Source organism: Vulpes lagopus, chromosome 10 (genome assembly GCF_018345385.1).
Source record: "Vulpes lagopus strain Blue_001 chromosome 10, ASM1834538v1, whole genome shotgun sequence".
Taxonomy (NCBI): Eukaryota; Metazoa; Chordata; class Mammalia; order Carnivora; family Canidae; genus Vulpes; species Vulpes lagopus.
The window spans coordinates 102,444,148-102,505,095 of record NC_054833.1 but is presented as its reverse complement, the minus strand read 5'-3'; the positions used below and the strand labels follow the sequence as shown (position 1 = coordinate 102,505,095).

Genomic DNA, 60,948 nt, shown 5'->3' with positions numbered 1-60,948 from the left:
AGCAGAACTCAATGAAATAGAGACCCAGAACTGTAAAAGAGATGAATAAAACTAGAAGCCGGTTCTTTGAAAGAATTAATAAGATAGTTAAACCCCTAGCCAGATTTATTAAAAAGAAAAAAGACTCAAATTAATAAAATCATGAATGAAAGAGGAGAGATCACAACCAATACCAAGGAAATACAAATGATTTTAAGAATGTATTATGAGGGATGCCTGGGATGCTCAGTGGTTTGGTGCCTGCCTTTGGCCCAAGGGTGTGATCTTGGGTTCTGGGATTGAGTCCCACATCAGGCTCCCTGTGTGGAGCCTGCTTCTCCCTCTGCCTATGTCTCTGCCTCTGTGTGTCTCTCATGAATAAATAAATAAAATCTTGAAAAAAAAAAAAGAATTAGCCTTTAGGATGGACAAGAAGCTGACAACGTTTTCTACTAGAATGTATTATGAGCAACTATATGCTACCTGGAAGAAATAGATACAGTCCTGGAAACCAAAACTGAACAGGAAGAAGTAGAAAATCTAAACAGACCCATAACTAGTAAGGAAATTGAAGCAGTCATCAAAAACCTCCCAAGGAACAAAAGTCTAAGGCCAGATGTCATCCCAGGAGAATTCTACCAAACATTTAAAGAAGAAATAATACCTATTCTACTAAAGCTCTTTCAAAAGATAGAAATAGAAAGAAAACTTCCAAACTCATTCTATAAGGCCAGTATTACCTTGATCCTAAACCCAGAAAAAGACCCTACCAGAAAGGAGAATTACAGACCAATATCCCTGATGAACACAGATGCAAAAATTCTCACCAAGATACTCACCAATAGGATCCAACACTACATTAAGAAGATTATTCACCACGACCAACTGGGATTTATCCCATGACCCTGGGATACAAAAGTGGTTCAACATTTGTAAAGCACTCAATGTGATAGATCATATTAATGAAAGAGAAGACAAGAGCCATATAATCCTCTCAATTGATGCAGAGAAAACATTTGACAATATACAGTATCCTTTCCTAATTAAAACTTTTCAAAGTGTAGGAATAGAGGGAACATATCTCAATATCATAAAAACTGTCTATGAAAAGCCCACAGTGAATATAATTTTCAATGGGGAAAAACTGAGAGCTTTTCCCCTAAGATCAGGAACACAACAGGGATGCCCACTCTCACTGCTGTTGTTCGATATAGTAATAGAAGTCCTAGCCTCAGCAATCAGACAACAAAAAGAAATAAAAGGCATTCAAATCACAAAGAAGTAAAACTCTCATTCTTCACAGATAATATGATACTGTATACAGAGCACCCAAAAGACTTCACACCAAGATTGCTAGAACTCATACAGTAATTTAGCAACATGGCAGGATATAAAATCAATGCACAGAAATCAGTTGCGTTTCTATACATTAACAATGACTCTGAAGAAAGAAATTAAGGAATTGATCCCATTTACAATTGCACCAAAAACCATACGATACCTAGGAATAAACCTAACCAAAGATGTAAAAAGGATCTGTACCCTAAAAACTTATGAAAGAAATTGAGGAAGACACAAAGAGATGGGAAACCACTCCATGCTCATGAATTGGAAGGATAAATATTGTGAAAATGTCTATGCTGTCCAAAGCAATTTATACATCCAGTGCAATCCCTATCAAAATACCATGGACTTTCTTCGCAGAGTTGGAATAACCCTAAGATTTGTATGGAACCAGAAAAGACCCTGAATAGCCAGAGGAATGCTGAACAGGAAAACCAAAGCTGGGGGCATCACAATGCCTGATTTCAAGCTGTATTACAAAGCTGTGATCATCAAGAAAGTATGGTACTGGCACAAAAACAGACACATAGATCAATGGAGCAGAATAGAGAAACCAGAAATAAACTGTCAACTCTATGGCCAACTCATCTTCAACAAAGTAGGAAAGACATCCGATGGAAAAAAGACAATCTCTTCAATTAAATGGTGTTGGGAAAATTTGACAGCCACATGCAGAAGAATGAAACTGGACCATTCTCTTATACCATACACAAAGATAAACTCAAAATGGTTGAAAGATCTAAATGTGAGACAAGAACCCATCAAAATCCTAGAGGAGAAAACAGGTAGTAACCTTTTTGAACTTGGCCACAGCAACTTCTTCCAAGATATATTTATAAAGGCAAGGGAAACAAAGGCAAGGGAAACAAAAGCAATAATGAACTATCGGGACTCCATTAAGAAAAAAACAAAAAACAAAAAACAAAAAACAAAAAACAAAAAACAAAACAAAACAAAACAAAAACAAACAAACCTTCTGCACAGCAAAGGGAACAGTCAACAAAACCAAAAGGCAACTTACAGAATGGGAGAAGATATTTGCAAATGACATATCAGATAAAGGGCTAGTATCCAAGATCTATAAAAAATTTATCAAACTCAACACGCAAGAAACAAACAATCCAGTCAAGAAATGGGCAGTAGACATGAACAGATATTTCTCCAAAGAAGACCTACACATGGCCAAAAAAGCACATGAAAAAAATGCTCCACATCACTTGCCATCAGGGAAACACAAATCAAAACTACAAGGAGATACCACTTTACACTGGTGAGAATGGCTAAAATTAACAAGACAGGAAACAATGAATGTTGGCAAGGATGTGGAGAAAGGGGAACCCTCTTGCACTGCTGGTGGGAATGCAAGCTGGTGCAGCCACTCTGGAAACAGTGTGGAGGTTCTTCAAGAAGTTAAAAATAGAGCTACCCTATGACCCATTAATTGTGCTTCTAGGTATTTACACCAAAGATACAGATGCAGTGAAATAACAGGACACCTGCACCCCTATGTTCATAGCAGCAATGTCCACAGTAGCCAAACTGTGGAAGGAACCATGATGATCCAGATGAATGGATAAAGAAGATTGTGGTGTATAAACACACACACTCACACACACTCACACACACACACACACACACACACATATATACACATACACACATATACACAATGGACTATTACTCAGCCATCAGAAAGGATGAATACTATTTACATTAACTATGTACTATTTACATTAGTATAATGTACTATTACATTATTAGTACATTAATTAATGTATTATAATGTATTATATAATTATAATACATTATGTATTACATAATGTAATGTACTATTTACATTAACATGGATGGAACTGTTATTCCATAGTAAGGGTTTTATACTAGGTGAAATAAGTCAATTGGAGAAAGACAATTATCATATGGTTTCACTCATATGTGAGATATAAGAAATAGTGAAAGGGACAATAAGCAAAGGAGGGAAACTGAGTGGGGAAAAATTAGAAAGACAACCACAAGAGACTCCTAACTCTGGGAAGCAAACAAAAGGTTGCAGAAGGGGAGGTGAGTGGAGGGGATGGGGTAACTGGGTGACGAGCATTAAGGAGGGCACATAATGAGATGAGCACTGGGTGTTATACTGGGTGTATTTTGGCAAATTGAATTTAAATTTGAAGTAAACTAAGTTTCAACAGTTAGATGAAGTAAGTAGGACAAGTATTATTGCCATTTTATAAATTGAATGACAGTTTGGTAAAGGTAATTGGTCTGAAACCCAAATCTGCCTTTAAAACCTGAGTAAGAAACTAGCAGAAGTGAAACCAAATAAGCAACCTGGTTGATACACTTTTGTTTTTGTTGCCATAGTTATACTGATATAGCAAAGGAAGTAATAGGTATTAGGGCCTATCTTAAAAGATTCAGTGGATCTGGGCTACCCAGCTATTCCCAGTTGCTAAGCAGATTCCTTCAAGGTCATTTCTTGGGACTCATTAGGGCACTGGGATTTACACCTTTTTCTGGTCCAGTGGACACACAAGCAGATGTGAAAGTGCTGCTCAAGGAATCTTGTGTATTTCAGCTTTCTAGCTCCAGCCTCATCAAAAAGCTATACCTCAGCAATAACTAACCATAAACGATAATGGGAAAAAATATTCCACTCATCAAAGGGGCAATGTAAAACAATAAATTTTACAAGCATGGTATGAGGAAAACCACACAAAACAAAGTTCAAAGAAAAGAGATTAAAAATGACCAACCTCAAATTGAATTTAAATTTAAGGGCAGCCGGGTGGCGCAGCGGTTTAGAGCCGCCTTCAGCCCAGGGCCTGATCCTGGAGACCGGGGATTGAGGCCCCTGATGGGCTCCCTGCATGGAGCCTGCTTCTCCCTCTGTCTGGGTCTCTGCCTCTCTCTTTGTGGGTCTCTCATGAATAAGTAAATACAATCTTTAAAAACAAAATAAATTTAAAAAATGTCGGGAGCACCTGGGCAGTGGTGGAGGGGGCGTGCCTGCACTGCTCTGGAGGAGGTTCTGGGTCGAGCTGGGTCCTGATTTCACAATATATTACAAAGCAACAGCAATCAAAACATTATGGTACTGAATAATGGCCAACATACAGACCAATGGAACAGAACAGAGAGCCCAGAAATAAATCCACATGTATACAGTCATCTGATCTTTGACAAGGGTGCCAAGAATACAAACTTGGGCAAGGATAGTTTCTTCAACAAACAGTGTTGGGAAAAATGGATATCCGCATGCAGAGGAATTATTATTATTTTAGTATTTTTAAGATTATTTATTTGACAGAGAAAGAGAGAGCATAAGCAGGGGGAGGAGCAGGCAGAGGGAGAGGGAGATGCTGTCTCCCAGCTGAGAGAGGAGCCCGATGCAGGGCTGTATCCCAGGATCCTGGGATCAAGACCTAAACTGAAGGCAGGCACTTAACCAACTGAGCCACCCAGACACCTCCATGCAAAAGAATTAAATTGGAACCTTATATCATATACAAAAATCAAGTCAAAATGAATTAAAGTCTTATTAAACATGACCCTTGAAACTAAAAATTCTGGAAGAAGACATAGGGGAAAATCTTTGTAACACTGACCCTGGCAGATGACTTCATCTATCCAGCTCTAAGAACACAGGTAACAAAACCAAAAAAGTGGGATTATATTAAACTAAAAACCTTCTATACAACAAAAGAAACAACCAACAGAGTGAAAAGGCAACCAATGGAATGGTAGAAAATATTTCCAAATCATATATTTGATAAGTGGTAAATCTGTAAAATATATAAGGAATTTCTACAACCACAGTAATCTGATTTTTAAAAAAGGGCTTTAATAAACAAACAATCCAATCATGAAATGGGCAAAAGACATGAACAGAAATTTCACCAAAGAAGACATAGACATGGCCAACAAGCACATGAGAAAATGCTGCGCATCACTTGCCATCAGGGAAATACAAATCAAAACCACAATGAGATACCACCTCACACCGGTAAGAATGGTGAAAATTAACAAGACAGGAAACAACAAACGTTGGAGAGGATGCGGAGAAAGGGGAACCCTCTTGCACTGTTGGTGGGAATGTGAACTGGTACAGCCACTCTGGCAAACTGTGTGGAGGTTCCTCAAAGAGTTAAAAACAGAGCTACCCTACGGCCCAGCAACTGCACTGCTGGGGATTTACCCCAAAGATACAGATGCAGTGAGTGAAAAGCTGAGACACCTGCACCCCAATGTTTATAGCAGCAATGTCCCCAATAGCCCAACTGTGAAAGGAGCCTCGGTGTCCATTGAAAGATGAATGGATAAAGAAGATGTGGTCTATATATACAATGGAGTATTACTCAGCCATTAAAAAGGACAAATACCCACCATTTGCTTTGATGTGGATGGAACTGGAGGGTATTATGCTGAGTGAAGTAAGTAAATCGGAGGACAATCAGTCTATGGTTTCACTCATAAGAGTGAATATAAAGAGGGAATATAAAAAATAGTGAAAGGGATTATAGGTGGAAGGAGAGAAAATGAGTGGGAAAAATCAGAGAGGGTGACAAAACATGAGAGACTTCTAACTCTGGGAAATGAACAAGGGGTAGTGGAAGGGGAGCTAAGTGGGGGGTTGGAGTGACTGGGTGACAGGCACTGAGGGGGCAGTTGACGGGATGAGCACTGGGTGTTACACTATAGCTTGCCAAATCGAACTCCAATAAAAAATATACATATAAAAAGGGGGGCTTTAATAGATATTTCTCTAAAAAAGGCTAACAGGTATATGAAAAAGTGCTCAACATTACTAATCACAGGGAAATGCAAGGCAAAATACCACAGTGAGATATTATTTCACACCTGTCAGGATGGCTGTTATTAAAAAAAAAAAGGCAGGAAAAAAAAGGCAGGAAGTGTTGGCAAAGATGTGGAGAACTTGGAACCTTTGCATACTATTGGGAATGCAAAATGGTGGTCACTACAGAAAACAGTATGGAGGTTTCTCAAAAAATTAACAGTAGAACTACCATATGATGGAGCAATCCCATTTCTGGGTATTTGTCCAAAAGAATTGAAATCAGGATCTCAAAGAGCTAGGGCTCCTATGTTCATTTCAGCACTATTTAGATAGCCAAGATGTGAAAAAAACTTAAATGTCTATTGACAGATGAATGGATAAAGAAAATATGGTATATACTTCTAGTGGAATGCTATTTGGCCTTAAAAAGATGGACATTCTGCAACATGCAACCTCATGGATGAACCTTGAGCTAAGTGAAATAAGCCAGTCGTAGACAAGTACTGCATTGACCCCATTTATATGAGGTATCTAAAATAGTCCAATTCATAGACTCAGAGAATGGAATGGTGGTTGCCAGGGTTTGGGGTAAGGGGGAAATGGAGTTACTAATTAAGGAACATGAAGTATCAGTAGAGTAAGATGAATAAGCCCTAGAGATGTGCCATACAACAGTGTACCTATAGTCAACAGTAACACATTGTACACTCAATAACTTGTCAAAAGGGTTAATCTAGTGTTAGAGATTCTTCCCACAAATAAAGAAAAGAAATAAGAGTACTGTATTACTATGAACAAGTGTATGCCAATCAATTAGATGATCTAAATGAGAGAGACAGATTCCTAGACACACACAAAAATTACCTAAAGGACTGAAGAATAGAAAATCTGAACAGACCTATCTATAATACGTAAAGTGACTGAATCAGAATCAAAACCCATTCAACAAAGAGAAGTCCATGTCAGATGATTTCACTGGTGAATTCTACCATTAATTTAAAAATTAATTAACAGGGGATATCTGGGTGGCTCAGTAAGTTGCACATCAGACTCTTGGTTTTGGCTCAGGTAACAATCTTGGGGTCTTTGGGTCAAGCCCTGCATCAAGCTCTATGCTCAGCGGGGAGTTTGCTTGGGATTCTCTCTCTCCTTACTCCCTCTGTCCCTCCCCCTATTTGCATTCTCTCTCTGTCAAATAAATAAAATAAATATTTAAAACAATGAATTAATAACAATCCTTCTCAAGCTCTTTCAAAAATAGAAAAGGAGAGCATACTTTCTAACCCATTTTAGGAGACCAGCCTTATCCTAATACCAAAGGTAGACAAAGACACCACAAGAAAGAAAACTACAATATCATTGATGAATACAGATGCAAAACTCTTCAACAAAATTTAGGAAACTGAATTCCAGAGCATATTAAAGGATTATAACCTGTCACCAGATGGGATTTATTCCAAGAATGCAAGGTTGGTTCAACATATTAAAGTCAATGGCATACACTACATTAATAGAACAAAGGGGGGGGAAATCATCTCACTTGAGGAAGAAAAAAAATCATTTGGCAAAGCTCAACACCCTTTCATGATGGAAACACTTAGCAGACTAGGAATAGAAGGGAGCTTCCTCAATATGATAAAGGACATTTATGAAAAACTCACAGCTGACATCATACCTCATAGTGAAATACTGGGTGCTTTTCCCCTAAGATCAGGAACAAGACAAGGATGTTCATTCTCACCATGGCTATTCAATATTACCAGAAGTTCTATCCAGAGCAATTAGTCAAGAAAAAAAAAATACAGACATCCAAACTAGAAGAGAAGATGTAGAAGCATCTCTGTTCACAGGTGATATAATCTTACACATAGAAAAATAATCTATAATTTTTTTTTACTAGAGCTAATAAATGACTTCAGCAGAGTTTCAGGATACAAGACTAACACCCGAAAATAGTTGTGTTTCTATAACTCAGTCATGAAAATACAAAAAGGAAATTAAGAAAACAATTCCATTTGGACAGCAGTCCAAAGAATAAATTATTTAGGAATAAACATGACCAAGTGGGTGAAAAAACGTGTACATGGGAAAGTACAAAATATTGCTGAAAAAAATGAAAGAGCTGTAGGAATGAATACCTGGACCCCACTCCTCTCTATCCTGCCAATCTCTTGCAGGTGCCTCTATTTGCAGCCAATAAACAAGAGAACACACACTGATGCAGTTCGCATAGGGTACAGAATAGGATGGGGAAAAATGCAGAGTGAATCTGAAGAACAGGAAATAACCAGCACATCTCATAATTCCAAAGTTTGATGTCTTTGTGAGCATGTTTCTAACATGCTGTTTCTATCAGATTTTACTCATGGGGTCTTTTTCCCTTGTGTGATTTGTTTTTATTGTGAGTTTATAGTCCTTGAAATTTTATCTGTGGGAGTTTTTTGAGGTCTATGATTGATGTTGCAGCTCGCCACAGAAATTTGTAAATCCTTCTGAGAGCCTTGAGGTTTTACCAGCCAGGAATATTTTATGCTAAATTTTTGACTTTGAGGTGTTTCAGACCATGCAGTTTGCATAAATTCAGCCTTCAGAGCTCCTTAAGGACTCTCTATGCTTGTGATTCTATATTCTCCTTTCTCCTCTCCAAGCAGGCAAGGTCCTGGGAAGGGGGTTTTGTGGCAGATACCTATGGTTATCCTTGTCATATCCCTTCTGTCTTCCTCTCGTCTTAACTTCAGTTGTGGTGGAAGGTTCTGTCTGAATACTGTCTCAGCTTTAATTTCAGCCACAGGTCTGCAGATATTTCCTAGCAAGCTCTTGCTCAATTTGTACTAACTGCAGTCCTCTTTAGTGCACTCATCCATCTTCCTGCTTTTGCTCCAGGACCTTTGTCAAAGCTAAAGAATCTGGTCGGCTTGTGTGCCAGGACAGTTCATAAGTGAGGAGGGAGTTGACACCCCTGAATACCATCCTCAACCAACAGGAGAGGAAGCTGGTGGATAAATATTCCAGCCTTTTGTCCTTTAGGTGGACAATCCTGGTAGGTATTCTGTTTGCTTCTCAGGATGCCCCTGCAGAATCGGCATGGGAACCTCACATACTCATCCTTATGTGGCACCCCACTTTCCTTTTCTAATCCTTCCCAACTTTTCCACTATTTCTGCAATCGCCTTCCAAATTTACTACCACATCCATGATCTCATTTTAGGGCTAATCTAAATGATAACAGGATCCCACCTTTATGTTTTTGCCAAAACAAGATTCCTCTTTCTCCTTCTCCTCCTTCCCTTCTTCCTCCCCCTCCTCCACCTCCTCCTCCTTCTTCTTTTTAAATCATTTCTTCCTTCTCCCTGCTACAAGCTTATAAGGTATTTGGGATGGAGTGAAGATGAGAGTTTTGGCATTTTCCAAATTTCACATTCAACTTGTAGCATTCTTAGAAGATAAAATGTACTCATTGTGCCATTATCACCTCACTGTAATGAAAGCTCCAGTCAAATTTCAGCAACTATCATATCTTCCTGGAATATTAGACCTGGAAATCCATACACATGGTTCTCGATGTCCCTCAAGAACAGTCGATGAGACAAAATGGTAAGTCAAGAGAACAGGTAAGGTGGAAAAGTGCTAGAATTTTACAACCACAGACATTTGATTCCGAAACAGCCACTGGGAGGGCAGTTACAAGGGGCAGAGCTTCATAGTGTCACCAGAGGGCAGCAGAGGCCAGGGAACAGGTGGAGAGGCACTTGTTTATCCAACAGTGTAACCCGCCAGAGATCTGACAGAGACAAGACTAACATTCATTGGGGCCTGTTACAAGTTAGGCATTGTGCTGGGCACAATAAGAAATGGTGCAAAGTTCAAAGCCAGAGCCAATGGAGGAATGGAACAGAGTGGAGTTAAGAGGGCAGTTCTTCAGGTCAGACCAGAAATGCTCAAAGATGGCATATCTGGAAGTACAAGCACAGCGCGAAAAACAAAAAACAAAACCCAAAACTAATGTCTGTGGGCCTGTCCTCTGCCAGGGCACCTACAGAATCAATAAGTAAATTTCGAGGATCACTGAGAGTCAGCTTGGGTATCTACACGAATCAGAATTTAAATGGCCCTTTGCCCTAGCAAGCGTTAGACTTTCTTGATGATCTGTGAGTCTTCTCTCACTATAGAAATAAACATATTCAGGGGCGCCTGGGTGGCTCAGTCCGTTGAGCATCCAACTCTTGATTTTGGCTCAGGTCATGATCTCATGAGCCCCACTTCAGGCTCCCCGCCCAGTGGGGAGTCTACTCCTTCCTCTCCCTCGCCCTCTGCCCTTCTCCCCCAAGCGCATATGCACTCACTGTCTCTAAAATAAATAAATAAATAAATAAATAAATAAATAAATAAATAAATAAATAAATATTTAAAACCAAAAAAGCACACAACCTTACCCCCTTCCCCCCAAAACATAATCATGTACCTTGAGCTCCAGGCTTTCCCATCATGCTGTGTTGGCATTTTGATAATGTCCCATGCTTTCTCAAGCATCTAATCTTTGACTCTCACTTACATCTTTTGCACTTGATAATAAAATTCCCCGACTCTACTAGATGGTCACCGAGAATGCATCGTGAGTGCCAACTTGCTTGAGGTTAATGGCCTCGTGGCACTTATATTCTTTTCTGTACAGTGAGGCTTACTGTCTTCCAAAGGCTCTGTGGAAATTCCCACTCCCCTGTAAAGTTCTAGTGGGCACAACTAGAAGCTCTGGGGGAATCTGTCCAGTGTTCACTGAGTAGAACTTTTCATTAATGGCTTGGTTTTACTATTTTTTCCCCCTAAATCTTAGTACCACCCTATAAACTCACTTAGATGTTGGCGTTTCTTACTAGTTCTGTGTCAACCTTTTTATATACAGGGTTTTTTTTTCCAATTAATTTTTTGCTCAAACTTGACCATCTTAGACTTTTCTCTGGTGACTTGCACATTTACAACTACTTAATCTCTTCCTATGCTCCTCCTGTCTCTTCCTAGCTTGGGTGTGATGCTCTGTGGTCAGATTTCCAGCGCCACCTAGGAAGTGGAGGTTGTGACTTCTGCTGCTTGCATGGGCCTGATTCCAGCAGTATGTGGGATGGGCGGCTCAGGCCACACTTAGCTTCAGGCTGGGAGCCACATGGATAAAGCCACCATATGGGTGCTGGAGCCCAGACAGGCAGCAAGGGGCCAGGGCTCCCTCCATGTTGTCAGAGCCTCACCAACATTAGCTTCCTTACTCTTCTGCTTCTGTATCTTTGGGCAGGCAAATCCAGAGCCCATCTCCATTGGACCTGTTGAATTAGACCTTGAGTGTTGAGGATTGGATCTGTATATCGACAGGTTCCCCAGGTGGGAAATGACATGGCTGAGAAGACATCTTTAAGAAACTATTTTATCTGGACTGAGCTAGCCTGAAGTTCTAGTCCTCACAGCGGGCATTTGTTATTAGAGCCTTCCCCTTTGTTTTAGGAAAGCCCATTGGAATCCTAGCTGGGATCTGATAAATTTCAGAAGAAATGACTCCCCAGGGGTGCATCAAGGCGATTGGCGCAAGTGACAACCCTCCAACCTTCGCCCTGGGTGCCAGCAGCAAGGGGAGATGTGGTCTGCAAATAATTTTATTTTTATTTAAGATTTTATTTATTTATTTGACAGAGACAGAAAGAGCACACAAGCAGAAGGAGTGGCAGGGAGAGGGAGAGGGAGAAGCAGGCTTCCTGCTGAGCAGGGACCCTGACCCTGACTCAGGGCTCAAGGGTCATGAGTTCAATGTGGGGCTTGATCCTAGGCCCTAGGACTCCGGGATCATGACCTGAGCCAAAGGCAGACACTTAATCGACTGAGACACTCAGGTACCCCTACAGGGAATTTTAAAACAGTAATAAAACCGAGAAGAGGATAGGGGTTGGTAAGCTTTTTATCATCATGATGCTCTGCAGGTCTACACAGCTTGATCAGTGATAAAATAAATACTCCTCCCTCCTGGGCCAGCTACTCCCATCCCCCACCTGGCTGCCCCTCCCCAGCCATGAAGTTTGGTGAGGCACCATCAACAAACAGCAGCAAACTTTTGTTGACTTTTTCAGTGTTTTTATTTTTCAAAATATACAATTTATTTACATCTTTATTTCACAATTGTAGTTTGTATATTTATTCTGAAATCTTTAAATAGCTCCACAGTAAACAATACAAATTACAGGATCCAACACACTGCTTCTTTTTAGCCTTTACACTCATCGAGTTTTCAAAAAAATTCAAGTAGTAACGGTTTGTGGGTAAGAAGGGAACAAAAAGAGGGCACATTTTTTTTACATAAGCCTGACATGCAGGATTAGATAGGGCAGTCTGAGCAGCTACTTGGTCTGGGGCCAGACTAGGGACATTTATGTAGTTTATAAATAAGACCCTCTTATGAGCAGTGAGGGTTTTGGTTATGAGGAAGAAGGGGCAGGCACTCTTCTGCTGGTGGAGGTGCAGGAAAGCAAAAGGGGAGATAAGGCACCGCGTGAGGCTCCTTCTTGGCGTAAGGAGGCAGTAGCTGGAAGGGTCCTGAGTGAGGGGGGCAGAGGCCTACCTATGCCAGGTGGAGGTCAAGAATGGCCAGATATGGGGTGGGGCTCCTACCCATGGAGAGGCCTCTTTAGCCTCCCTTGGGGGAAAAGCTTTGTGATTCTAATGGCAGGCGAGGGGAGGGGAGGGCCAGAGAAGCTGGTGTTTCCTAAAGAGAGGAACCTGGGCTCCCATCAGCACCCCCCACCCATCTGCACAGGCATGTGAGGGCCACGTGTGTGGGTGCTGGATGTGTTGCAGCCTGAGGCATCTGGCGGTACAGCTGGCATTTGTGATTGGCGGGTCCAAAAGCACTGTCCCGGGAACTGGAGGTGGCCTATGGGAGGCATCATGTTGTCTCTTCTCCTGAGAGCACTTCATCCACCTCTGTGTTCTCCATTCATCAGGAGAACAGCAAAAGCCTCCAGATCTCCCCAGGAGAGGAAGGTGAGGAAGACGAGGGACATGGGCCCTGCAGACCCGCTCATTGCTGTTAATGCTGGCAGCTCCACTGTGGGGGTGTGTCCTAGGAAGTCCAAGGTGCTAAGGCATAGGTGGGACACAGGCCCGGCCCCAGGGGTCAGTTTCCTTCATTCCCCATGGGAAATTCCCCATTGGCCAGGTCCTGCGCAGTCCTGTGGGCTAAGGCTCAGGTCAGGGATGCTAGTGGAGAGGCCAGGATGATCCAGGAAAGTGCTAGTCCCTGAGACCTACTTGGCTGCTTAGTGGATGTAACCCACCTGTGGTGGGCCAGGATGGCAGTCTCAGGGTCAGCCCCAGTCTTCCTGGTTTCCCCAGCATTCCCCACCAAGCACAAAGGCCTGGGCAAGCCTGTCCTGCCTGGCCAAGCAAACTTCTTTGCAGGGTCTGGATGGGGGCGGGGGTGGGACAAGGGGCCATGGCTGGGCTGAGGGCCGGACCAGGGGGCTGGGAGTTGTCACTGCATCTTCAGGTGGGGTTCTTCCGGTATAAGGGTGTGGAAGAAGTGATCCCACAATTTACTGCTGATGCCAAATCCTAGAGAGGGGAACAAATGGGAAGAAGATGAGGCACCAGTAAAGATGGGGGAGCGGTTTCCTCAGGAAGGGAGCCTGGGGAGGGCCAGCGCACAGGCAAGTTTTGGACATCTATCCCCACTGGCCTTCCCAGCATTCAGGGCCGTCCTGGCAAAAGTCAAGAGCCCGGTATTTGTGTCTCTAGTCCCCCAAGGATGCCACTGGAATATACCCAAGTTCCCTATCCAGCCTGAGTTCCTGGGAGAGCCTGGTCCTGCCTAACTCTTCCCTTCTCTCTCACGCTTTGGCCTCTTCCTTCTCTTTGGAGATGCCAAGTTCATTCCTGCTTCAGAGGCTGGGACAGGAGCTCTGTACCTGTTGCTCCTGGGATGCTCTTTCCCTAGACGTTGGATGCTGGCTGTTCTTAGCTGGTGCCCCAGGCTGCAAAGGCACCTTCCCGGACCACTGTCCCTAGTGCTGTGCTGTCTGATGCGGGAGCCCCTGGCCCGTGTGGCTGCTGAGCACTGACCATGTGGCTAGAGCTATGGGGGCACTAGATTCTTAATTTCATTTTATTTTCATTAACTTAAATTTCAGTTTGAAAAAAGTACAGTTGATTGATTTGCCGGCAAACTTTTAAGCACATTTAAGACAACTATGTGAATCTACTTTTTTGGGCTTCTTTTATAGTCAATTTTTATAAACTCTAAATATAGATCAAGTATTTCTAATGAAAACTTAGCACTTGAATTGAGATGTGCTGTAAGCGCAAAGTACACATCAGATGTCAAACACTTAATAGACGAAAAAGGATGTACAATATCTCCTTAGTGATTTTTTTATATTGGGTACAGGTTGAAATAATATTTTGGTTGTACTTGGCTTAATAAAATATATTATTAAAACTAAATTATATCTGTTTAATTTTACTTGTCAATGTGGCTACGAGAAAATTTAAAATCACATCTGTGGCTTGCATTATATTTGGTTAGACAGGGCTGGATCCTGCCCCACATCCTGTTGGGTTTTTTTTCTCTGTGGAACTTATCACTGTCCAATATTATCTTTGCTCAGGGCATCTGGGGGCTCAGTGGTTGAGAGTCTGCCTTTGACTTAGGTTGTGATCTCGGAGTCCTGGGATTGAGTTCCTCATTGGGCTCCCTGCATGGAGCCTGTGTCTCCCTCTGCCTGTGTCTCTGCCTCTCTCTCTCTCTGTATCTCTCATGAATAAATAAATAAAATCTTTTAAAAAATTATCTTTGCTCATTACTGGTTTCTTTGTCTCCCAGTGATCAGGGTAGGAGCCCCAGAATTTACTTGCCCTGTATTCCCAGTTTCCAGAACAGTGCCTGGCCCTGGTGAGGGGCTCCACAGTGGCTGCCAAATAAATAAACAAATTGAGGCAGGGATGTGTTGACCTCACCTGACTTCTGAAATGCAAAGTGATGCTTGGCGTGGTGGGCCTTCATGTGGTACAGGTAGGAGCCCTTGTGTGGCGAGCCGAAGTGCAAGTAGTAATGGATCATGTCATAGATGACATAGCCCAGAAGGCCCCCGACAAACAGAACACCCCCCACTGCCTCGGGCAGGAGGAGCCGTAGAATAAGGTAGAATAAGGCAATCCCCAAAGAAGCTGGCACAGGGGGGAAGACAAGGCGGGAATCATCAAAGGGTGCCTGTGGATAGAGAGGTTCAATGTCAGAAGATAGTCCGGTCCACCTGTCTGGAGTCACAGCACGGCAGAGGATGGGATGGAGCAGTCCCCACACATCCCAGCATGGTGGCAGCAACCTGTCATGGGCGGGCTTGGCACCTTCAGGGATTTAGGGAGGGCAGGCCACCACCCCTGAAAGCCCTTGAAAGACTGTCCTGCTCTGGATTTCCAAACCAGGATGGGACCTGGAAGCCTGTCCAAGAACATGGTGGTGGATGTGACATGGGTGGGGTGTTCACGGCTCAGAGTCATGCTTTATGCTCACAAGGCTGCTTTGGCTCTGGAATTTGTAAAGTGCTAGAGAGGAGCCCCAGCACCAAATACAACCCAGGGTCCCTGGACTGAGGCCTGATGTTGACTGGGAGGGCAGCACAGCAGCAAGCTGAGGGGAATGCAGGCTCACAGGGTCGAAAGCTACTGGGAGTGTTTCCGGATACGCTCTCCTCATCGGAACATCCTAATAGGATCCCTTCTTGGTTCCGAGGGGGTGTGGTCACAGTGAGCCAGACCAAAGAGCCAAGTCCAGGGCTCTGGAGCTTCAAAAGCTAAGGGCCTGGTATTAGAGGCAAGATTTTAGAGATGCCTTGGTGAGTATTCTAAGAGATAGGCCCTCTCTGGGCTTAGGGGGGAGAGAAAGCAGGTGATAGCCACAGAGCAACGTGCTGATGCATCCCACCCCCCAGCAGCTCCTAGAAGAAGGCAGGAATGGAGGGGGGGCGGAGAACAAAGGGATGCCCTGGGAGAGGTTGAGAACAGCACAGTGCAGGAACCGAGAGGCAGCTGGCGGTGGGGTGGGGTGGGGGGGGTGCAGCCTCCTGGGGCAGCCCTGGCTTCTGCTCCCAGCCTCTGGGTGACATACTGTCTGTCCCCGAAGAGCCCCAGGGTGGTGGTGGATGGCTGAGAGCACAGACTCTGGAGTTCATAGAATGGGGCATGACCTCCTGGCTGTGCCAGGTGTGACTTTGGGCAAGTCCCTCAGTTTCTTAATCTCTCCAAGCCTCAGTGTGCCACTCTGTGGAATGCAGAGAACTGTAGCACCATCTTCAGAAGGAAGCTGCACAGGGGCAGTGACTTTTTTACTGTTTTGTTCAATGCTGTTTAGAACAGTGCCTGCACATGGTGAGCACTCGGTGGTGAACACTGGTTGAAGAGATGAATAAATGAACTCGTTGCTGGGAAGATGAAAGATGACTCTGAAATGTACCTGCAGCAGGCCTGGTGTTGCTGATGATGGTGTGCGGGCACGCACCCTTACTCTGTCCACGCCCAGTTCAGATTAGGACCCGGTCACCCCTCTGAGCAACATCGAATGCCCCAATTGCCTCCTGTTCCCACCCCGAATCCCACAAAGATCAGCAGCCCCCCTGCATTGGTTACGGAGCCGGCCCTGCTCACCTTGTGGTGTTGGCCATGTAAGACGAAGTGCAGCATGATGAGGTAATAGCTGTTGCTGGGGGGCTTCATGTGGAACAGGAAGCGATGGATGAGGTACTCTAAGAGGCTCCAGAGGAACAGCCCCATTATGAAGAGGCCCGGGAACACAGACTCAGGCATGGCCACTGAGTACTCTGCAGAATGGCAGGAGAGAGGTCAAGTCAGGGAGGCCCCCCATGGGCAGCGATGCCTGGTGGCTCCAGACGTCCCATCTCGCTGTCTGGTCACCTTGGGAGCTGCTGCTCTGCATCTAGCAGCTCTGGGGCTGGCCACACTGATGCGGCTCTTGGGTCAAAATGGGCAGGAGGCTGTGAGGATCTGTGCTAGGCTTGGAGGGGTCCTCTCGGAGAACAATGGGGCTGCTGGCAAGAGGTCTGAGATCTCCCTTAGGAGGGCTAAGGGGAGCAGCTGTTGCCAGTGCTGGAACTCTCCCCGGTGCTGGTCTCAAAGTGTCCCCCTCCAAATTCTTACATGAACTGAAACCTCACTGCCAATGTGAGGGTATTGGAACATGGGGCCTTTAGAGGGTGATTGGGTCATGAGGGTGGAGCTGTCCTGAACAGGACTTGTGCTCCCATAAAAGAGACTCCGCTGAGCTTCATGTAAGGATACAATGAGAAGTTTGGGACCTACAGGGGGCCCCCTCACCGGACCAGGATGGCATCCTGATCTTGGACTTCCAGTCTTTGGAACTGTGGGCAATAAATTTCTGTTTTTTATAAGCCACTTGGTCTGTGATGTCTTGTTAAAGCAATCCAAATGGCTGACACGTCTGGTGGGGGGGGACCTTGCATCAGTGGCACAGGAAAGAGGGAAGGATGATCCCAATGAAGCCAGTAGAGCCAGAGGATTATTGATGAAAATGTTAGCAACCAAGGATGGCAGAGGGGGCGGGCAGGAAGGACAGAAAAATCCAAGTAGAGAAATATTAACAGACAAGACTTGAAGTCATAGCGTAAGAGGGAGATGTGAAAACCCTGAAGATGATTCTTCAGAGACCAGAAGACGGGAGACATGGGATTGTCATCATGTGTGAGGTTACCCACCCCACCCCTCTGAAGACAGCCTGCAGTCTTGGAAGCTCTCATTTCTTTTCCCCATTCATTCTTGGCTTCATGGGACGCCAGCTCTGGTCACTGTTTTCTCCACACCTAAGCTGTATTTTTCTCCACAAGCCATTGCTCTGGCCAGACTTCCTCTCCCTTTTGAAAAATAACAGCTTTATTGAAATATAATTCACATATCCTACAATTCACCCACTTAAAGTATACAATTCAGTGGGTCTTTTTTTTTTTAGTATATTCACTATTGTGCAACCAATCACCAGTCAACTCTAGAACATTTCTATCACCCCAAAAAGAAACACCTGTCTCCGCTAGCAGTCACTCCTCTTTCCCACCCCTGCTGTTTCCCAGCCCCTGGAAACCACAAATCTACTTTCTGTCTATGGATTTGCCCATTCTGGATATTCCATATAAGAGGAATCCTACAACATGTGGTCTTTATGACTGGCTTCTTTTACACGGACTATTTTCAAGGCACATCTGTGTTGTAGCATGTGTCAGGAGGCTGAATATTTTTCCCTTGTACGGCTGTACCACCTCTGTTTATCCATTCATCAGTTGATGGACATCTGGGCCATTTCTATTTTGGGGCCATTACGAATAATGCTGCCATGAGCATTCGTGTACAAGTTTTTGTGGGGGTATGTTTTCAGATGTCCTGGGGACAAGCCTAGGAGTGAAGTTGCTGGTTCATATTGTAAACTATATTTCATCTTTTGATTTTTGTGGGATGTTCCAAGGGAGCAAGTCCATAGCTTCATTCTCCAAAGCTCTACAACCCATATGGTTAGAATACACAGCTCGTCTCCCTGCCCAATGGGTCACTTAGCTTTTCTCCTCTTCTCTAGATGCCCCTTGTCAGGTACCATCATGGAAATGCTGCTTCTGTCCCCAGCGTCTAAGCCTGGACTCTCTACTCCCACACACCCTCTGCTGGTGGAAGTCAGCCACACCAAGAGGCTACCCCCCCAACCCCTGCCCAGACTTCCACCTCCACCCCGGTCCTGGACAGCCACTTGCTACAGGGCACCTCTATACGGCTGTCCACAGGCCCCCAAAGTCAACAGCTGCCAAGTGAAGCCAATCCTCCTCCTCTTCTTCCTGCCCATCCTGTCATTCCTAGGTTGCTCCTCATGGGTTCTTTCCTCAGCCAGGGTTCCGACATCCACACATGACCTAATGCTTAGCTGATCCTTTTCTGCATCCATCCAGGTGGCACTTTAACATGTCTTGGCAAAGTAAAAGAAGCCAGATACAAAAGTCGATGTGTTGTATGATTTCACTTGTATGGAATGTCCAGAATTGGCCAATGTATAGAGGCAGAAGTTGTATTTGGTGGTTACCAGGGGCTGGAGGAGGGAAAAATGGGGAGTGACTTGCTCAATGGGTTCGGGGTTTCCTTTTGGGGTGATGAACATGTTCTGGAACTAGATGGAAGTGGTGATTGCACAACGTTGTAAATGCACTAAATGCCACTGAATTGCTCACTTAAAAATGGTTAATTTTATATTAGGTGAATCTCATCTCAATTAAAAAAAATCTGGTCCATTTGCTGCTCTTAATCCCCTTACCACTTTATCACCTCTTGCCCAATGAGGCATCTGCCTCCCATCCCAATTCCCTGTCCCCATATACTGTTCAAAGCCTTTTTTGGGACCTCGTTACTGTTAGGTAAAGGCCAAATCCCCAGCAGCGCACTCAGTCCCTTGAGACCCATGCTGCCAGCCATGTCCCTGCCTCGTTTCCCTGTCTGTACTGAAGGGCCAAACCAAAGCCCTGTGGCTCCTTAGATGTACTCATCCTCCCTCTTCCCCACTCCTACTGTATCCCTAATTTTGCTCATATTTTCTTTACTGGGATCCTCTCCCTAACCCTTTATCCTTGGAGATTCAGCCCAGGTGTCTGGTGCGAGAAGCCAGATGCCCTCATCCCCACCTGGGCTGGTTTGGAAGCACCGGCCCCACCTCTCATGTCCCACTTGTCACACTGCCCTGTGGCTGCTGTTCTACCCTCCGTCCCCGTCCCCAGTGCACTGGCCATGGGCCAGTGGGCCGAGTGTGGGTGACCACCCGTGGCTGCTGAGGAAGGAAGAAAGCCCAGGACAGCAAAGGGGCAGGGAGGGACCTTCCGGCTCTTTGAAACAGAATCTGGGCCCAGCCCCGTTCTGACAAAACAATCAAGGACCAAAGTGAAGTTGACTTTTTGTACCAGGTCAAGCTGGGCGTGGGGGAGGGTGAGCAATAAGAGAGGCTTGAAGGCTTCTCAGATGGGACCATATTGCTGACTGCAACCCTGCCCAACCCTGGGCCTTCCGGGGCCGCGGAACAGTGATGTACAGCTAGATCCCTAGGAGAAGGTGGCTTCCTCCTAAGGAGTAGCTCTGCCAGGTACTGTCCTGGGGACTGTACTGAGCTCGGTGGATGGATGTTCACCAGGATGTCAACCTAAGCTGAGTCCATCTTTGGTACAAGACGCTTGCCTGACCGCAATGTGAGGGGCCATCTGGCCCTGGCGGGGCTGCTCTGGGAGGCAAGAGGGCCTTGTTTCCAGGGAAGCTCTGACACCTCTTCCCTGGGTTCCTCAGAATCCTCTGGTGGAGTACAGAGAGCATGTATTTTGGATTTGTAGCCCTGAGTTCAAATCCTGGCTCTGCACCATCTCAATATTTTCTCAACAGTAAAACTAATCCTACCCATCATGAAAGACTGTTGTTAGGAGGGAGGAGTCACAGAATACGTGACTATATGATAAGGATATATATTATACAGTAAGACTAATATAATATTATCTATTAATACTGATGATATAGGGATCTTCATATATAATAAGTTGCTACCACGATTTTTAAATGGAGCCATTTAAATTTAAGTATGAGGCAAAATACATCCAAGTTCTAACTTGCACTCCTATTGTGCTCACCTTGTCTTGATTCTCCTTGTAGAGTTCTGGAGGGTCACTGGTCGAGGGAGAGGGTTCCCAGCCCAGCCCCTTGTCTCCCCTGCACAGGGCGCAGGAGCCCTACCTTGCTGCTTAGCTCTCCTGACAGCGGGGAAAGGACTGGACACACAGGAACATTCCCTGGCCATGAATTTTGGTCTTGGCCCTCACTGGGGGTCCTGCAACAGAGTCCCCATGGAGGCCAGTACCCCTAGGGTGCTGCGTGGCAATGGTTCTGGTGTGGTGCGTGCTCTAATCTGCTCCCAGGAACTGCTCCAGGGTCCATCCTAGGTTTGCAGAACTGGTGTCCCTGTTCAACCTCCATCAGGTGCTTCTTGGCACCCTGACTTTCCGCCTTTGTTGTGGTGTATCCTTTGTCCAGCAGCTGCATTGGGACCCTGCGAGCATTCCCTAGCCTCACTCTGCGGCTCTTATGTCCTCTGCCTGGGGCCTGGGGCTCATCTGATGAGCTAGGGGATGAGGGAGGGATGTGGATGGATCTCTCTTGTGCCATCATCACTGGCACTGTGGTCACAGACTCTACACTGGCCCTCTCTCAGATGGCACATTTTAGCTCTCTGCGGAGGCTGCATTTGGACCCAGCCCTCAGATCACCCTCCCTGCCACACAGAAGAGTCCCCTCCTATAGGTCAGGTCTCTGCCCGCCCTGTCACCCCAGCATCACCCCTGTCGGCCCATCCGGCCGGAGCTGGTACTGAGTGGCATCTCTGGAGGAATCCTGCAGAGGGACCTCTGCCAAAGCGCCGGCATCCCCTTCCCCCTCCGGCTGCCAGCCTTGGCGGCCCTGCCACTGTTGCTGATTGTTAGGGGAGTGCCGGGTGGACAGTGGGCGATTCAGTGAGCAGGCCTTCTGAGCAACAAGCCCTGTGCTGTGCCTGAGCTATTCAGCGTGGGCAGAAAAGGGTAACCGTGGCTTGCAGGGTGTGTGGGTTAACCCTCAGTGAGCAGGAGCGGGTCTGGGCTCTGGGGGACTTCCTACAGCCTGTTCAGCTCCCACCACATCCGCCTCTGCCCCGGGCCAGCTGGGGAAACTGAGACCCTGGTCGCTGTGGCCCTGGCCCCTCTCCTCTAAGCCATTCACACCGGCAGCTTGCCACTCCCGGCAGAGGCAGGCAGGAACAAAGCCTCGAGTATAGGGAGAGGGAGCCTGTGTCTGGCAGAGAGAGGGAGGCTCTGAAGAACATGATGTGGGATCAGGAGGGGGAAGCCCACCTCAACTACCCCCAGCAGCCATTTCCCACCTATCCCCCAACCTAGCCTCGGTTGGAGCCACCCACCAGGGGCTAGTACCTCCCAGAGGCAGGCTGAGCCAGGTCAGAAGGCCATCAGGGCAGGTGACTTGTTCCTAGAGGTACCTGGAAATCAGTAAGCTTGGGAGGCAGGCTGGAAAAAGTAGCCACCCCCAAACCTGTCCCAGCCATGGGACCCTGAAGCACTCGATTGACTTCCCTAAGGCAGCATCTCCTCATCTCTAAAAGGGCATGATGACAGTGCCTCTCTTGTGGGAATGCTGGGAGGAGTAAAAGAGATGGTCCCTGGAAAGCAGCAGGCCTGGCGTGTGCCAAGCGCTCAGTAGTGGCTAGCGGGGTTGCTACAAGTCAGGGGCTCGGCTGTGCAGGCCTGTAGGGACACTGCAGGGCACTCCCCCATCCTTCTTTCCTACGTTCTAATCTGTACTGTGTTCTTGGAGCACCTGGTGTCCAGCTCTCAGCTGTGCACCTACTGAAATGATTTAACTCAGTTTCTTGACAATCCCAAGTCACACATTTTCCAGCATTAGACTCCGCAAGAAGCCTTCTCCTTTATGGCTACATCTCCTGACAACATAATTTCATTTAGTGTCTGCTAACATGTTGCTGGTCTTTATTTTTTTTCTTTATCCATTTGGGGTTGGGGTGGGGGGAGTCTGACATTGTTCTCTGGAAGTCTATTGCTACAAAGAGGCCTCATTTACAAACGTTTATGATGTTGTTTGGGGTTCTATGTTCTTAGAAACTCAGGACCAGAGACAGCACTGGAATCTCCTGCTCCCGAAGAGGAACCAACCTCACCTGTGCTGAAGGACTCGAAGAGTCGAACGTTGCCCTGAGCGAGGGTTTGGTAGTAGGACCAACTGAGGTACAGCATCAGGGGCATCCAGATGACAGGGACACTGTACCTGCAGGAGGGCCATCGGGGTAAAGAGAGAGACATACACAGGTGCTCGACAGTGTCCAGCTTCCCCAGAAATGCACCTCTCAATGATAGGAAGGAATAAATGAGACCAAAGCATGTACGGAAAGCATATGGAGACATGGCCAAAGGGACACTGCTTTGGGGGCAGGGAGGAGAAAAGAAGAGAGACACTGTAAGTCTATTTGCTTCCACCTCTGAGATAAGTTATTGGCAGAAAAGAACTGCATCCCTGTGGCTAGACTCTGCGCAGCTGGATAGATGCTGACCTCTTGTGGCAAAGAAGCCAATTGCAGGCAAAATTATTCCTTTGGGCTTTAGAGGCTGGAAAATCCTCAAAAGAGTCTAGAATAGAACAGGGGTGACATTATTTATATTATTTATATTCCCCAAATGAATGAGACCATATAATGTTTGTCCTTCTCCGATTGACTTATTTCACTCAGCATAAATAATAGTGAAAGGGAATAAAGGGGAAAGGAGAAAAAAAAAGTGGGATATATCAGAAAGGGAGACAGAACATGGAAGACTCCTAACTCTGGGAAACGAACTAGGGGTGGTGGAAGGGGAGGAGGGTGGGGGGTGGGGGTGACTGGGTGGCGGGCACTGAGCGGGGCACTTGACGGGATGAGCACTGGGTGTTATTCTGTATGTTGGCAAATTGAACACCAATAAAAAATAAATTTATTATTAAAAAAATAAAAAAATAAAATAAATAAATAAAAGCTGTTGGAGGCAGCTAAAAAAAAACAGCGGTGACATTTAAAGTGGTTTCTGGCTACATGTTCAGTTGCCACTCACTCAATGGACAAACCATGCAGAGGAATGGATTGTGTCTATGGCATGTTCCACTATCACCAAGAGCTTACAGGATAGCTCTGGGCTCTGGGGGAGGGACCCAGTTGCACTTTCCCCTTCTGTATCTGACTGGCAGCATCAGGAGAGAGGAATAGCCCACCATGGGCCCTGAGCAGGGCTCACCAGACACTCTTGGAGAGGGACTCGATGAGGTCAGAGTGGAAGAGGCGGATGGGCCTGATCACTGGCTGGTGGACCCACTCATCGTACTTCTCTCCCAGGTGGCCTACTTGCCACAGTAGGGGCTTCCGCCAGTCTACCAAATCCTGCAAGAGACAAAGTCAAGTGGACCTGATATTCATACCTGTGCACACTCATTCTTCCAATATCCTGACCCCTATCTTCCAACTCAGCTCTTGTGGTCTGAATGGCACTAGCCACCCTTCCTTTTCCATGATCCCAGAACTGACCAAGCCCCTCATCTCAACCCCCTGGTCACAGAAATGTGATCTAGGACGGGCCTATGACCTGAGCTGGAGCAATGAGCCATCAGACACTCTTTCTTTCTTCCTGCTGGAGTTGCTACGTTGGCAGGGCAGAACCCTGGAGTTGCCAGCAAAGCCTCCTTGAGGACTTGGTTAACACAGAGGATGGCCATGCCGGGAGTCAGAGACACTGAATCTGGGAGATGACACCTGCACAGCCAGATTCAGCCATGCCTGAAGTCTGAAGTCTTTCTCAGAACTCTAGGTACAGGAGCCAATACATTCTGTACTAGCAATAAAAGAGGCCTTTCCCCCTTTTCCATGGGCTTTCTTCTTGATGTTGGCCTGGGTGATTCATTCATTCATCCATTCAAACTATCATTCATTCAAAAATTTTCTTGATATTTCATCTATATATGTGTTTTTAGCAAGCTGTTGAGAGAAAACAAAACAAAACAAAACCAAACCAGGAGTGTAAGAGACCATCTTTGCTTTATATAGCTTAGTGCTTAATCAGAGTTGAGTCTAGACCTCAGGCCAGGGTACAAATCCATCACTTAGTGCGTGTCTTTGGAAATTTACTTGATCTTTTTGAGCCTCAGCTTCCCCAGCTATGAGATGGAAGTAATAATAATGGTACCTGCATAAAGTGCTTGGCAAGATTCATCTAAACATGCCAGGTGAGATAGCTTAGTGGTGATGCAGGCAGGCTGAGATTCAGAAGTCGAACAATTGGCACGAATGCTCAGGGTCAAAGAGGAAGACTTTGCAGAAAACCTGGGGTTTGTGCTAGAGCTCACCCAGCATGGAGGACTTAGAAAGGAGGAGAGGGGAAGGGTGTAGAGGGAGATGTAGCGTTGAGAATGACTGTGGTCCATTTGGTACCTTGACACTGATCTGCAGGGCAGTGGGAAGAAATCTGCTGACAGTTTTAGATGGCAAAGCGTCCCATCCTAGGCCCATGAGTTGGCCTAGGCCAACTGTTTATCCTTCAGGCCAATTGTTTCCAAGGTGGGGACGTATGCATATCCTAGGGGATCCACAGGTTGATCCGCAGACACAGAGAGGAAATATTAGAGACTCCTTCTATTTGGTAATATATTTATCTCATCCTGAAAGCTCATATGAATGAATACTTTCTAATACAAGAGTACATTAGCATTTGCAAATAATTTATAATTAAAATGGACATACAATGGAGAATGTGCTCTTAATGTTTTACTCACAGGAATGCAAGATCAAAAAAGCTTGGAAGCTGCAGCTCTAGGCGATGGGAAACCCTTGAAGATTTCTGATGAGTGTATTAAAGAAGATTAATCTGTACCAAAGTCAGTAAACTAAAACTGATAAAGAACAATGAACTTGTAGTGAGGGACCATCTTGAAAGCCAGACTCTGCCATTTACCAGCCATGGGCAAGTGCCTTTACCTCTTGGAGCTCCTAGGCTCTCTCATCTATCAAGCCTGGTGTGCCCTGACCTACCATCCACAATAGGAGATAGGGTGAGGTGCGCCCAATGTGCAGTGGATGTCAATAAATCTCTAAACAAGGGAGGTAGGCAGCCACTGCGTGTGAGAAGGGAGGTAGTGTCAGGAGAGTAAAGGAGAAGAAAAGGAGTCAGCAGTGATTCAGAGACCTCTCTTCCCACATCCCTGGCAGGAATGTCATCCTTACCCAGATCTCCAGGCCAAAGCTGGGGTGGCCTTCGCAGATCTCCCAGCCCTGCCGCTGAAGAAACCAGCCCCACTATCACTGCCTTCGAGCAGGGGTGTAGGGAAAGCAGGGAATTCACTGGCTATTCTTTCTGTGCCTGTGACCAGGGGAAAACGCCCAAAGATCTTTGTAGTTCCTTCCATGTGAACTCGGTAATTTCCACATAGTGGCTGCCTTCCTGCTTCTCAGGCTGGGAGATGACTCAGGGCAGCCGGGAGCCATCCCATTCAGTACCAGTTATGCCAGGCAATCATCCAAACTCCACCTGGTGCCTGCTCCCTTCCTAGACCCAGTCCCCATACCTCTTTGACTTTTTTCCCTGGGTCTATAGCAAATAGATTCATTGGGTGCATGCTGTCTCATTCCATTTCTCTGCCTCATGTCTCTACACACGCACACACACAGCACCACCACTACCAGGAAAAGGAACTGGAGGAACCAGATGCTGGCTTGTATTTACACCTTATCTTGCAGCAGCCTGTAGAGCCCCACCTCAGAGGAAGCTAAGTCAGGGTCATGGTGAGAGCCTGAGGCTTTGTCCCAATTGCAATAACCTTGAGAACTAACATTCACAGAGCATTTGTCATGTGCCAAGCATGGTTTTAACACCTTACATGAATTAAATACTTTGAGAAAAAAAAGAAAAGAATTAAATAATTCGATCCTCACCATACCCCTAACTAGGCAGGTCCCATTATTATTGTCATTTTGCAGATGGGAAATGAAGCTGGGTAACTTGCCCAAGATTGCCAAGTTATGTCTTTTTGGTGAGTTGTCTCCTTTATTATTCAGAAATAGCCATCTTGGTACCTAGTAATATTCCTTGCCCCAAGCCCACTTCGTCTGATTTTAATAGAGTCACACCGGGCTTTTTAATGCTTGGTGTTTGCATGGTCTATCCTTTCCTACCCTTTTACTTTCCTCTTGTGTATGTTTTTACATTTACAGTGCATCTCTTTAAGACAGTATATTGTTGGATAAAATCTCCCTGCATGGAGCCTGCTTCTCCCTCTGGCTGTGTCTCTGCCTCTCTCTCTGTGTCTCTCATGAATAAATAAATAAAATCTTAAAAAAAAAAAAAAAAAAAAAGAAGACAGTATATTGTTGGGTTTCGCTTTTTTTTTTTTTTAATCTAGTCAGACCATATCTGCCTTTTAATTGAAGTGTTTAGTCCATTTACGTTTAATGCTGGGGTAGGTCTACCATCTTGCTGTTTGTTTTCTACTTATTTCCACTATCTTCCTTTCTTGTCTTGTCTGCATTAATCAAATATTTAGAAATATTCTATATTAGAAATATTCTCTATTACCTTTTGAGCTATGCCCTTTTGTATTTTTCCCATGGTTGCTGTTCTAAGGATGATAATATGCATCCTTAACTTATCACCATCTATCTTGAATGAAACCCCTGGTTTTTATATGTTCCATTTTTGCATGCTACACACAACATTCTATGCCTTTTTTCATTTGTGCCCTTAATCCAGACTTAGCTACCTCAGACAGTGAACATTTCAAGCTATAACACAGGGGTATGGCCAGGCAGGCTTCTCTCTCAGCCTAGCAGTGGTTTGTGCAAATTTTTACCTATTGATTCATTTTGCCCTTATTTTATAAAATGAATAGAAAACAGCATAGGATTTATAAGCCTAATTGAGACACAGGAAGAACACCTAGGTGAGCAGCAAGCCAGGATTCTAGCCTGACTCTTACACCCTATTGCAAAGGGAACAGAACAAAAGGACAGAGCAGATGTGGAAAGCTGGTTTTCAGGTAGACAGGGCCGGCCCCCAACCCTCCACTCCTTTAAACATAGGAATCTCTTGTTTGATGTCCTGTGGCCCATCTAGTATTTGGACATGCTCTGGTTCCTCCCTGAGTAGACTAGTGGGCACTGGCCACTGTACAAATGGCACACTTGCTGTCCAGACTTGGTTGCAAGGCTGCCTCTGACCTCTCACTGCCTCTAACCTGGGTCCATATTTAGCCCATAGTCTGTTTCTGTGGGGCAGCACTCCTTGGTACCAGGGAGCATCACTTCGCTCTGGAGGCTGAAGCACCACCCTGGGAAGAATCCCAAGAGGGAGGCCCCTCTACAAACAGCTCCCTCAGTCCTCAATGGCTGACACCTACATTTCCACTACTGCAGCCTCAGCCCACTATTCTATGGGAAGTAAAGTGAGACTTCCATGCTAGTACGGAAATCCAAACTTGCTGACCTCCCCATTTTATAGGGAAGAATACTGAGGCCCAGAGGGGACAAGTGACTTTTTAAAAAAGATTTTACTTATTTATTTGACAGAAAGAGAGTGAGAGCACAGGAGAGAGCACAAACAGGGGGAGCTGCAGAAGGAGAGGGAGAAGCAGGCTCCCCACAGAGCACAGAGCAGGGAGCCTGATGTGGGGTTCAATCCCAGGGGCCTGAGATCTGACCTCAGCCAAAGACAGACCGGCTGAGCCACCCGGGTTCCCTGAGTGATTCTTAAGATGGGATTGGTTGGTCCTGGAGTGGGAGCTCTCCCCACCACTACCCCTACCCAGGCTTCCTTCCCCACAGTCTCCTGGGGGCTGGGACATTCACCATATGCTCAACCTTGATTTAGAGAGTATGCACACCAACAAGGTGCCTTTTCTCAATTCTCTTCCAGCCCTGATCACTGACAGAGAAAGTCTCAGCTTTGTACTAATACATCCAATACCTCTCACTTACTGGGTCACTTCCAACATGGCAACTGGCTGGGAATTGGTCTTGAGAAGGGAGGGTGTAGGAGAGGACAGCTCATAGCTACCTTCTCAGTAGCAAATCCTCCCTTCACAGACGTTGGAGCTTGATGCTCAGAGACAACAAGTAATTCACTCAGGGGTGCCCAGCTAAAGCTGACTGTGTGGATGAAGGTGAAGATATGCCCAGAAATGGCTTGGTGGGGGTGGGGGTCCTTTTACGTAAACAAAAATCCTGCGCAACAGGCCAGGCCCCAGGAAACACATGCAAATTGGGGTAAGCTTGGACAAAGTCCTACTCCCCTCCCCCGCTCAGCTCTGCCCCTGACCCAAGGGAGCAGGGAGCCCTCCTGGGCTATGTCTGGAATGCAGCTGCAGCCAAGCCTGTAGGGGGAAAGGGCAGCCTGTGGCTCAGAAGGAGCATGGCAGGGCTTGCATCCTGGCAGGGTTGGAAGGGGGCCTCCTCTGCTCCCCAAGTCCCTCCCTCCCCTCCCCTGGCAGCACAGGGGCCAGGAGGCACAGAGCTCTCCCCGGGGGCAGCCCCAGCTCAGGAGTGGCGAGCTGGGAACCTACTTTTCCCCAGACACGGCACCTGTGAGGAGAGGGGGCAGCTGCTCTGTGCCAGCAGTTCCTCCCACCTCCACAGCCATGACGTAAGGCAATTGTTTAAAGAAATGTCCACCAAAACCACAGAGCCCATAGCTCCAGGGATGCCTCCCAATGGGCTTCCAACCAGCAGTGCCCAGTGGGGAGAGGTGTGAGGGCAAGAAGCTCTACAGGGAATCCCAGCCTCTGTTTCTTTGTCCTTGTCATAGGCCCCTTGGGCTCAGACTTCATGTCCATTATCCTACATATGCTGTGACTTGGAGCGCTTAAGACTGAGACGACCCATTTTATAGATGAGGAGATTGAGGTCAGATGCTCAATGGTAATATACTGCAGACACGACCTGCACTCAAGCCAGCCCAGCTCCAAGATCTCAACCACAACCAGGAGGCCTCCTATCAGCTGGCTCAGTCCCCCCACAGCTGTGAATTCCCCGGCACAGAGGCTTTGAGGTCCCACAGGGTCCTTACAGGGGAGCTGCAGGCCCGTCCTGTACAGTCTAATGGGCTGGACAAGCTCGAGTCCACAGAGCAGTTCTGGACCACCCGCCTCCTCCTTGTACCCAGGGGAAGTGGCAGTCTCAGGCCTCCCCACCGGGGGCTTAGAGTTGAGTGTGGCCAGGGAGCAAGGGTGAAGGGCCAGACCCCAGGCAGAGAGAAGGTCTGGCTGTGTCACACAGAAAGTCAGTGGGACCTCAGTCCTCAGGGCTGAAGAACAATAGAGGGGACCTGCCCTGCCTCCCATCCCAAAGCAAAGCTTCTGGTCTTTTGTCACACCTTCCATACCCTTTCCTACGTTTCCAGATCCCCCTGGTATGGGGTGGAAACAATTTCCTCCATCTCGCAGATAAAGAGACCTGGAGCTGTCTGTGGCCACCCAGGCACATCTCCTGTCTCCTGGGCTGCCTCGGCCACTGCCCCTGCAGGGATATAGAGGGCCGTGTCCACCTAGCACACCTGCCTGTTTTCTTCCCCGGGGGCAGGTATTTTCTGAGCACTGTTGAGCATTTTGGAAGAGAGGCCACAAGCTCTGGGCCAGGGGGTGAGCAGCAAAGAGACTTGGGAGACCCGGGCCCTACAAGGATAGCCTTTGGAAGGTCCCTGTGGGTCTCTCTGGGCAGCTGGACCTTTTCAACCATCGCCTACTCTGTGGAGGGTCAAGGTGAGAAAGGAGGCCAAAGGAGACCCAAGGTGACTGGAGACAGAGTGCTGGCCTGTACCCCACAATGTTGAGGATGACCTGTACCCACAATGTTGAGGATGACCCTTCTCCAGATGTGGGCTGGCCAAGAGGGCCCTTGTTCTGATCCAGGGTCACTGAGAACTTATCTGAGGCTCCCAAATGGTTAAACCCATGTAGCCAACATCACCATCTGCGTAGGCCGTGGGTCTCCCCGGAGCAGCCCCAGATGCCAAGGGTTATGTGCGTGGGGATGTGGGCATAGGGGACCTGGGGTTGCATATTGCCTTGTAAGACCCTTGGCTGGATGACTCTACCTGTTTCTTAGGGGAAGAGAATGGGCCTCGCCATTGGTAGCCTGCGGAGCTGGAGCAGTTCTGTGGGAGCGGTTCTGGCTTAACCCAAAGCAGGATGGAGAAGAAGACTCTACCTCCGCCTCCCCCCTGCCTCCTGCCAGACCCTCTCCCAGGACAGGCTGCAGGGTCTTATGCTTGGCCAACTGTCTGGGTGGAAGGGTTCTAGGATCCACAGCAGGGCGGGTGGCTCAGCAGTCACCACAGGCTGGGCCACTAAGGCAGCTAACAGAGTCGCTTTGGGCAGGAGACTTAGGCTCTTCCTCATTAGTTAAATCAGGATCATTCTAATCCTTATCTTGTCCTGCTATTGAAAGGATTAAATCAGATAATAGATAATATACATAAACTGCCCTGCCCAGTTTGGCAGGCATGCCCAAGTCTGGCATGTGGTGAGAGCTCACTAAAAGAAGCGTTAATTCAGCGCTAACTCCGCTGCCCAGGGGGTTCTGGGCAGAGAAATTCTGCAAACTCCTCAGATCCCAACAGTTCTATCCAGTTCCTGGGAGGCTGGCCCCCAAAGTTGGGAGGGTGGAGGAGGATTGGGGGCGGGGCTCTGAAAAGGACACAGTCAAGTGGGACTGTGGGAGTGGTAGTGGGACAATTAGGCCATGTGTGCCTAGAAGCCAGGGCAGCTCTGGCCACCTCTACTGGGGCAAGCTCCAGGCTGGCTGGGTTCCAGAACATAGGGAGAGGAAGTAGGGCACAGTGTAGGGTGAGGAGCTACAATGTGGTTTCTCATCCCACAAGGAAGCTTAGATCCCGCCTGGCCCAGTGACTGAAGGAATGATTTAGAAATTGTTCCAGTAAAATCCACACAGAGCCTGAAAGTCAGATCGCATTGCACCTCCAAGCAGCGCAGGGCACCCTGGCCTTGCTTCCTGGCCCTTTCTGCTGTCTTTTTAGAACATTCCATCCTTTGCCCTGGTACCCCATCTCAGTTTCCCCTCACGCTTTCCAGCACAGCCGACTCCTCCAGCATCTGGGGCTAGGGAGGCTGGGTTCTGGAAGCTTAAGACTCCTTTCATTGGCAGTACCCAGAGGGGCTCCCCTTGAATGCAAAACACTAAGGGTTAACTTTGGCAAGTCCTTCTGTCCCAGAAGCGGTGTGTAAACCCAGCCCAGGCCTGGGGAAACCCCGGCTGAGGCAAAGCTACAGCCCTCTTGGCCACAGCTCCTCAAGGTCCAGACCGACAGACCCACCCAAGCCCGTGGCCTGGGGCAGAAATAGATGTAAATCAGACCAGGGGCTTGGGGGCTCTCCCAGCCTCTCAGCTCCCCAAAAGGGGCTGGGATTGACCACGTGGTAGATGAATTAAAAAATTTTAAAAAAGCTGGCAAAGCACTGTTCCCTCTCCTGGGAAGCTCAGGCCCTCTCCGTGCTGACCCCCAAAGTCCCCAGTGGGGCCGGTGGGGGGTACCCCTTGCCAGAGCAGGTCTCCAGGCTGTCTCTCAGCCCAGAGACCCAGGAGGAGGGGGGGAGGAAGGAGAAACTGTGTGTGAAAGAGAACCACAGAGGAGCAGGGAAGGTGAGTCAGGCTGTGCTGGTGAGGAGCCAGGAGTTGTCCCTGGGAGGGGAGGCAGGGGGCGGGGTGCAGGGGGGGACCCCTCTGCCCCTCTCGCATGGGGTATTGGCAGGACAGGACTGGATTCCTCCTCTCCCTCCTCACACAGTGACGTGGCTGGGATCATCCCAGAACCTGAAGTCTGGGGAGCCTCAGAGGACCCTTCCCCGAGGCAGGGCTGGCCATGCAGGAGCTGCTTGTCCCCAGCCAGCCTCTATGACAGCCCCCTCCCTTCCAGGATGAATCCTTCTTGCCCCTGCACCACAGGACTGCCCATATGCATCCAGCCCTGGTCAGCTCTCTCCTTAGAGTGTTTTCCAACACTCAATCCCCAGGCCAGGCCTACAGATGCTGGTCCCAAGGATCCCTCCTTTAGTACCATCCGCTGGCTGCTGAGCCCCAAGCCTGACACCCTGCAGCTCGCCCTCTGGTCCTGCCATCCTCCCTAACCCGTCCTCATCTCCTTGCACAGCTCCTCCTTTTCTAGGTTGAGGCCCTGACTCCACAGCCTCCAGGGTCCTTGTCGCCTACATCCTACCCACCTGCAGAACAAGCTCAAGGTCCCGCAACTTCCAGAGAAGTCAGCCACTTGTACCGAGACCCCTCCAACCTCAGATCTTGGCAGTTGTGCCAAGCCTAGGGGCTGAGGTCAGGACACTGAGTTCCAGTGAGCCCTCTGGACACGCTATGTGACAAGCCTTCCCTCCCGCTGGCCCATCTCCCTTTTGGTTTCCATGCTTCTCTGAGGGGGATGGGCCCCAGAACAACTTGTCCCGACCTCTCTAGTAGGGCACCCAAAGGCGTCTTTGCTGTGGGCTGATGGGCTCCCCCAGAGGCAAGGCAATTCTCACGTGACAGACACTGTCTCTGAGTTCCTAGGGTCCCGGCCAAAGGGCTCCAGAAAACAGCTTTGTGGAGTCCTCCCCACATCCGGCCACCTGTGTTCTCTGGGTGTGCTTCTCGCATCTCCCCATGTTGTAATAACTGTTGGTGGGGGAGGTCTGTCCTCCCTCCCCCTCCCTGGGGGCCAGGGCCTGTCCTGTTTGTCTCTTGTCCCCGGTATCCAACACAGGTAGGGCACATGGGTGGAGGTGTGTGGTAGTGTCTATTCCAGTATTAGGACAGTCCCCCCACCCAGGCTGGAGGGAGATGACACTCAGGTCTGGTCTCCCCTGGTCTCCCAGGCACCTGCAGACCAATGTTGTGAATGGCTCCAGCCTGTCTCCCCTGCCTCAGCAGGCTCCCAAGCTCGTATGGGCTCATGACTCTTGAGAGTGATTGTTGGTACCTGGGGGGGCAGCTCTGCCCTGTGTCTGGACCCTCTGAACTGGTCATTGTGCTCTTCTCAGCTCTAGGTCCTTGGAGGAGACCACTCTCTGGGGTGTTCGGGGCCGGGGTCTGCGTACACCTCTTTGTGCACAGTTTCCCCACATCTATCACCACCCCAGATCATGCTTGTGAGCTGTGAGCACCTGCTTCCCCATCCTCATCCCTCTTGGGAAAATGTTATGAATAACCAGAGCCTTTGGCTCCCCACCGTGCCGCCTTGGCCCCAGGAACCCCGGATCATCACCCCACCCCACCCTGTGCCAGGTACCTGGTCCCAGTCCACCATTTTGAGCTTTGGCTCCATGAAAGGGTCTGACTTCCGAGTGTTCACAGAGGTCACAGTCCCATTCTCCACGGAGCCCTGGGGAGAGAAAATACAGGTAATTACCCATAGTGCTGTGTGGGGTGGGGGTGAAGGGGTGGGGAGCAGGGAGCCTCCCCACAGTGAGGCAGCCCGGAGTGCTGAGAGTTCCGTGCTGGGGCAGGGGGTGGGCTGTGTGGCTGGTGGGAATCAAGGGCACTGAGTGCATCTGAAAATAGGTGGACACCAATTGGGTTATTCTCTGGACTCTTCTTCTTTAAAAAAATAATTTCTGGGACACCTGGGTGGCTCAGTGGTTGAGTGCCTGCCTTTGGCTCGGAATGTGATCCCGGTGCCAGGGATCAAGTGTTGCATCAGGCTCCCCCAGGGGAGCCTGCTTCTCCCTCTGCCTGTGTCTCTGCCTCTCTCTGTGTCTCTCATGGATAAATAAATACAATCTTCAAAAAAAAGAGAATAATTTCTGCAAAAACAAGAGGCAGAATGATATGGGAGAGACAAGAAGCTGGCAGAGAGGCTGTAGGGAAGTGAGAGTCATCAGTGGGTATACTGTGGGCCAGGGGGCCCCCAGCCAGCCTCTCTCTGTCTCTCTAAGTCCCTGGCAGGTGACAGGCAGAGGGAGTCACAGGGTGGCACCCTGGCACCTGGCAGGCTCACTGTGCCATTCGGATGACTACTCCAGCTCCCTCCCTTCCTGGTATGGTAATTCAGAGCCTGTGGGTCACAGGCTGGGGTGACTAGGACCATGTGCCCATCAGAAAGACAGCAGAGATGGGGAGAGGGTCCCTTCAGGAGCCCCAAGCATGGGTCAGGAGCCATGTTCATGGCAGAACTTGAGCCCCCAGATGGGCTCAAGGTGAAATCGAAGTTGCAGAGAGGCTAACTTGGAAGGAAATGGAATGTACTAGGAACGTCACATGGCTGCAGCTGGCCCTGACGTCACACAGGGCGAGGCTGGAGAGGGCAGGCCCGGTGTGTAGGTGAAACTCACGTCTTTCTGCAGGGAAGGTGGGGAGAGCACTTGCTAGTGGGAGGCCTGGCCTCCGAGTCCCTATGATTAAAGGGAACTGTGGTGCTGGTGGCCTTGGCTGGGCCTTCGGACACAGGGTACTGGCAGGAACTGAGGAGCCTGTTTGGGGAGCCCTTTGGATCAAAAGGACCTGGTGGTGTCAGTATGCTGGCATTTTCTGGGGAAACTCACATTTACCCCAGTAAAAGTAGGCTTCCGTGGTCCTGTCTTGGGGTGGAGATCTCAGTATTTTTAGTCTGGGCCACTATGCTGGTACCTGAATTCTTTAAAAAAGCATCAGGGTGACCTCTTAAGGACAAAGAGTGGGTTTTATAGCATATCATGCAATGAACCTTCCTAAGTATCCAATATAAATGTCATATATTAAACCTGTCCCTTCTAGCTCTGTTCTATTCTCAAAATACCCCAGAGCACCCCAATAACTGAGCTATTGATTATCCCTCCCTCCTGGAAAGTTATTTTCTCTTGGGCACCCCAAATCCTTTTTTTTAAAAAAAGATTTATTTATTTATGATAAACAGCAAGAGAGAGAGAGAGAGACAGAGAGAGAGAGACAGAGAGAGAGAGAGAGGCAGAGTCACAGGAGGGAGAAGCAGGCTCCATGCCGGGAGCCCGACGTGGGACTCGATCCTGGGACTCGATCCTGGGACTCCAGGATCACGCCCCGGGCCAAAGGCAGGTACCAAACTGCTGAGCCACCCAGGGATTCCCCCCAAATCCTTTCTTAAGTAGGATAGTCTGATCCTTTTCTGCACCTACCAACCCCCCAACTCATTGCAACTCCATCAATCTCTCTCAACAAAAAGCTCTTCTAGGGGCCTGCCCATTCCAAACAGGGCAGGGGAGGGGTCACCACACGGATGATCATTTAATATTTTGGGGTTACGTTTTTCAGACATCTCTGAATGGCAGACACAAATCTGTTTGGGCACATCCGTCCAAACAATCACTGGAAGCAGAAGGGCCATCGCCTCCTGGTACTGGGCACAGAGCACTCATCTATCCACCCCAGGTTTCTGCTCACTCAAGTTTGGGCTGTCCTCTGAGAGTACCAGTTCCTGGAAAAGTCTTCCTTCTGCCCACCTGGCTGCCTCTGGTTTTCCAGGGAGCGCTCCTGGTTCCTTCCCTCTAGGACTGTGCACTTTTTCTTTTTCACCTGCTGTCCTTACACATATCTGAGGACAGCCAACACTCCACCCCCTGCCACCTGTTTTTTGTCCACGACACTCTGAGGACATAACAGGGTCTCCAAGCATAAGTACTGGCCCACTGTTCCCCTTCCATGGCAGGTGTAATGGGACCAGGACAGAACCCAGCAAGGCTTGCACCTCCCTGGTGTGGGATGTCATGGGAACTGAGCTCCCACCGGACCTTTCGGCGGCCATCCTGTGCAGTCATTCACTTAGTTCATGGCCCCTGAAGTCTTTGGCATGGACTGCTGCTGCTGGCATCGTGTGCAGAGCTGATACGGTCCAGGAGGTGATCTGGACCTGCATGCCTGTTCACTGGAGGGCCCCAAAAGATGTGTGATGACCGGCCACCCAGAACAGTGATGAAGGGGGAGAGTGGCAGGCAGTGGCAATCAGAGAAAGCCTGAAAATGAGATCTGCAAGGGGAAGTGTCAGGGACAGGAAGCCTTGGCTCCATATGAGCTTTCTCTTTGGGGCTGATGGTCTCAGGGCAGTATCACTGCATCCCCCCACTCTTCTCCTAGATATTTGCTCCCACATGGCTTGGATCCACAGCTACTGCTTTCCTAGATTCGTCCATCAGCACACACGTTTGAGCATCCACGATGTGCTGGAGCATCAGCCTGGAAGATGCTCTCTGACCCCGGCCTCACTCCTTGCCTCTGGGGAATGTTCCCTGCTGCCCACATCATAGTCTGACCCAGGAGCCCGGCTTTCCCTCTGATGCCACTTCCAAAAAGTTAACATAGTATCATCCCCTCTGAGTCGGCTTACGGCTGACTTCCCTATATTTAAACTCTTTCCCCTGTGTTTCCAAACTCTCTGCTTTATGCCCTTGGATGAACCCTAACTTTTCCCTCCAGCCCGTATTTTCCTTGTTAAATGTCATCCTTCCAGGATGATGATGACAAAGGTTAATATTCACAAAGCCTTACTACGTACCCAGCCTGTAATCTTCATAATAACTGTATGAACAAATATATGATCTCTTCATTTTCCAACGTTTAAAAAATCATACTTTCCATATGTCCCACTGCCTCAGTTGGTATTTATAATTTTCTGCTTCTTGCTGTTTTTGTATGTTTGGGCAATTATCTTGTTTGTGCAATGGTGTTACAGATTCCAAGAGGGCAGGATACGTTTCCTCTTTCTTAGGGTGCCTAGGATGGCTCCTGGAAATATTAAATGCTCCACTCATTAATTCTCGAGTGGGGCTGTGTTTCAATGTTCTTTGCAACATGTCTAGGGTCCCCTGAGGCTCCTGCAGTACAGTGGGCTTGGCTGCTGGGCATAAAGCCCTCAGGCTCTACAGGGCTCATGCTCCCTAGAAATGGAAAACACATCTGCTCAGATGAGAGAAGTGGCCCAGGACATTAGACACACCACCCTAAAGTGCCAGTCTGGACAGAACAGTGCCCAGATACGAGGGTCAAAACTACAATAATCTACGCCATATATTCTTGGTGCCCTTTGACCAAGTACAACAGGATAAGCAGAACTGAAAGTACATCGGACCAATAAAGGAGTGCTAGCATTTTATTTTTCCAAATAAAAATATTTTTAAAAATTACCATCAGCAGCATTTCATAAATGAAAGGAAATTTCAGTACCAAGTAGGTAGTAAACACATACTTCCAGAATAAAAGGCAGTTATTAAGGAAGGACATTTGGCAACATTACATTGACATTTTTTTTAAAGGGTTCTATTTGTAAATATTTTTTGATGCAGAAAGATTACAACCTAAAATTATGTCTTAATTTTTTCTTGGTTCAAATAGCTGCTGTGGGATTCTGAAAACTACGTGTAACAGGAAGTAGAGCAAATGTTCACTTGTTCCAGTGATATTTTCTTTTTCTTTTTTTTTAATTATGTATTTATTTGAGAGAGAGAGAGAGTGTGTGAGGGTCTTCAGAAGACTCTCCTCTGAGGGTGGAGCCCCATGTGGGGGTCGATCCCAGGACCCCGAGATCACAGCCTGAGCTGAAATAGAGAGTAGGGATGTCCAACCCACTGAACCACCCAGGCGCCCCTAAGGTTTTCTTAAAAATGACTAAAAACCCAGTTTCACAGACAGGTGTTGGCTTACAATGGAAACAGAACTTTAATGGGTTTTTTTTTTTTCATTCAAGTGGAAATATTCCAAGGAGGGAAGTGGAAGAGAGCCATGCCCTGCGGATGGCTCACTGGCTTGCATCCCCAGCGCAGAGCAGCCAGGGATTCACTGAGGACCAGGCCCTTGAACCCTGGGCCAGGCCTGTGTGAAGGCTGGCACTGGGGGAGCACTACCCGTGGAGGATGATGTAAAGAGGGAGGCTGGGGAGGCAGCAGGCACCACTTTCTCCCGTCCTTCTTTCCCCTCCTTCTGCAGCCCCAGCTTAATCTCAGCTTGAGAGAGCTGGAGCCAGCAGGTAGCAATGTCGTGGGTGATATGCTCTTGGCAAATAAATTTCAGACTGGCCGCATAAGCAAGGTGCTCTCTGGGTGGCCTCAGCGGGACCACACCCCTCCCCTGCCAGGAGCCCAAGTTATTAATCACAAGACTGTACACACCTCTGGTCTAGGAGGAGACTTCAAGGGGAGTGAAGGCGAGCAGCACGTTGGCACCGCCAGGAGCAGACACACACAGGTACCAGGAAGTGTCCTCTAGTGTGTCTTTCATTGACTATTTTTGAGTCAATGTCATGAGATTCTAGTCTAGTCATGAGATTTCAAAAGATCTAAAGGGATTCTAGTCTAGTCATGAGATTTCAAAAGATCTAAAGGGCTTGTCCATACACAAAGAGGACAAAGACCCTCTGGAAGAAGGGCTCCCATTTCCACTGTGGAGGCCGCTCCCCTCTGACCCTGGGCGCAGGGGGTTCTAGGAATGAGGCCTCCTGGGAGCCACTGGATCGCATGCACTGGTCTGGGCCACATTTTCCAGCCTTCCATGCCCCAGTGTTTATTTTATAGTTGAGCCGGGCTCACCCTTGAATTCCACAGGCAAACACCGTCCATGAATCAGAAGTGTGTAAAGGTCACTCCTGGGAACTGGGCTATAACTCAAGCTTTAAAAGATTTTTTTTTAAAGTTTCTTGGAAACTTCCACGATGCATTATTTAAAAGACTCTCCTGATCCTGGAAGTAAGCCAGAGAGATCTTTAAAAACCAGACAGTGTCAGAAGGCAAAGAACGTGTGTGTTCTTTTCCAGTATTTGGAAATTGTTCTGCCTTCAGGTTGAATGCATTTCAGTATTTTGGTAAGGGAAGTGAGCATTCGGCAGGGAGCCTCTCACGGGCTTTTGTGGGAATGGTCAGCCCAAGTGGGAACGAACGTGGCTTGACATGGGGTGGGCCACTCACGGGTGCAAGGTGATAGCTTTCTTAGGGGGTCCATCCGAGGACACAGATGGTCATGGAGGCAGCAGGAATGGAGCTGAAGACCCACCCTCTCGTCCTGGGGCCTCCTGATCTTTCCACCCTGGGAAGGCAGGTGAGAGCACAGCTACAAGTACTTTTGTCATCAGGTCCAAGGCTGTTTGGAAGAAGCCTAACAAGTGGAGCAGGGTGGTGCTGGGGTTGAAAGCGTCTTGCTCTCTTTATGCATTTCCCTGTGACTGTCTCCCAAGCCAGAACATGAGGGCAGAGGTCCCCCTATCTCGCTCACTTCTAGGTTCCCAGTAGCTGGCACAGGACCAGCACTGAATGCTTACTTGGTGATACCATAAGGAGTAGACAGTGGTCTGTTGAGGCTCTAGTCGCCCAGGCCTGGAAAGGCCACCAAAGCGTGGGCAGAGCAGGTAGAAAAAGAGCTGCCCAGTGCCTTCCAAAGCCTGTGTGTGTACTTGGGGGGAGAAGGTCAACGTGCTCAAGAACGGCCACTGTGTCTGCCAAGGAGACCAGGTGGGCAGGCACTGCCCGCTCTGAGGTGAGAAGCTCTGAACGTGCTGGGCAATACAGGCAGGGTTTCCATCTCCTTGGGTGCTCTAGCCACAGCCCAAAGCTGCAGGGAGAGAAGCCAGGGGAGAGCAGCGCTGGCCCTAGATTCTTCCTATGTAATGCCGGTTCCTAGCTGGTCGTGAGGCATCATGTCCTCTCCGGTCAGCTCAAGCTACAGCTCTCCTCTCATGGAGAGAGTCCTGTGGACACCACTGTCCCCCTGCTGCACTCCACCCTCTGCCCTCTCTCACACTGAGTTTAGCACCCTCAGACTCAAACTCATAAAGGACCCAGGAGTTATTCCTGCCAGCTCCCTAAGATTCCTGCCGATGCCCTCAACACACCTGTCTCTCCAGGAGGCAGCCCTCGAGGGCAGCCAGGGGCAGGGGAAAGAATACGGAGCCAGCTTCTAGTTCTAGATGCTGCAGGTTCCAGACCCTCTAGACTGAAGGACATGGTTCTAGACCAGGCTGCATTATCATCTTGCTATGTGACCCTCATAACAAGAAATTGCTCACCCCTGACAGGGCACCCCGAGTTCCTGCCCTGTTCTCAGAGGTTGGGCAGGTGACACCAATGCATGAAGCTGGCAGGGTGTGGCTCATAATGCAGACTCACTATGTTTGCATAATAAAGAGTAGGAATATCGTTCACATCCACAAGGAAAGATGCTCACTCTCATTTTGGAAACACGAGATACCAAGAAACAAAAAAATAACAAAACCCCCCACAAAACCAGGAAGCACCCTTTTGCTAGAGATGAAAGAAAAAAAGGCAATGCACGGACAGCAGTAACCAAAGGTCACTGTCACTTGGTCTTGAATGGAGTGGACTGCACTGAACCAGAGGGATCATGCCCGGTTGAAGGGAGCAGCCCTGACTTAGGGTCAGGTCAGGTGAGGAAAGAACTCAGTGTCGTAGACCTTCCAATTTCTAAGGAGAGCTGGAAAACCAGATTTTTACGTGAACTCTCCTGATTTTAAATTTTTCTTTGCACTTAAAACAAACAAAGGGTGTGGGCCAAACCACCCTGTCTGAATACAAACGTGGTCCTTGATCTGCCAGTTTGTGATGTCTGGGTGAGCTGCAGCCCTCCTGCCTCATGATACAGCCACAGGGGAGGAGGCACTGGGACAGGCAGGAGCCAGGGTTCTGTCCTCTGATGCGATGCCCAGAAGAGGGGGTCTAGGTGGAGCCTGGGCTGCACCCACATGGGGCAGGCCTACAGGGTTAGCTATACCAAGGCGCTGGGTGGGTTGGGTGCCAGAGCCCCAGCAAGGTTTGAGGATGGATGACCCTCAGCCTCCTCCTCCCTCTAGTCTAGCAGAGAGGATTGGCTTCAAGAGAAAGCAGAAATGGATGGTAGACACTCATTTCTACTGGATCTCTTTCTCCTTGTGTGACTGGAAAGGAGACAAAATCTGTGGTGGTGAAGGCATCACAGTGAAGACATAGGCCATGTGCCAAGGACCTCGCTTTCCAGCACAGAGGTCTGTAAGGGGTTGAACTATGTCTCCTCCTACGCCACCCCAAACACATATGCTGAAGGGCTTACCCCCAGTATCTCACAATGTGACCTTATTTTGAGGTAGGGCATAGATCTGATTGGTTGAAATGAGGTCCTTAGAGTGGGCCCTAATCCAATGCGACTTATATCCCTATGAAAAGGTAAAATTTGGAGACAGACACACCCTCAGGGGGAACACCAAGTGAAGACGAAGGCAGAGATGCAGGTGAAGCATCTACAAGCCCAGAAACACCAAAGCTTGCCAGCAAACCACCAGGAGCCAGGGAGAGGCCTGGAACCCACTCTCCCTCCCAGCCCTCAGAGGGAACTCACCCTATGGACACCTTGATCAGGACTTCAGCCTCCAGAACAGACAGCAAATCTCTGTCACCCACGCCACCCGGTCTGTGGGACTTTGCAACCCTAGCAAACTAGTAGCAGGCCTCCTGGAGTGTCCTTTGGGACGGAGACAGGCCGCGGCAGAAGAAGGCATTCAAGGGGCAGAGACAAGCCCTGGGAGAGGCCTCCGGGGCTCGTGCCAGGAGTGGGGCGCGTCCCTTGCTGAGACCGTAGAAGCCAGGGTCTTGTCAGCACGCAGGCCTGGTACGAGATGGCTGGCAGCCTGCACAGAGCCCCCCGGGGGGGGGCGGGCAGGCGCCAGGCCGCTGTCTGCTGTGGCCACGGGGCTGGCCTCGGTCCCCTTTCAGGGCCTCCAAGTCGCTCCTCAGTTTCCCCTGCAGCTTTCCGGGGCATCTGGGGCCTGTGCTTGCCCCCCCAGCCCCGCTGACACCCCCTGGGGTGGCTGGTGCCTCCGGGCCCTCAAGGCGATTCTCCCCAGGGGCAGGCAGGAGGAATTCCGCAGGTGGGGGAAACAGAGGCCCAGAGGGGCCGAGGCAGTGCCTGGGGAAGCGCCCGCTGGGGTTCTTCGCGCCCCGCCTCCGCCCTCCCTCGGGGAGCCCTCCCGGGATGCTCCGTGGCCCAGCCCTCCTCCAGGGCCCGGACCCTGTTGTCCCCACAGAGGGTTTGCTCGGAGGGTGCATGACGGGGAGAGAAAAGAAAAGAACAACAGAGAGCCTGCCCTCTGCGGCAAACAAACACGCCGACCCAGAGGTGAAAGGAAGCAGTGTGCGCGGGCGGGGCCGCGGGGGCGGGGGCGGCATAAAGGAATGTTGTTCGGGAGAGCCGGGCTGGACCCGCGGCCGGACAGATGGCCTTTTATCCCGCAGCCGGGGCTGGCCTGAAAACCCTCTCTCTGCAGTGAGATGGTGCCCAGGCCTGTGTCCAGCTGCCCCCAGCAGCTAGAGGCCCAAAGGAAGGTGCATGTTGCTGAGAACGCTGGAAGGCACCGAACAAACAGAACAAGGACAAAAACGGACCTGCCTCACACCTGCGACTTTTTATGGATTCCAACCTACTGGTTAAAACAATTCCCTCTCTCTGTGCCAGGACATGGAATGTTCTTGAGGATGTTTAGGTTCAGGGAGGTTGGCTGGCTTGTCTGCAGTGATATGGCTAGTTCTAGAACACAAGACTGTTGGCCTCTGAGCCTGTGTCTTCTCGTCCCCTGGTTTAACCGAATTCCAAACCCACTACTGGCCGGATCGCCACCAGGAGTCGTAGAACAGGTGTCTCCCAGTGAGTGACAGCCTCTACTCCCTGTTTTATGCTCATTAAACACTACGTTTATACTTGTCGCTGTAAGGTGCTTTAGCCCCAGGAGACGATGTCCTTGAAGAACAACCCCAGGGTAGGTTGCCCTTCTGGGTGGTCAGTGCCTCTCTGATAGAGCTCCGGATATCACTTAATACACAATCTGGTGTGGTCAAGGGCAAGAAGGAGCTATTTGTGAACAACACTGGGATGCCAGCTTCCTGGACCAGAGTCACCAGATTAGGATCCCATGATCCTAGAGAGAAATCCCTTTCAACTCGGGGCCATAGCTCTGACCAATGCTGCCCCATAGAATTTTCTGTAATAATGGAAATGTTCTAGATCTGCTGTCCGATATAGAGGCTATTAGCCCCATATGTCTACTGAGCACTTGAAATGTGACTCATGGAACTGAAGTACTGAATTTTGATTAATTTAAAATTCATAGGCCCATGTGGTAAATGGCTACCATATTGGATAGCATGGCTCTGGACTCATATATTCAACTACTATTTGAAAATCTCTGAGTATTTCCTTGGCATTTCAAACCTAATGTGGTCCATTTCAAACCAATAGACTCTGATTACCTCACCCCAAACCTGGGTCTCCACCCCAGTATTCATCGTTTCCATATATTGAACCACCCTTGGTTCAATAAATAACACCCTCTAGACAGTTGCTCAAGTCACCGTGGCATCATCCTCAATTCTTTCCCTTACTCCCAGCATTTAATCCATCAGCAAGTTATAGTGGTTCCACCTCCAAAACATTTCCAATTCCTATCCACTTCCTTCTGTCTCAATGGCAGCTCAGTCCAGGCAACATCCCTCTGTCAACAACAGTGATGTCCTCTTAGCTCCCTTCCTGCCTCCACTCTTGAACTCCTTCAGTCCACCCTCCACATGGCCACCAGAACAGTCTAGTAAAATACAGACCAACTTTGTCAGTCTTCCACTTAAAATCTTCCAGCCCAGTGTTCTCAGAATAAAATCTAAATCCCCAACAATGACCATGAGATCTACAGAGACAAGACTCCTGCTTCCCTCCCCCGCTTCACCCCACACCACATTCCCTCTCACCTGCAATGCTTTAGCAGCATAAGAGCCTCCTTTTGGGGGTGCTTGGGTGGCTTAGTTGGTTAAGCGTCCAGTGCTTGATTTTGGCTCAGGTCATGATCTCAGGGTCGTGAGACTGAGCCCTGTGTCAGGTTCCACACTCAGCACAGAGTCTGCTTGAGATTCTCTCTCTCCCTCTGCCCCTCCCCCTGCTCTCACTCTTTCTCTCTCTCCTTCTAAAATAAATAAATATATATATTTTAAAGAACCTCCTTTTGCATTCCTAATGTCATCAAGTCCTATCATACTCCAGTATCTTTACATTTGCTGTTCCCTCTGCATAGAATTTTTTTTACCCAGTTCTCCTTTGTGATGACTCCTTTTCATCCATCAAATATCAGCTCTTCAGAGAAGACACCTCAGACTACTCCTATCAAAAGTTATAGCTGTCACTCTGTTACAGCCTCTTTCTAAAATATATCATCTATTCTGTTGTATAATACATCTATACACATAGACTATTATATATACACACATATAAAAACATATATATAAAATATTCTGTTGTAACTGTTATCAACCACCTATAATTGTCCTGTTTGTCCCCCTCCCTCCGTGCAGGTAAGCCCCATGAGGGAAGCTACAAGTTGTCTTTTTATCCCCAGCACTGAGCTCAGTGTGAGCATGAGGAGACGTCTACTATATTTGTGCTTGAATAGAGGAAGAAGCAGTGGTAGGGAAAGGTGGCCCTGTATGCTCCTGGGACCACTTGGGGCCTTTGCCAGCCTCATCTTTGGAGACTGTCTATCCCTGACTGGGGTGAGTTCCCTGGTCCAGTTCTGCCCTTGTCCAGGTAAAGATGGAATGAGGACAGCAGGTCAGAACAGACCCCATAGGCCCTAGCTGAGGGGAGGGGCAATACTGAGAGATGGGAATATCTGTCTCCTTGGGGGAGGGAGGAGGGAAGGGTGTGGCTTTGCTCAAGAGGGTCTGAGCACAGAGCAACTCAGGTTCTGAAAACATCCATCTCTCACCGCTCAACAGGAATCTACCTTTTCCTAGCAAAAGCTGGGGCTGAGGGGACTTATAATCATCTTGATTCAGTTTAATCTACATGTTCTGTCTTTCAGGTCTCACATGATCTCGCTGTAGCCACATAAATCCTATAGTGATGCAGGGAATAGGGAACCAAAGCTGGGAGAGTTTAAATGACTCACACAGCGTCATCAGCCAATGAGACACACAACTCTTAGGCACAGATCTTGGGCTGCAGACCCCAGGCCCCTCCTCTTTCTGGATGGGTGGGAGAGAAGGTGGCCTGTCTGTACAACTGCTCTGCGCCAAGCCCCACGCTAGGAGCTCGGGGATACTGATTCTTCAGTAATCCTGAGAGATCTGCCCACGGAGCAACTTTTATGCCTCCTGTTGTCCATCCCATTCCCTCTGCCCTTAGCCTTCTAGGACAGTGGGCTGCAAACTTTACTGTGCTTCTGAGCCATACAGCATGCTTGTTAAAAAATATAGATTTCTAGGGTCTTGCCTCCAGAGAGTTTTTTTTTTTTTTTTTTTAAGATTTATTTATTTATTTGAGGAGGGCGGAGGTAGAGAGAGAGAAAAATCTCAAGCAGGCTCCCTGTTGAGTGCAGAGCCTGATGCAGGGCTCCATCTCACAACGCTGAGATTATGACCTGAGCCAAAATGAAGAGTCGACTGAGCTACCCACGCACCCCACTCCCAGAGATTATAATTTTATAGATTTGGGGAGTCTCCCAGGGGAAAAATATATAAAATACACACACTCATAAATATATATTATAACATATTATGCTAATTAATTGTCCATCCCAGGACCCTAGGATCATGACCTGAGCTGAAGGCAGACTCCTAACCAACTGAGCCACCCAGGTACCCCTAAAATCACTAATCTTAAGCATATGGTTTGATCAGTTTGACAATTATATGCCTCCTTATAGCCAATGTCCAAATCAAGATGTAGAACATTTCCATCATCCCAGAAAGACCAGAAATGTATTTTTAAGAAGCTCCTTATTTGATTTTGATGAAGGAAGGTAGGAGGATAAGTATCCAGTTCTCTTGGCCAGAGGGACAAGAAGCATGAGATTTATAGTGCTCTACAAGAAAGACACCAGGTTCTCTGTTAGCAAACACAGCTGCTTCACTGCTCCTCTAGCCTCAATCATAGGCTGTGGACACAATGCAGGGAGGGAACACAGGACCATCCCTGCCCAGAGTTGTAGCTTCAAGGCCGCTTCCAGGCATTCCCTCCACACACCTCCCCACTCCTGCATTCCCCGCTGAAATTGTTACCATTCCATGACCGCTTAGACACCCACTTTGTATGCCCCCCTCCCTTCCTGTCTTGGTGACTGGGGCCTGTCGCCTGCGTGGGCTTCCTTGAGCTGCTTCCTCCCTGCTCTGGCCACACAATCTCAGTGTCCAGGGCATGTTAGGCAACCCCAGCCCCTGAAAGTCACACTGTTTCCCCAAGGCCAGCAACATGGCTCAGAAATGATGTTCAGCCCGCCCTGCCCTTTGCATTCTCTAGTGGAGCAGGTGGGAGCAGAATCTCAGCGGGAATGGAACAGAAAGAAGGGAAAACCAAAAAACCCTAAAGGCTAAAACCTAATAGAAAATGAGTGATTTCATTGGTACAGAATAAAGTCCCCAAATGGACCAAAATATCTCTAATATCGATGTGTGATAAAGGTATTTTTTAAACCAGTGGGAAATGTGATTATTCAATAAATCTATGAGGATAACCAACTGGTCATTCAGAAAAATATAAACCTAAAATAATCTCTATTTTGTTCCTAAACCAAAAAGATTTCAGGTAAATTTAAGAAAAAATAAATAACAAAAACATAAAGCATAACATTATTAGCAAGATACTTAATATCTTAAGATTTTATTTATCTGTTTTAGGGAGAGAGAGAACACCTGTGCAAACGTGTGAGTGGGAAGAGGATCAGAGGGAGAGGGAGAGAGAGAGAATCTTAAGCAGACGCCCTGCTGAGTGCACAGCCCTACATGGGGCTTGATCCCACAACCCTGAGATCATGACCTGAGCCAAAATCAAGAGTCAGATGCTTAACCGACTGAGCCACCCAGGCGCCCTGATCCTAAAATTTTTTTTTTTCCTAAAATATTTTTTATGTATAAAATCTTAAATTGGAAGTGGTCTTTCTAAGACTGATAAAACCATGTTTTACAACATGGACATTTTAAAGGTTCAGATGGAGAAAAAAACATTAAACAAGTCAAAAGACAAATGAAAACTGAAGGACAAATAGTAATAGGTATGATGGAAAATGGGCTAATGCTCTTTATATATAAGCTGTGATTATAAATCAATAAGAAAAAGACCCACCTTGGTTTAAGCACAGGCGTAAGATTTGTCCCTATGTGTGTGCAGTGGAAATACTGGGTACCTGGAGACCTGTCACATTCCAGGATCTCTCAGAACTACAGGCTTCTCATGTATGAAATGGGAGAACTGATGTCTGCCCCACCTACTTCAAGGTAGGTGGGGCAGACATACTAAGGGTTCAAATACAAATCTATGAGAAATATCTAGAGAAATGTAAATCGCTATACGAACTTGGATGTGTTACTATTAGTTCTAGAGGAATCATTATTCTCCAAGTGTTCTTTATCTGAGTCCCTAAAGATTCAAGTTGCAAAGAACAGCAAAAATCACCGTAACGGGCAACTATTCACAAGCCAACCCAGCATTAATGAGTTTAGCTCCTGCTCAAACACTGACCACTGCCTCCCCCAATTCTCCGTAGTCTGTTTAGGCAAAGTGATGGTTGGGGTTGCTGTCATCTGACAACATACAACGTAACAAAATGCAAACTCCCGGCAAAGTGAAATTGAAAAATCATTGCTAATAATACAAAAAATTTCATGAAGTCCGTGAAATTGATAGGCAACTGTTTTACTCACAATTCCATTGCAAAATAAAGATCTGGCAAAGTCAGGCTGTTTAACACTGAAACACAGGCAACCAGCAAAGGACGGGGCTCTTCAAAAAAAATGAATGACCTGTTTATCAAAGGATCAAGAGAGATCCCTAGCTCTTAAATATTCTTGCAAAAAGACTCTTTATGATCATGCTGTGGAAAGCCAATGTAAAGTTTGGACTGTCACACTGTGCTTTCACACAGTTTTGTCAGAAAAACCACACATGTGCACAAAGCCCACACTACTTGATTTGTTATTTGCTCAATTTGAGAACCTGAATGCGATTGCAATCTCAATTTTGTTGTAGGTTAAAATAAACTAAAACAATTTTTGGTTACGTTTTTCTTTTGATTTCCTTTTTTTTTTTTTTTTTTTTTTTTTAAGTAATCTCTACACCCAACATGGGACTCAGTCATGACCCTCAGATCAAGAGTTGCGTGCTCTACCAACTGAGCCAGCCAGGCACCCCTTCATTTTCATTATTAAAGATAATAAGTTCCCCTCTCCTAAATCCCTGTCCCATTTTCTATGAAATTTAGTCTTCATTTAAAGCAGATTCGTTTTAGGTGCCTGGGTGGCTCAGTCAGTTGAGCATCGCCTTTAGCTCAGTTCATGATCCTGGGGTCCTGGGATCAAGTCCCTCATTGGGCTCCCTGCTTAGCAAGGAGTCTGCTTCTCCCTCTGCTCTTCCCCTCTGCTTGTGATCTCTCTCTCTCTCTCTCACACACACACACCTCTGTCTCTCAAAAAAATAAATAAAAATCTTTAAAAAGAAATAAAGTAGATTCATTTCAAGTGATTTTTTTCCTGGGAGTCAAAAACTTTCCTACTTAGGTCCAAGGATAAGAAAAAGCAACCACTAAATCAGGTTAGTCTGGCCTTGTGCCTGGCTTCCGGGGAGTGGTGTACAGGATCACGGAAACTGTCTCTATTCATTCCAGTGTAGTTGTTCCTTATTTCTCCATGGCAGCCAGTCTCAAAGTGTGGCCTTGAATTGACTTAAAAGAATTTGAGGCCGTCTTTCATCCCTGTGGATAAATGATGCCCATTTCATAGACTTTTGTTATTAAAGAAGACTAAGGACTAGATCTTAGTGACTAAGTGGGTTACTATGGATCATAAACATTTGGAACTTATAAAACTAAAGCTATTACTAGAGATCCACCTTTCAGTGGGAAATCTGAGCTAAGCACTGTTGTGAAGGTTCTACAGGGCACTGAAGAAGGTGCCCTAGAACTCTACTTCTTTTAAATTCTATTCCTTTTTTTTTTTTTAAGATTTTATTTATTTATTCAAGATAGACACAGAGAGAGAGAGGGAGGCAGAGACACAGGCAGAGGGAGAAGCAGGCTCCATGCAGGGAGCCCGACGCAGGACTCAATCCTGGGACTCCAGGATCGCGCCCTGGGCCAAAGGCAGGTGCTAAACCGCTGAGCCACCCAGGGATCCCCGATTCTATTCCTTTCAAAGAAGAAATTAAGACTACTTCACGTAGGTAATTATCAACCAAGTTTGTTGTAGATCTCATGGTTTACTCTATGTGTGTAGTCAACAAAATTTCTGGCTGTTAGTTTTCTTATGACAGGACTTTACAACATATTCATATGCATCAGAGTTCCCCAAATTTGCTTATCTGGTACCGCTATTTAAATACCTTGCAATATACTATCAAGGCAGGAATACAAAATATTTGGAGAATTGTGCTTCACCATAAAAAATCCTGAGTACGAAGTTTATATATCGTATCATCCTAGACAAGCAGCAATTAGAGAAGATTGAGACCCACTGTTCTGAAACCATATGCTTTGGAGAAATTTGCATGAAAAGACCCAGGAAAGAGTAAATAGAACTGGAAATCCAGACATCTTGGGTCCTGCCTGTGCATGTGTCATGCAGACACTTGGAGCCATGTGGGTTCAGTCACAGCCCTGACAGCAATGAGGGCTTTCGACTGGCATTTTCCATCACTAACTTCACATTACCCCTGTAGGGGACTCATGGGCATGTGTAGCCTACATGGAAGACATTGGTCAACTCTCTGGCTGAGAATAACTGAGGGCAAAGGAAGAAATAAGAGACCCACTTGATAGCTTCCATCCTTTTCACCAAATTCCCAGCTCTTTTAGCCAACAAAGAACTGGCAAGAGATTTTTTTTTTTTTTTTTTTTTACTTTGTAATTCTTGAAGAATCTAGTATGTGCTAAGATTACCACTTTCCTTCTCAATTATGCACAGGTCTTGGTTTTCCAAGCAGCTCACTCTTCATTTATTCAAACACTGATCATATTGGCATATGCACTGTGCTAGTGCGTCCTAGAGGAACCCAGATGAAATCAGATGATTCCAGTCATCAGAGAGTTTATAGTTTAGTTGAGAAGATAAGATACATCGTGAAAATACAGTAAATATGGAAGAGCAATATGAACTCTGTAATGTAGGTATAGGCAAAGGGCGGGAAGCTCTGTGAAAGAAGTAACATTCGAGCTGGACCCAGAGCGGGTGGCAGTGGGGGGCCCTGAGGTTAGGAATACTGCTGTGATATAATAAAATTCTCTTTAGAAAAGGTCTCAGGGAGAGTCCTGTCCAGGAGACTGCTGCAAGAATGAGCTTAGTGGGGCATTGGCCAAAGTAGAGCAGAAGTGGGGAGATATCCTGGAAGGAAGACTAAGGAAGCTCATGAGGATCAGTGTGTGGTCTGTGCAAACTCTCCTCCCTGTATCCCAGTTATTCTCCATTTTTTCCTTTCTGCAGCCCATGGCCTCTCTAGTTCAGAGCAGACAGTGGAGACAGTTGCTATCAAGAGTAAGGAAGGGGGGCCTGGGTCAGTTAAGCATCTGCCTTAGGCTCAGATCATGATCCCAGGGTCCTGGGATCGAACACCATGTGGGGCTCCCTGCTCAGCGGGCAGCGGGGAGTCTGCTTCTCCTTCTCCCTCTGCTCCTCCACCTCTCCCACTCTTGCTCCCTCTCTCAAATAAATAAATAAATAAATAAATAAATAAATAAATAAATAAATAAATAAATAAATATTTTATTTAAAAAAAGAGTAAGGAAAACACAGATAATCTCCTAGACATAGTATTGAGTGGAAGAAGCCATCTAGCAGAGTACCCATGGTATGGTTCCATTTAAACTTTGCAAAATTCTCTGTGAAATGAGAAGCAAGAGAAACTAGCTAAGGAGACTGAGAACTAACTAGGGCTATAGGTGGTGAGGTAGGTGGAGTCATGCATCCACCTGCCCCCAAGTCTATGTCCCCAGGCCTGGAACCCGTGAATATGTTACATTACATGGCAAAAGCAACTTTGCAGATGTGATTAAGTTTAGGACCTTGGGATGGGAAGATTACATTGGATTAACCTGGTGGGTTTAGTGTAATCACAAGCGTCCTTAGGAGTGAAATATGAAGGCGGGAGAGTCAGAGAAGAAGGCAGTAAAGGTTGGAGAGACGCAATTGCTGCCTGGGGGCCATGAGCCAAGTATACCAGCAACTTCTAAAAGCTGGAAAAGGAGGTGCCTGGCTGGCTCTGTCGGTTAGGCATCCAACTCTTGAGTTCAGCTCAGGTCTTGATCTCAGGGCTGCAAGTTCAAGCCCCATGTTGGACTCCACGCTGGGGGTGGAGCCTTTTTAAAAAAATAAATCAAAACCATAGTTTAAAATAAATTAATAAGGGCATCTGGGTGGCACCGTTGGTTGAGCGTCTGTCTTTGGCTCAGGTCATGATCCTGGGGTCCTGGGATCGAGCCCCACAACAGGCTCCCTGCTCAACAGGGAGTCTGCTTCTCCCTCTCCCTCTGTCTGCTGCTCCCCCTGCTTGTGCTCTCTGGCTCTATCTCTCTGTCAAATACATAAATAAATAAAATTTATTTATTTATTATTTAGCTTAAAAATCAAGTAAATAAATGCTGAAAAAGGCAAGAAAATGGATTTTCCCCTAGAACCTTCAGAAAGAAGGCTGCCCTGCTGACTCACTTCTGACTTCTGAACTCTAGAACTATAACAGAATAAATCTGTGTTGCTTTAAGCCACTGAGTTTATGGTGATTTGTTATATCAGCCACAGAAAACTAATGCAGGTGGAAAACTAAAGGATGTGGTATCCGGAAGCCAAGTGAAGAAAGTGTATCAAGGAAGGGGAGTGGGGATTGCATCTAGAGCTGCTGCCAGAGGAGGAGAGGTAAGGTGTGAACTGGTGACTGCATTCAGTGAGGCAAAGGTCCCGATGACCTTGGTAAGGGTAGCTTCAGTGGTGGGGTGGGACCTCTGAGTCCTCCTCCACCTAGATGCTCTACTCCATCGAATTACTCAAGTCCTGAAGCTCTGCACGGCCAGACCCCCCAAAGGCTGGCAAAGCCACCCGTGGTAGTAGAGGGGGACTTCTCAGCCACTCAGAGATGGATGCACTTTGTAGGATTAGGACACAGCACCCAGAACATCAGAGTTATCCCAACAGCAGTGGCTGGGGAGTTGGGGTTTGCCTTCCTCCAGGGTCTTCTCAATTGGAGGGCTTCTCTCCAGAGGCAGGGCCAAGATGTTTGCCGGTGGGAGGACCTCCCGAGGCCTGCACGTGTGAGATGGGGGAAGGACGAGCCACCCTTTCACAGTTATTAGCCTCTTGGTGGCGGGTTTGGAGTGAGGGGAGGATTCTGGTTGGACTATGATAAAAGCTGTAGCTCTCTTATTAGACAATGTACAACCAGGTATATTTTACACACAATTTCATCTCATTCACCAATCCCAGAAAACGATCCACAGAACACCAGGTTTAAGAAGCTCTGCTTTGTATGTTTTCCAAAGTATGATATTTACTGATGGTACCCAAGATGATCCTAGGGGATACAAGGGATGAGCAATTATCTTAATAGCTCTCCATCTATTTTAAAGTGCATGTAAAACTTGTGATTGCACCGGTATTATTGGCTACTGGTAAAAAGTGAGTCTACTTAATGATAAATATTAAGTATGTTCAAGTGGTATACCAATTCAGAAAAAAAACTCGACAGTGATTCATGGATGAGCCAAGTCTGGGAAACACAGACTTGGTCCTCCCACAGACCTTGGGAGGATTTGAACCTAAAGTTCTTTCCTTTCTTATTTATTCCTTTTAAATGCCAGTTGCTGTGCAGGCTGCCTGGGTGGCTCAGTTGGGTTAAGCGTCCAACTCTTGGCTTCAGCTTGGGTAGTGATCTCAGAGTTGTGAGATCGCACCCCACATTGGGCTCTGCGCTCAGTGGAAAGTCTGCTTGGGATTCTCTCCCTTTGCCCATCTCCCTGCCCACATGCCTTCTCTCTCTCTTTCTCCCTCTCTAAAATAGATAAACAAATAAAATCTTAAATAAATAAATGATGGTTGCAGCTCAATAAATGGGCCTCACACCCCACTAACAACATGAGCTACAGTTGGAAGAACACTGCTCTTACCTGAGCTTGGAGTGAGGAGTTTGCTTGCCCCCCCACCTCCCCCTCAAGGGTCAGGATAAGAAGAAGGCTTAACTTCTCCGCTCAGCCATAGCTCGCTCTCTCATTCGCTCTAGGCGTGCAGCTCGGCTTCCTCAAGTCCAAGACCACAGCCACAGCAGACCTTGTTTCATCCTGACAGTATGTTGGCTCAAACGAGTTTGACTTGTTTTGTGTTTGTGTGTGCCTTTGTGTGAGTGTGAATGTGCGTGCAAGAGTACCTAGGAGTGTGTGAGGGGGTGTGACAAATTGGGGAACAGGGGAAACCAAAGGCACCAGGGCTTCTCCCTGGAAATTTCACAGCAGAGCTCCAGGACGCCCCCCTCCAAGGACTACACTGGGGACCCCTAGAAGGAGTACTACTCAGAAATGAACTCCAGGGGTGCCTGGATGACTCCTTTAGTTAATCATCTGCCTTTGGGTCAGGTCATGATCCCAGGGTCCTGGGATGGAGCCCCATATTGGGCTCCCTGCTCAGCAGGAGAGGCTGCTTCTCCCTCGGCCTCTGCCCCTCCCTGCCCTGCTCATGCTCTCTCTCTCAAATAAATAAAATCTTAAAAAACAAAGAAAGAAAGGAATTTCAAACAAATAGAGCTGGTTCTGACATTTCCCTTTCCCATCACCCTTCCTGGTCTTTTCATTATAGGAGCTGGGCTCTAAGCTCTGCAGATGTCAACATCTCTGATCTAGCAGGAAGAGAGAAGAGAGGTGAAGAAAGCAATATAAAGGCTGCTGGAAGGGCTTAGCCAGAAAGGAGGACAGAAATGTCTCCGGTCAGGCTGTAAGGAGAGGACTTCTCTCTGTACAGGATATCCCATTCCAGATTTCTCCTCTGGCTACCTTTCTCCCTCAATTTAAAGACAACGCTATACTAGTTTCCAGAAGAGAAATCTGTAGACAGAAGCTGACAGGCAACTGTAGTATTGGGTAAGTATGGCTACTGGTCAAGTTTGAGCCATGGTGTTGTAAATGCGTTGCTGGTTTTTAGTTTTGTCCCCCACATCCTCAGATTGGGGCCCTGATATAAGGACGCCTGCAACATGGCCACACGGGGACTCGTGGGGTAACAGGTGAGTGTAGGGGTAGGAAGCAAATATGGTCTCCATATTCTCTGAGTCCTCCCTGAGGGTCAGGTAAGGCAAAGCCAAGCAAAGCCAAAGCAAACCATAGTGCGGGGTGGTGAGCAGAGCTGGGAGGTGGAGCCATCTAGGGCAGCTGGCCTGGGGTGATCCTCGCTATCTGGGGAGAGAAGCCACACCCTAAGGCTCCTCCTGTTTATAGTACGTAGCTACAATGTAGGATGGTTCCCATTAGCCATCACAAGCCTGGAAATCTCTAGTGGTCTGGTCCCAACGTCTCGTTTCCTGCACTCAGCTGTAGTTATATCTAAAGCTAAACCTCTGCACCTTCAGCATGACCTGAAACCAAACACCAACTTCCAAGATTAGTTGGGCTCCCACTGCAGAATGCTGAGCCCTGGCATTTTACCTATGAAATCTCCCAGTTTCAAAACCCTCTTCACTCCTTGGTCTCAGCCCACCTTCACCTCTTGCCCAGGCTATGTGGTAGCCTCCTGCATGGTCTCCTCACACCCAGCTGGCTCCCTCCATTCCTTCTTGGCACTGAAGCCAGGGTGTTCTTCCAAAGATGCAAATCTGACCACAACACACCCCTGTTCAAATCCCTTCCCTGGGCTCCTGTCGTTCTTAGACTCAAGTACCAAATCCTGCCCATAGCCTAGGAGGCCCTGCATGATGTAGCCCTGGCTGATTTCTGGCCTCCTTCCCCTTTCGTTTTATTTCTGTCCCTTGACTGCCAAGTCCTTACCCTTCAGAGCCTTCTTCACACATGCTGTTCCCTCTGTCTGGAATGCTCATCCTGTCACACTTCACCAGGCTAACCCTCTAGCCATCATTTAGCTCTATGTGCAAATGTCACTTTCTCAGGAAAGCTCTCCTTGAACTCCTCACCTCCAAATCCACATTCTGATAGTATCAGGTAATTAATTACTGTGCCATTAGAATGTTTCCTCATTACCCCGTTAGCTCCATGAAGACTGTATTGGTTGGCACCTAGCTCGGTGCTGACAATCATTAAAGGACAAAGGGAGTGAGTGAATAAATGATTGAAGTATTAGACAAGATGGCCCTGTGGGGAGCCACCAGGAACAGTGAGAGGCAAGTCCTTTTATCCAAAGTCTAAAAACACTTGTTGGGGCCACCCTGAAAACAGGAAACAACTGTTGGCTTAATGCCCAAGTATGATGATCCCACTATCACCAGTTCCACAGTCGAACCTGGGGAAGGAGTCAGTTTGCCTCTGGCTCAGCCTACCTGGAGCCCTGTGGACAGGGGCAATCTCCCACATCCACAGATCTTGTGATGGACACAGCATCGAGTTTGGAGTCAGATACATTTGGCTTTTCCACTAACTAGCTCTTTGACTGGACGAATTGCAGAGCCTCCCTGAGCCTCAGGTTCCACATCCTAAAATGGGGATAACAAAACGTACCCCAGGATCGGTGGGAGGCTTACATAGCATCATGAGGCTGCCCTGCCCAGCAGCATGCAGTTCACAGTGCTAATCCTCACTCCCCCAAAACACCAACTTACCCCTGTCATTTTGCTCTTTTGGATACTTATGCCAGCGTGCAAGACAAGAAATACAGGGAGGTCCGAGGCATGGGAGGACAGAGTCCATCAGAGACACTGCCCCAACCTCTCCACCTACCCAGGGAAGTCCTAGTGCAGACTCGGACAGCACCAGGAAATCCAAACTGGCTGAGAAGGGTGACTGATCTGTGACTTTCAGGAGCAGCAGCAGGAGGGAAGGGCAGCTGAGGTTGGACGCTCTTTTTTTTTTTTTTTTAGGTTGGACGCTCTTATCCAACAGAAACGAAGAATAGCTGCGAAGAGCGAGAGGCTGATAAGAGAATAGGAAGGAAAGACTGAGAGTGTGAGGGGCTCGTAAAAGGTGATCCAAATAGTCAGATGGCAGAGGCTGCAGAAGCAACAAGTGGGAAGGAGGGAGTAACTGGGGAGGTGTAGAAGCAGCAGATAGAAGAGGGTTAGGTCGGGAGAAACGCTGGAGAGGAAGGCCAAGTGGGGGAGGGGGAGGCGGGCAGTGACCTGTTACCTGGAGAGAGGGAGAAGTGAAGGTGAGAGTGGAGGCTGTCACCTTGGGTCCTCCTAGAGGGCAGGTGGACTGGGCTCGGGGTGAGTGGAGGGGGGGGAGGGCGGCGGGCAGTGGGGGGGGCGGTGACCCCGGCCCGGACCTACCTGAGGTTCTCCTTGCAGGTCGCCCACGTAGTACTGCTCGAGCCAGAGGCGCGCGTTGGCCGAGTGCCGGTGCGGCGGCCCGTCCAGGTCGGCGCTCACATCCTGGCCGGCCCGGGCCCGCAGCAGCTGCTCGCCCCCCGGGTGGTGCCGCAAGAAGCCGGTGAGGTCGTAGAGGCGGGCCCCGCAGCGGACCCAGCAGGCGCCGGCCGCCAGGCGCCGCTGGACCTCGGCCGGGGAGAAGGAGACCGCGGGGGGCGGCGCGGGGGCCATGGCGGGAACCGGAGCTCGCAGCTGGAAGCCCGGACTCCTGCTCCGAGGCCGCCCGGCTCTCCTCTGACATCCCCCGAGCCCCGGCCGCCTTGACGGGCCGGCCGCCACCGCACCTGCTCATTTGCATGCCGCGCTCCCATTGGCCGCTCGGCCGGACGCGGCCCGAGCCCGGAGGCTCCCTCTTCCTCATTGGCCGAGGGGAAGCCCGGGCCACCGAGCGGGGCGGGCCACCCGCTGCGGGCCGCCGGCCAGGTGTCCCTAGGCAGGTAGAGGGCGCGCCCGCCAGGTGTGTCCGTCGCAAGAGGAGAGCGAAGGGGACGGGCGGATGCAGGCGGAGCAACTCTTCCTGTCGCGCGTGGCTGCATGGACGGACATCCTCGGTGGCCTGATCGCTCCTGGAGTAACTCTTGGTGCTGCCCGTTGGGAGAAACCTCAAGTTTTGGATTCTCAAGCTCCAGGAGGGGGCGAGGGGTGGGGGAGGCGGGGCGAGGACTAGAGTAAAGCGAGCGAGGCTCTGGGCTCGGGCGCCCCCAACTCCGTAATCACAATATACAATATTTCAGTGTAATATTTTAAAAATCCTATCGTTACACAACAACCTGTGAATGTACCTAAGGCCACACTGTACCCTTAAAAATGGTTAAAATGGTAAAATTTACATTATGTGTATTTTATCACAGTAACAATAGTTATTGCAATATGTAATAAAAAATTTCTTTTGAGAGAGAGAGAGCGCGCGTGAACAGGAGAGGGGCAGAGGGAAGGGAGAGAATCCTAAGCAGGCTCCACGACCAGCACGGGCCTGACTGTGGCTCAATCCCCAAACCTGAGCCCATCGAAGGCACACGAACGAGCCACCCGGGCGCCCCCATAATAAAGAATTTTTTAAGATTATGTTTTTGTAAATAAAGGTTTATTGGAACCAGGGCTAATAACGCAAGACAAGCAAAGTGGTAAAGTGCAGGGTTTGATCTTGTCCTTAGTATTTAAAAATTTTGTGTGTTCATTGTGGGTTTTTTTTTGAATTCTGAATTTTTAAAATACTGCATTAAAATATTCTTTATCTTGATTATGAAGTTTTTTGGTGTGGGTGTAAATTTTGCACCCTGAGTGACTACCTCTCTTGCAAAACACTAATCTCGCCCTGGGGGTAGGACCCTGAGGGTAGAATAGAGAATCCAGCTGGGCTCTCTCTCTCAGGAAAAGTTATTTTAAGGGTCACTCTTGTTTATGTTCTGGGACTGGGCACCTATGCCCAGCCAGCACTGTGAGAAAGCCTGGCCAGATGCCTCAAAGGCTACCACAATAATAGATGTGCCCAAGATCAGGATGGCTGTCCCTTCTTTCACCTTCCGGGCCTCTCCTGGGGCATCCAGGGAGTGGGCAAGAGTTGGGCTGAGTCTGTGGATCTGAATGGAACTGCTGTCCAACAGGCCTGGAGGCCTTAGGTCACAAATGTTGCTTTTCACAAGTGCTGAATGCACAGTCATCCTCACCCCATACACACACCTTCTCTGTTCCAAATATCTTGCATGTGCAAAAGCAGTCAGGCACATACTCACAGGTGTCCTCAGGTACTCCTTGTTGACAATATCTTTGTGGAAACTCTTGTTTGCATTTCTCACCATTGCCTTAAAGTATTAACTAAAGTTGAACAAGAAGTTTAAGGCACCTATTCAGATTTATAACACATTTCTTCCCATAGTAACTTCAGTTTGAGAAATATGACCTTACAGATATACTGTAGAAGGATGTATATATATTAATTGCAACACTGTTTATATATAGACTAGAAACAACCCAAACATTCATCATAACAGAGAACTGACTAAATACTAACTGACGGTGGATTCAGATAATGAAATGCTATGTAGCCATTAGGAAGAATGAGGTAGATCTGTGTGTACTGATGGGGAATAATATTTTTTTTTAAAGATTTTTATTTATTTACTCATGAGAGAGAGAGAGAGGCACAGACACAGGCAGAGGAAGAAGCAGACTCCTTGTAGGGAGCCCGACGTGGGACTCGATCCTGAGTCTCCAGAACCACATCCTGGGCTGAAGACGGCGCTAAACCGCTGGGCCACCGGGGCTGCCGTCCAGGACACTAGAAGTGGAAAACACCAACTGTATATTGTGTGCTAACAATTATTTTGCTATTTTCAATTATTTAATCTTTACAAATATTTTGAATGCAAGCAAAAGAGTCTTTGTAACTTTCAAAGCAAAAATAGTCTAACTCAATGAATTTGCCTCCCAATCCAGGGGCTAGAACATTCCAAAAACTGGCACCTGACTCTGTACCCCAAAACTTCCATTACTCCCACTGTCCTGACCTTCGTCCTTATCCTTCCTTTGCCTTTTATTTTTACTTTTTATTTTTTAAAAATATTCTATTTATTTATTCATGAGAGCATGAATTAGAGAGAGAGAGACAGAGACAGAGGCAGAGGGTGAACCAGGCTTCATGCAAGGAGCCCGACATGGGACTTGATCCTGGGACTACACGATCATGCCCTGTGCCGAAGGCAGGCACCAAATCGCTGAGCCAGCCAGGGATCCCCTGCTTTTTAGTTTTAATATTTTATCACATCTATGTATATGCCTATACTATATGTTATTTAGATTAGCTTTGTTTTCAGTTATTATTTATTTATTTATTTATTTATTTATTTATTTATTTTATTTTATTTATGATAGTCACAGACAGAGAGAGAGAGAGGCAGAGACACAGGCAGAGGGAGAAGCAGGCTCCATGCACCGGGAGCCCGATGTGGGATTCGATCCCGGGTCTCCAGGATCACGCCCTGGGCCAAAGGCAGGCGCCAAACCGCTGCGCCACCCAGGGATCCCTGTTTTCAGTTTTATGAAAATCACCCGATACTGTATTTTGCTTTCTGTAGCTTTGCTTGTTTGACTCAATATCATTTTAAGATTTATCTCTGTTGCTGAGGGTCACTGTAGCTCACCAATTTTTCAATGCAGGATCATATTCCGCTATATGAATTTATTTACCCATTTTCACATTGATAAAGTGATAAACTAATTCTAAAATGTATGTGGCAATATAAAAGACCTAAAATATCCAGAACAATATTGAGAAAGAACAAAGTTGCAGCACTTATATTTTCTGACTTCAAGACTTAAAACTACGTATTCAGGGTAGAACTAACAAATAGATCAATGCAACAAAAAAGTCCAGAACATACAAGGTCATTTTGCTCTTTTATTGAGATATAATTTATATACAGTGAAATTTGGCTTTTTGTAATGGTCAGGTTTGCCTCTCCCTTTGCCAATATCACACTGTCTTGATTACGATAGCTTTATAATAAATCCTGTTATCTGGTAAGCCTACTACCCATACCCTGTTCTCCTTGAAGAGTGTCTTGTTTTATCTTGGATTTTTTTTTCATGTAAACTTTAGAATCATTTTGTCAATGTCCATGAAAAAGCCTGCTGGGATTATGAAGGGAATTGCATTGACTCTATTGATTAATTTGGAGATAACATGTTT

The 60,948-nt window shown here is 47.6% G+C and overlaps 1 protein-coding gene across 1 annotated transcript; it reads right to left on the bottom strand.

The window, feature by feature from the left end:
- Window positions 1-12,203: 12,203 nt before the first annotated feature.
- FA2H (fatty acid 2-hydroxylase) lies at window positions 12,204-57,619 on the bottom strand. Its single transcript, XM_041772569.1, has 7 exons — window positions 57,162-57,619; window positions 34,042-34,134; window positions 24,010-24,152; window positions 22,908-23,014; window positions 16,796-16,968; window positions 15,110-15,362; window positions 12,204-13,708 (listed from the first exon to the last, which is right to left on the bottom strand). Exons 1-7 carry the CDS (start codon window positions 57,429-57,431, stop codon window positions 13,629-13,631), a joined length of 1,119 nt encoding a protein of 372 aa, XP_041628503.1. The 5' UTR covers window positions 57,432-57,619; the 3' UTR covers window positions 12,204-13,628.
- Between the last annotated feature and the right edge of the window lie 3,329 nt (window positions 57,620-60,948).

Bases quoted from the DNA above. Each gene is read 5' to 3' on its own strand.
- FA2H (XM_041772569.1), bottom strand. From the start codon at position 57,431: ATGGCCCCCGCGCCGCCCCCCGCGGTCTCCTTCTCCCCGGCCGAGGTC. The intron at 23,015-24,009 runs GTGAGCCCTGCT...GCCCTCCTGCAG, and splicing joins TCCCTCTCCAAGAGTGTCTG to GTACAGTGTCCCTGTCATCT. The intron at 16,969-22,907 runs GTGAGGTTGGTT...GCCATTCTGCAG, and splicing joins CTTCGAGTCCTTCAGCACAG to AGTACTCAGTGGCCATGCCT.